We start from the raw sequence: 70,202 nt of genomic DNA on the forward strand, positions 1-70,202 counted from the left end.
GTAGGTTGTGAACAAGCAGTGGCGAACTGTGCCTTTCAGGACTGGGCCTTCAATACCTCCACCCCCCTCAAAAAAAATAAATCACTAACAAAAAAATAAGGGGCATCCCTGGCCATTTTTCCGCTTTAGGCAAAATATAATTTTACAGCTCCATCTTCGAAAATCGCGTTGTTCTAGTTACACACACACACTAAGGCAATCACTTTATGAACAACAATCAAACAACAACAACAAGTGTGTGGAAACAAAATGCAACCAGTTCAACGAGATGTAACACTGTAGCCAAACCAGAAATAAAAAATCAGTTTCACTCACCAATGACGTTCACTTGGAGATGAAATCCATCCTGCTGTGTCGTCTTGAAAAGGGCACTGATAATAAATCCTTGACAATATCATATCCCCCTACTGCGTCAATATCATCTCCACTTGTTGCCATTTTCGACGTCGGCTATCAATCGCTAGTTAGCAGCACTAAGCTAGGACTCATGACGTAAGCAGGTGTTCTAGAATACTCTGGAGCCGCGGGAAATCTGAAACAATAGGCCCATTGACTACAAATCCAAATATGATTGGTTGATCAAGTTGTCAATCCAAACGTACGTATATATATATATATATATATATATATATATATATATATATATATATATATATTTTTTTTTTTATTATTATTATTATTTATTTATTTATTTATTTATTTATATTTTATTTATAGAATTCATCACATACTTTTATTTTTTCATCTGAGGATTCCAGGGCCTTCTCTGAATACCTTGAAGACCCCCACAGTTCGCCACGCCTCTACCTATTAGTGGCAAGTGGTATATGTGGGTTTAATGCTATTTTGTGAACTTGTGAAGGTCAACAACCATCTGTCTCTTTTAATTTGTGAGTTCATTGCCTTTCCCCATAAGTGAGGCATGACAAAAGGATTTTACATGCATGTTACATCATTTTTATACCCCAGTTAAATAGGAAGCCATGGGAGGTCACAATGCAGTTCCTTAAGACTCAGATGTACTTAAAACAGTAGAATTTAAAATTTAATTTTATTCATAAAAATCTTTATACAGCAGGCTCCAGCGGCAGCTCATTCAGACAAAGGACATGGATCCAGGTGAGCAGCACAGATGACTGTGAAGAAATATTACAAATCCACTTTAGGTTGAGTGCCGTGTGTAACTGCATACAGAGAATCTTTAGGGGGTGCCAATCATTTTGTGGCCTTTCTTTGTCCCCACAGGTGCATCTGTGTCTATGTATGTGTGTGTGTGTGTGTGTGTGTATGTGTCTGTCTGTCTATCTGAGTATTTTAAACCTGAGCTGCCCTTTTGGAGTTAATATTATCAGTATCTCTGATCATGGATCAATAACAATAGTAAGTGATAATCAATACCAATCATGGAAGGGTGTTGAGGGCATCGTCTCTATTCCTGGAGGTGGGTGACTCTGTTGCTCCTCCATGGGTACATAAATCCCATAATCCCATAAATCCCATAAACACCTTCCCACAGGAAGCACAGTGAGGAGCGTTCAGGACATCCCAGGGCAGAAGGAAATAAAGTGAGTTATGAAGCACACAGCACGAGCGCTTGACTTGTTACTTATTCTGCATCAGCCCCCATACTCTCTATCATACTCTCTACATCCAGGGGGAAACGAGCAACATGTACAAGTTATTAATATGCAACAGCGCCCCCTTCAGCCTGCATAACACAGCACCGCCAACGAGCAGACAACTGTGTTTGAAGCACTCATTCGTTTCCTCTCTCTTGAGAAAAAATAACAGATTTACCATTTCCTGAAACACACACCCTAATAGTAAAAATATTTTTTTTAACTGTTTGGCGCCATACATTATTCTTATGCCTATGATTCTGATTCTGATTATTATTTTACTGTGAAATTAGCTTTTAAAGCACCTTTCTGTTGATATGAATAAGGAAAACAAAACAGTGACAGGCTGAAGTTTAATAATTTTTCAGCTGAAAGGTTATACCTGCTGTTGTGATGCCGTGTTCGTTGATAACATCGTGACGTATGTGTCCCCTCGCGTGACTGAAAACTGTGAGGAGAGAAAATACTATTTTATTGGATTTAGTATTTTCTTTTCATCAATAAAAACAATTCAATTTTTAATACTTATGATTAAAAACATTGACATATCAATCCTTAAAATCACTTAAAAATTTTAAAATCTTTGTGATTTTAACAAAACTAAAACAATTAACTTTTAAAATAAATGTGCTCAAATCAAATAAACAAAACGTGATAAAAGCAAAAACTGCACACCAACAAAAAAGTCAAATACATTGAAAATAACTGAAAATGCATTAGACAAAATAAAGAAACAATTAAAAGGAAAAAATAAAAAACAAACAAAAAAAGTCTAATGCATTTTAAATTAAACCCAAAACGGTCAATGTATTTGACAACAAAATATAACAAAACTATACCTAAAAAGCCCTAAACAATGTGATTTAAAAACAACTAAATCTTTAAAAACAATTAAGATTCGTTATTTAAAATCTTCTTTTAAAAACAATCATTCATAAAATCTTTAAAAGATCTTTAAAAGATCTTGGACTCGGGCTCCAGCAGGGGGAACTAACCGTCCCCGGAGGTGGGTCCCATCATGGGATCCTGAGCTCCCCCAGATCTTGTATGCGCCAGTTCTTAAAGGCTTCCTCCTTGCCCCTCTGATGGACCTCCAGATTGACGTAGTCTTTTACAAACACCATGCCCCTCCGCGCGATGACGATCGGGTCCAGCTCCTGCTTATTGAACAAACAGATGTTCCGTCCCTCCCACAGTGCCTGCTTCACTGCGCAGACGACACGCCACCAGCACCTCAAGGTAGATGTAGAGATTCCCTTGGCTGGACCGTATAGGATCTGCTGGGCGGTCGCCCGCGCAGGAACGGCGAACCTGTGGAGGAACGGAGAAAACAGGAGCCAGACCCTGTGGGCGGAGGGGCACTCACTAAAGATGTGAGCCTCCGTCTCCTTCCCCAAGCAACCCTTATAGGGGCAGGTGTCATAAGGAGCTATGCCCCTTCTGTGCATGAACACTCGGGTGGGGAGACACCGACTCACAGCCATCCAGGAGACATCTTTCTGCGTATTCGTGAGGCAAACGTGCGTAGCGTTAGCCCAGATAAACCGGCAGGTTTCGGGAGGGAAATCTTCTATCCGGCTGGTCTCCTGGGTAGATCTCATCTGACTACAGATGGTCTTATAATCCCAGGAGGCCAGCACGACTTTATGGAGGCCTACTTCGAGCGCAAAGGCTCGGAGCGCCCTGTAGAACGGCGGGGGATCCCACGAGTGCGGCCTGGTGTTATCCATGGCGCAGAGGCCGAATGGTCTCAGGCTGCTGGCAAAATAGAAGCGGTTCATAAAACTCACTTTCTTGCCAGCAGCCTGGATGTTCTTGACCACATAGGCCAGCCCCTGCGCCTTTATCAGCCGCACAACGTCCGGGACCCCCCTGCCTCCATCCAGGGTACCCTTCACCATCTGCACTCTTTTCAGCCTCTCCATTTTGCTCCCCCAGACAAACCGAAATATAATTCGGGTCACTAGTTTTGCGATAACCTTGTCTGGGGGGAAGATCATTCCTACGTAGAGGAGTATCGGGAAGAGGATGGCCTTTATGACCAGCACCTTACCAGCCATCGTCAAGGTCCTTGTGCTCCAGCCGTGGATCTTCCTTTGGACCTTTGCTATGGCCTCCTCCCAGCTCCGGGTGCCCGTGTTGGTCCCGTCGATCGTGATCCCCAGAACCTTGATAAACGGCTTCACAGGGAACACGGTCGGCGGGCCCCGGCCGACAGGCCATGCCCTGGAGAGGTAGACCTCGCTCTTGGCCTTGTTCACAGCGGCCCCCGTCGCCCTGCAGAAGCCGTCCAGCAGTTCCTCGACCCTGGCCACGGACGGAGCGTCCGTGCAGACCACGGCCACGTCGTCCATATAGGCCAGGGCCTTCAGTTGCTCTCCGCCGGAACCCGGGAGATGGAAACCTGTCACCCGGACGTCCCGGCGGATCGCCTGCATGAACGGCTCCAAGCAGAGGACGTACAGCAGGGCCGACAGGGGACAACCCTGCCGGACCCCCGACCTGACCGGAAATGGTTCGGTCAGGTGGCGGTTCACAAGGACCCTGCTGCTTAGGCCGCTGTAGATGATCTTAACCCACTTCCTCAGGCCAAGAGCGAGACCCATCCTCTCCATAACGAGCTGCAGGTATTCGTGGCCCACTCTGTCGAAGGCTTTCTCCTGGTCCAAGCTGATTAGGACCAGGGGAAGCCCTCTCTCGTTCGAGGCCACGACATCCCTGAGCAGCATGGCGTTGTCGGCCGCCGATCTCCCCCGGGCACCACAGACCTGGTCGGGACCCACGACTTGAGGGAGTGGCCGCTGCAGTCGGAGCGTCAGTGCTTTGGCCAGTATCTTGTAGTCGGTGCACAGGAGGCTGACTGGCCGCCAGTTCCTCAGATCTTTTGGGTCTCCCTTCTTGTGAAGAAGGGAGAGGATACTTTTCTTCATCGAAGGGGCCAATCTGCCCTCTCTGTACATCGACCCCAGGACCTGGCCCAGATCTTCCTTAAGCACCTCCCAAAAGATCTTATAGAACTCAGCAGGGATCCCATCGGGACCCGGTGTCCTTCCAGAGTTAAGACTCTTTATCACCTGGGAGAGTTCAGTGGTGGTGATCTCTGGATCCTCCTCCTCCTCCTCGTCCCCCTCATTGCGGGACTCCAACAGGGACAGAAAGTGATGGATCAGATTTTGATCCACCACCTTCTGGTCGTACAACTCCCTGTAGAAATCCCGCACCACTGTCTCAACAGCCTCTCTGCCCTCCACCTCTTGCCCCGAGGAGTCGATCATGGAGGACATTGCAGGCCGCCTCTCCTTCGTTTTCTTGAAGAAGAAGCGGCTGCATTTCTCATCGTCCTCCATGATGCGGACCCTGGAAAGGACCTTGATCTTTTCTTGCTCCTCCCGATAGAGGGCGGAGAGACTCAGTTTGACCCGGGCCACCTCCTCAGCTAGGTCGAAGCCTCTGAGCTGTAAAAGACTCAGGCGCTGGAGGCGGGCGTTTAGATGGGAATATCTCGCCCGCCTCTCGCGAGCTTTCCGTTTCCCCAGCTGAATGAAGTAGCCCTTGGTTCTTTTCTTCATCATCTCCCACCACTCTATGGGAGAATCAAAAAGGTCCTTCAGGGTCCTCCACTCCTCGAGGCGTCTGCTAAAGGTCTTAATCACACGAGGGTCATCGAGCAGAGAGGTGTTGAGCTTCCAGACCCCAGGCCCCGACTCCCGTGTGCTCGGAATGAGCACCTCTGTCGTCAGGAGCCTGTGGTCTGAAAAGAAGACCGCCTCCGAAGACATGGCGGTCCTCTCCAGTGGCTTGCTGAGGAGGACGAGATCTATCCTGGAGAAGGAGGAGCCAGAAGAACTCACCCAGGTGAACAAGGGGACCAGGTCCCGACCTGCGTCGCAGAGTTCAAAGTCCTCCACGAACGCAGCGAGGTCCCTGCTGGATCTATCGTTGCGGGGCTTACTCCGGTCTACATCCCTCAGTGCACAGTTGAAATCACCTGAAATGATAACTGGCAAGGTGCCGATCAGGAGCGGGCGTAGCTGAGGGAGAAAGAGGACTCTCTCTCTCTGGCTGGTGGGGGCATAGACATTGACCAGCCTCAATACAGCCCCCTTGTATTTAAAATCGAGGCTGGCCAGTCTGCCCGCCTCTATTACCTTAAATGTTTTAACTGTTAAGAAGGGGTTTTTCAGGAGTACGGCAATCCCGTCCGCTCGGGACACATTGGACCCCGACCAGAAGGATTCTCCTAGGGTCCAAGTGTCCCGGAGATCTTTGTATTCTTTTTGGAACGGGATGCCGCACTCCTGCAAACAGATAATATCCGCCTTCATTCCAGACAGAGAGTTTAAAACATCGGTCCTCTTTTTCACCTCAGCAATGCTCCTCACATTAATTGAAATAATGGTTAATGCCATAATGGCTGTGAGGGCAATTACCCGCTCCGTAACAATCATGTAAAGAAACCTTTCTCTTCCCCACTCCTCTCTTCTCCCTCACCTAGCTTAGCGCTAGCACCCATCATTTCAATCATTTGCCTCACCGCTTGATCCTCTAGGAAGACTATGGGGGGGGCTCGGCTCCCGCCACCCGGTAAGGCGGGCAAAACTCCACTGGGCTCAGGGCCCGTGGTGCTGGAGGTTCTCCCTGGTTCCTTTGAGGCCGAGGCCCGACGAACAGATGGCAGGGCAGAGGCTTTATGTACAACTGGGGAGAAAACTGTGTCTGTATTTTATTGAATACACTACGTCATGCTGTAAAGAAAACACTGTTTTACGGTAACACTAGCTTTACGTTAATGACGTGGTGCGTGTTTAGAATGAGACTGAACCAGAGTGAATAAAATGATCAGTTCTATTAAGCGGAGTATGTGTGCTTCTAATTAATAAAATAAACAAATGCTACACAGTCCACAGTCATCAGATTCAGACACCTAGTAACCAGCAGAATGGATCAGGGAGAGGGGAGATTGTGTGAGCGGAAAGAAAAAATACATGTATAAAGTAAACGCACGTGAACTTTGCCTTTTTGCCTCCTTGGAAAAGGAAGTTTCCTGTACACATTCTGCTCACACGGCTCCATCTGGGGCTGTAAGACAAGGAGACGGGTTCCTGATATTGCGAGAAACTGGGAATAGAGAGACCCAGTTCTGGAATGCCAGGGTTCATGGTTTCTAGACTGGCTGAGATACCCTCCCCTGCAGACTGCCACACATACCCTGCTCTTCAGATCACACTGCTACTACAGTTACTACTACTACTGCTACTACTACAGCCACTGCTACAGCTACTACTATAACTACTACGGCCACTACTACAGCTACTACTACAGTTATGACTGCCACTATTGAACAAAGGGCAAAAATTGAAGTATCTTGGAAAATGAACAAGATGTGGCAAATATTCTAAATGAGTATTTCACAGAGGTTTTTACAAAAGAAAAAACAGATGACATGCCACAGGTTGACAATCAGTCCAGCCAAACCCTAAGAGAGATCAGGATAAATGAGGAGGAGGTACTAAAGGGACTAGCAGAATTAAAAACAAACAAATCACCTGGGCCAGATGGGATATTTCCAACAGTACTTAAAGAAATTAGGGAAATTATTTATAGGCCGCTAACTCGATTATTCCAAATGACACTTAGAACAGGGGATGTGCCCACTGACTGGAAGACAGCAAATGTCATACCAATCCACAAGAAAGGGGACAAAACTGAGCCAGGAAATTACAGACCAATCAGTCTCACCTGCATCACCTGTAAAATGTTGGAAAAAATGATTAGACAGAAAATAGAGGAGCATCTTCATGAAAACCATATTCTTGGAGATAGTCAACATGGGTTTAGACGAGGCAGATCATGTCTTACTAATTTATTTGAATTTTTTGAACATGCAACTGCAGCTGTAGATCAGGTGAAAGCATATGATATGATATACTTAGATTTTCAGAAAGCTTTTGATAAGGTTCCACACCAAACATTGATCCTCAAATTGGAAGCTGTAGGCATTCAGGGTAATGTAAGTAGATGGACTATGAACTGGTTGATGTACAGGAAGCAGAGGGTGTCGTTAGTGGAGTTCCACAGGGATCAGTACTAGGGCCTGTGCTTTTTCTAATCTATATTAATGATCTGGACTCTGGGATAGTTAGCAAACTTGTCAAATGCAGATGATACTAAAATAGGTGCCTCAGCAGATACAATCTCAGCGGCTATTCAAAGGGACTTAGATGATATCTGACACCTGACATATGGACAAGTGCAAGGTATTACATGCAGGTAACAAAAATGTCCACTATAAGGACACTATGAGAGGAACAGAACTGCATGAAGTAATGCATGAGAAAGACCTAGGAGTCTATGTGGACTCCTCACTTTCTCCATCCAAAAAGTGTGGGGAAGTAATAAAAAAGGCAAACACAATGCTAGGGTATATTGTCAAAAGTGTAGAATTGAGAACAAGTGCAGTGATGTTCAGACTGTACAATGCACTAGTTAGAGCTCATCTGGATACTGTGGACAGTTCTGGGCTCCACACTTCAAGAAAGATATCGCTGCTCTAGAGGCAGTTCAGAGGAGAGCAACCAGACTTATTCCAGGTCTGAAGGGAATGTCCTACTGAGAGACTGAGGACCTGAACCTTTTCACCCTGGAACAGAGGAGACTACGTGGGGACTTGATCCAAGTCTTCAAAACCATGAAAGGCATCGACCACATGAAACCAGAGGAGCTTTTCCAGATCAGCAGGGACACACGCACCTGGGGACACAAATGGAAATTGGGCTTCAAAGGCATTCAAGACAGAAAACAGGAGACACTTCTTCACACAGAGAGGCGTCACAATCTGAACAAACTCCCCAGCAATGTGGGTGAAGAGACAATTTGGGAACATTCAAAAAGGATCCTTGGATCACTTAGTTATTAATGGACACCAAACGAGCACGATGGGTTGATTGACCTCCTCTCGATTGGACACTTTCTTATGTTCTTCTTCTACTGTTCTGAAACCTTTCATAAGGGTCACCACTGCAATACTTATTCTTTAAACAGTCTTGACTTCTGTCTTAGAGCGACTGATATTCACAGCTGGGAAGAAGCCTCGAAGACATAAACTCACCCTGCGATTGACCCCTGAGCTTCTGGCCATGGCTGCATTTTCAGCTGAAACACAGAAACACTGTTTAAAATGTCCATTGGTGTATGAGCGATTTAACACTGCAGGTGATTCTGGTTAATGTTGGAAAGGCTTATTGTCCCAGAGAACACCATGTCAGACAGGATTTCTGAAAAGCTGATTGTTGTGAGAGACTTCACATTTTAATACATTTGAGAAATTTAGAATTTACACAAGTGTATACGAGATACAGTAAGAATATATAAGGTCTTACATCCATATAACTCTGATCATCCAGGCTGTGTTTTTTTGAGAAGACTAATTACAGAGGCCAGCAGCTAAAGAATGACATTAACTTTTGTTCTGCCCTTGGATAATGCACAGCTTTCTGTGTGAACATCTGCAAGCTACCAGACTCAATTGAGATGTGATGCTCACCAGCTCTGGACTGATTCACTTTCCTTCTGACTGCCAGTGAAGACCACAGCAAGAGGAGAAGTCCGCCAAGCAGGAAGGCAATAAGGCAAGGGTGATGACATTTTGGAGACCTGGACATAAAAGAGAAACAAGTCAAAAGGCACAATGGGGAAGCTGACCGTATGGAACATGTGCAGAATAATCTTTTCAACCTATAAAATAAATACAGACAGAAGATATGTTTATTATGCATACCATATATGTGAAATATACAGAAAAGGATCTAATTTGGACAATCAAATGTGTGTGTGTGTGTGTGTGTATGAGTGAAGATTTCTGGTTGCAATTTAATTGCATTTTTTGTTCACTGATATTATTTATTCACTTGTCTGTGAATTTAATTGGACTGGGATTCTGTCCATGAACAATGAGGATCTGTTGGTAGAAGTGTTCTGCTTTGCAGTTGCTGTTAGTTCACTAAAGGATGGCCATTAAACTGTATGAAAACACAAAGCAGCTCTGACTGATACGCATAACATACAGAGATCAGTCACCAGTTCAGGGGTGTGTGTTTACCTGCCAGCGGGCCAGGGATCCTCAGAAGGTTCCGCAGGGGTTTTGGAAAGATTCACTTCTGCTCAGAGAAAGACATGCCCTGCATCAGAGGCCCTTTACGCCACAAATCAAATTGGCAATACGAGATTTAAAGTGATTAAATTCTCCCTCTAGATGGGACTGTCAACTGACATTACATCACTTTGTAATGCACTTATGTTGTAAGTCGCCCTGGATAAGGGTGTCTGGCAAGAAATAATAATAATAATAATAATAATAATAATAATAATAATACAAATAATAGTTACTAGAGGAAATATAATTAGAGTCTATCCTAAATGTGTGAAAATGTTACCTTGATGAATACGATGAATAAATCTATTGCTGTAACACATTTGTAAATCAATTAATAAATAATAAATAGTGCTACAAAGAAATGCAACTCAAAATGATTTCAGACTCTGGAGGGGGGAGTGAGTCCCATGTTCCCCACTAGACGTTGCTGTCAAGTTCACATATTGCATGATCAGAAATTCATTTGGCAGATAGATGAAAGTAAATGTTTGTGTATAAGAGTTTATGTGTTGTAGGCAGAGGCGATTCTAGGGTATGTGGGGGGGGGATGAGGTTCCCATTTGGGGCCCCAGGCAATTGCCTAGGATGCCTACCCCCTTGCGACGCCCCTGGGTGGAGGTGTGTGTGTGTGGGGGGGGGATATTTTTTTCAACCTTTGAGATAGAAATGTCTCCCTTCGTCCGCCCAGGGCTTCTCGATTGCACACCAGTAGACACCAGTGTCCTCTCTCTGCAGCCCCCTGAGCGTCACAGTGAACTGCCCCTGCTCCCCCTCGTCACTGATGGACGTGTTATTTCTGACCGTCTGCACAGCGCCGTCAGTGCGAATCACAGTCGAGCACGAAAACCACTTCCTCCCTTTGCACAGGTACTTCACCCGGGAGCGCTGCTCTGAGTTGTAGGGGCAGTTCACAGTGACCTGATCCTACGATTGGGCCGTGTATTGTGTCCAGAGACAACAGGCAACCTGAGAATATCACAGCTGTGACCTGGATGCTGCACGTGGAAAAAGCGCCGGCCCTTTTCCCACTGCCATAACCCCAGCCCCATCCCTGCCTCGCCCATCACTGGGGCGCATTCATTTGCCCACCTTCTAAAAGTAGTGCAATATTCAACAACATTAAAAAAATATGTTGATTTGGACAATTACTGAGGAGTTTAAATCAAAGACATATGACTTAATGCAACAGCAGCAATTCTGCATATGCAGTGTGTGGTTACTACAGGACCCTTAACAAGAATGTAGTTAACATGTAATTAAATGGTAACAAGGATGTATTTACAAAATAATCAATGTGTTAACAATAGGTCGCATACTTGCATTGAACATGTTATTACACCACAACCATACATACAATTAACAACAGCACCTTATAATGAATTGCTCTGTATTAATACATATACATTATATATTTAGTATTCATAAGAATAGCATTATTCAGATTATAGTATTGATTTGGAGTAATTAAGTCAGAACCATAAGAGAGTAAGTTCAAAACAATGTAATCAGGTATTATCTTACACATAAAAGCACTATAATCAGCATTGATGGTATATTTATCGCTATTGAACAACAAATCACAGAACTGAAACGTTGCTCTCATGTCTAAGATGTCCATGCTGGACAATGCAGGAATCTGCTGCTGCCCACACAGACGTGCCTGTGACTCTCATGGTCTTTCAATAACTGTGATCAGGAATTCGTCACATGACCCACCATGACAGAGGGCAAAGAGAAGAAGTCGATGAGGTCATAGACTGATAAGAATAATAGAGAACCCTTCATGTTGCAGGTGCTTTAGCCTCCCTCTTATATTTAAAATGTGCTGTTGGTATTTCTGTTGATGTTGTGACCTTATTGTGACGTTTCTCACTAGTTCATCACACTTCACACTTTAATTCTGTAGGTACAGCGCTACCTTGAATCTCTCTGAAGAAGTGAGCCACGCCTGGACACCGAAATCCCTGCTGTAATAGCGATTAATCTCCTTACCTGAAAATGCAGCTAGAAGAAAGAAGAAACGCTCCATTATTAACAGACACTGAGAGTTGTACTGTTCCCCTACCAGTTTATGAAATACAGAAGTATCTCTTGACTAAACTGTTCCTTCCTCTACCTGTCTGAGAGCTTTCACTTTGTGTTTTGTTATAGTCGTGCATCTGTACGAATTGAATAATTTGTTGAACTAATCTAATTACAGTAACACAATTGTCGCTCCATTTCTGTACATTTCTGGGCCATGTTGTTTTTCAGGCCAATGTGACATAGAGGCTATAAAATAAATATGAGAATCAATGTTGTGGTTTGAGCAGCGTTTCTATTCACTGTGCTTGAAGTCGTAGTCGGGCCCCGAGAAAACAACCCCCCCTGTAGCGCAGCAACCACGACCTGTTCTGTCGAGCCTAGCTTTACTCGTGAAGCACCGTCTGACGTGTTCACAGTTTCATTTTACAGAATAGCGAGGAACTGTGTGTACTGCATCTATTTTTACAACGCTGTTATTTTATAACACTGTACTGTGACACTTGACTTGCGGGCTCTGCCAAGTACCGGTTGTTTACTTCGTTTACTTTATTTAATTGTATTTTTACTGCACCTACATTCGTAAGGGCAGCTACTGTCTGTTAGTTACTGCCTTACTAAGCGCAGTTTGAACTATATATTGACTAAGTTTTTGTAACCAGAAACGTTGCATTGCATATACTATTGTAGAGAGGGACTGTACAGTGTTGTGCGTTTTCCGCAGTCAGAACAGGCAGTTATGCAGAGTTTAGCATTCCAGACATTCCGAGCACTCAGATCGGCCGACACTGTACTAGGGCGTGACTTGCGGGCTCTGGACAAAGCAGTGTAATCCAACGCAATTCAGGTGTGCTCTCTCCTAATTAGTTATAGGTCGGCTATTTAACAGCACCCCAGGTCCTCCGTGCCAGCAGTCAGTGCTAGCAGCCTGAGTGCCTCCCTTCCAAAGGGCAAAGCTTACAAAGGTCAGGGACTCTAGCTGTGCGACTCCAGCGAGGAGAAGACTGCGAGGTGACATCGCACATTAACACTAGGCAGCTATGACTATCTCTCCAATTCCCATCCTGCTCTCTCCTTCCTTGCCTCCTTTGCCTCCCTAATCCCTTGAACCTCATCTCTCTGCCTCTCACCTGCTCCTCCCTCCCCTCTGTTCCCCTCTCTGGAAGCCACTCAGCTTCCAACAAGGCCAACTTCATCTCCGCTTTTGCCTCCCACCACTCTCTGGATTTCCTCGCTCTCACTGAGACATGGATCTCCCCTGAGAACTCAACCACCCCTGCTGCCCTATCCTCTCTGTTCGTCCTGTCCCACTCCCCTCGTCTAACCAGTCAGGGAGGAGGAACAGGGCTCCTGCTCTCCCCTTCTCTCCTCTTCTCTGTCCCCCCTTTCTTTCCTCTATCACGACTAACAGCATTGAATTCCACACTGTGGAACTCACCTCTCATTCTCACCTCTTCTTTCTAGTTCTCTTCTGTCCTCCCGGTCCACTCGTCTCCTTCCTGGATGAATTCAACTTTCTTCTCTCCTCCCTCCCCTCACTGTCCTCACCTACCATCTACAGTATCTCTCCAACCCCTCCCACTCTGCCAGATTTCTTTCCCTCCTTCACTCCTTTAAATTCTCTTTCTCTTTGTCTCCCTCCACTCACAGGGCAGACCGCCAGCTAGACCTCATCTTCTCTAGAGGCTGCTCCCCTTCGACACTCTCCGTGACACCCATGGACATCTCAGACCACCACTTCATCTCCTTCTCCTTTTCCCTCCTCTGCCTCCCCACTCCACCCACTCCCTCTGTCACCTTAAACCATAATCTCCGCTCCGTCTCCCCCTCCAACCGGGCCTCCACTGCCTTCACTATCTTACCTTCCATTGACTGTTTTTCCCATCTACAGTGAGGGAAAAAAGTATTTGATCCCATGTTGATTTTGTACGTTTGCCCACTGACAAAGAAATGATCAGTCTATAATTTTAATGGTAGGTGTATTTTAACAGTGAGAGACAGAATAACAACAAAAAAATCCAGAAAAACGCATTTAAAAAAAGTTATACATTGATTTGCATGTTAATGAGGGAAATAAGTATTTGACCCCTTCGACTTAGTACTTGGTGGCAAAACCCTTGTTGGCAATCACAGAGGTCAGACGTTTCTTGTAGTTGGCCACCAGGTTTGCACACATCTCAGGAGGGATTTTGTCCCACTCCTCTTTGCAGATCCTCTCCAAGTCATTAAGGTTTCGAGGCTGACGTTTGGCAACTCGAACCTTCAGCTCCCTCCACAGATTTTCTATGGGATTCAGGTCTGGAGACTGGCTAGGCCACTCCAGGACCTTAATGTGCTTCTTCTTGAGCCACTCTTTTGTTGCCTTGGCTGTGTGTTTTGGGTCATTGTCATGCTGGAATACCCATCCACGACCTATTTTCAATGCCCTGGCTGAGGGAAGGAGGTTCTCACCCAAGATTTGACAGTACATGGCCCCGTCCATCGTCCCTTTGATGCGGTGCAGTTGTCCTGTCCCCTTAGCAGAAAAACACCCCCAAAGCATAATGTTTCCACCTCCATGTTTGACGGTGGGGATGGTGTTCTTGGGGTCATTCCTCCTCCTCCAAACATGGCGAGTTGAATTGATGCCAAAGAGCTCGATTTTGGTCTCATCTGACCACAACAATTTCACCCAGTTCTCCTCTGAATCATTCAGATGTTCATTGGCAAACTTCAGACGGGCCTGTACATGTGCTTTCTTGAGCAGGGGGGCCTTGCGGGCGCTGCAGGATTTCAGTCCTTCACGGCGTAGTGTGTTACCAATTGTTTTCTTGGTGACTATGGTCCCAGCTGCCTTGATATCATTAACAAGATCCTCCCGTGTAGTTCTGGGCTGATTCCTCACCGTTCTCATGATCATTGAAACTCCACGAGGTGAGATCTTGCATGGAGCCCCAGACCGAGGGAGACTGACAGTTATTTTGTGTTTCTTTCATTTGCGAATAATCGCACCAGCTGTTGTCACCTTCTCACCAAGCTGCTTGGCGATGGTCTTGTAGCCCATTCCAGCCTTGTGTAGGTCTACAATCTTGTCCCTGACATCCTTGGACAGCTCTTTGGTCTTGGCCATGGTGGAGAGTTTGGAATCTGATTGATTGATTGCTTCTGTGGACAGGTGTCTTTTATACAGGTAACGAGCTGAGATTAGGAGCGCTCCCTTTAAGAGAGAGCTCCTAATCTCAGCTCGTTACCTGTATAAAAGACACCTGGGAGCCAGAAATCTTGCTGATTGATAGGGGATCAAATACTTATTTCACTCATTAACATGCAAATCAATTTATAACTTTTTTGAAATGCGTTTTTCTGGATTTTGTTGTTGTTATTCTGTCTCTCATTGTTAAAATACACCTATCATTAAAATGATAGACTGATCATTTCTTTGTCAGTGGGCAAACGTACAAAATCAGCAGGGGATCAAATACTTTTTTCCCTCACTGTATGAAAATCTTCTGTAAGTTAATCATTCAGTGTTTATAGCTTGGTAATTAAACATTTACCAACCACCATTGTTGTACCCAAACTGTCACTAACTGGCAGCACCAAGGCAGGAATCGTATTGTTATTTTTGTATTACTTATTATCTCAGTTGATTAACTGTTATAAACTGGGGAGGGTGAAGAATGAAAAATCACAGATTTCTAAACATAAAGTATACATTAGAAACAAAACAAGACTGGTGCATGAATGTCTTCACTGTGTCTGCTTTCTCAGTGCTTTGCCTTCCAGCCCGGTAGTATGTCGATCCAGGACTCGCAGTACCAGCATAGTCTCCGGAGCGCTCTGTGTGCTGGTGCTAGCCTTATTCACTGCGGTGACATTACTGCGGAATAAACAGCGTAAGTACTTTGGTCCATCCTCTCTGGCTGTCAGTGTCTGCCCGTGCTGTATTTGTATCCCAACTCCTTCTTCTGATAGAGAGTTTCTCTGATCCTGGAAGGAAAAGGTCTCTGCAGCCGAGTACTGCACTGAGTTCCTGCTCATCCCTGACCCTGATGCCTGACCCTGACTCACATGGACTTTGTAACAGCGGATGGTGATGATTAATTTAGAGCACAATAATCACAAACGATCCCCGTTCCCCAGGAAACAATTTGGCTGGATCCAAAAACTACTTTGTTGTGTATCGAACGGTGAGGGGGCTGAAGATTCAATGCACAACACTGAGCGCAGTGAGCAGTGTGTTAAAACCTTTATTTGAAAATGAATTCATTGTTCTATCTTGCAGAGAGAAATGGTACATTGTCTACTGAAGCGATTGATCAACATACCTTACAGGATAGTCCTGATGTAAGTTAAAGCCAATGATATCCTCCTCACCGGGAAGCTTTGCAGTGTGGTTGAACTCTGACTGACACACATGCACGCAAAGAACAACGTTACCAAACCACTGAGACTCAAAGGAAACCTCTGGAATAAGTGCATGAGGCGATTTACCTGTAAAATCCCTAATTCAAATTGAGGGAGAACATGTTTTTAAAGTCTGCCAGAGAAAGGGAAAGGCAAATAGCTGACAGTTATTTAATGGAGAAGTATATATATGTATTTGGACTCGATCACTTAATCAGAGACTCCCAGTCCTGGGGCTCCGTATGGAACTCCAACCACCTTTCCTGGACAAGCACGTGTCCGGTGTACTGTAACTGAAACTACAATTAGACTAAAAACAGTACAACTTTTCTTTTATATGGGGACTTTAAAAACAAGTTTCTCCAAGCACTTTGCAAGCAGTTAAAACATGAAACAATAAGTTTCAGAGCACAAGAGAAAGGTAACTGTGAGTTTTACAGTGACAGTGAGCGATAGCTGTGGCATTTTTTCACAGGGATGTAATGCTGATTCCGTACAGCCTTCTGCTGAAGATATATACCAGTGCATGAATGGTGTGAAGACCCAGATATCACAGGACGATGCTCAGGTGCCCCTGGATGCTGCCAATCCTAATAATCAGCTGAGACCAGAACACACACAATGCCACACACTTCCACGGTTGATAGAAATCACTTGATCGACCGCTTGAGGTTTTTAGATGGCAAACTCAGTCGGTGAATCATTCGTGATTTGTGTGAGAAATGAGAAGACGCGCAATGACTTACTTCTGGCTAAGATGCACAGGTGCTACAGAGAGACACATGGCATCAAGCTCAATTGCATGACCACTTACTGATCTCACAGATGTGCAGTAGCAGTAAAATACTGTATAAATCCCCCCTTGCTATATGGCAGGATTTCTGGTATCAGAGCATCTACTGAGATCTAATCTCAAATCTGGCCCTGTGTCACCTGATGTGCCCTCGTGCCCACTAGCCAATCACCATTTACAGTCTCACTGGCCAATCACTATTAACTGTTTTAAATCAATCAATCATATTATGTAAATGCATTGTCTAATTAACATGCAGCTTCTGCAGGACTATTCCAAGACTGCAGTTTAAACCCTGATCTGAAAGTGTAGGTTTTGATTTTGACACGCTGCTCCGTACCCCACACACACACCACAGCCCAAACCTTGACCCAAACCTGTTCTCAACAAATGATGTCTTCGTCAAATCTTTTCCAGGCTCCCGAATCAGGGGAAGAAGACATCTACATTGCAATGACTGGACTGGAGAAAGAAAAAATGCACAAAAGCAGGAGGGTAAACACAATTTCCTATTGGTGTGGATGATAATTGATGTTTCTCATGTACCTGTATTTATTTGATGCTGGAACTGAGATTGTTACACTTTAAGACATCAAGTAATATTGTTTTCCAAATTCCAACATAAAGAAATATCTGCAGAAGAACTGTAGGATAAGAACAATGTCTTATTTTTTATTTTTTTATGATAAATCTGCTCATTTTCACTTAATGTTGAATTTAGGATTCACTGGCCCGGTCCTTTAAAAAGAGATAAGACATCTAAACAATATGTACAGTGTTTCATATATTTTGGGTTGCTAGTTATAAAATATAATTACCTTCACCACAAGAATTCTTTGCCTAAAACAAGACATAGAAACTTCCTGAGATTTGTAATGATTTAATTATTTACAGAGTAAAAGAGCAGGACGAGGAGATATTAAAGATTTCCCCCAGGACACGGCCTTCCTATCGTCCGAGGAGCTGGACCGGAACGTGACCTACACCACAGTGTCCCACCAATGTAAAGATCCGGCCTCAGCTCTACCTGTAAAGACTCCTGTTTTCTCTTGTTTATTTCCGCTCTTTTCATCTTCATGCACATGCAGAACACTGGAGATAATTTGGGAATAAAAACACCCTTTTTTAACTTCATTACATGCAGTTACAATACCAGGGTTAAATAGTACTCCTACTGCCACTCCAACTGCCACTGACAGGAATGTGCTGTCGTTATGTCTCAGAAGTCTCCCTCCCAGACGTCCAAGGAGCCAGTGGAGACGGTGACATACTCCAGAGTGTCCTGCCAGGTCAAGGAGCCAGCCCTGCCCCTCCAGCCAGTAAACTATCTTTTAGCTATTGTTGGTCTTGTTTCTCGTTTCTTTTCAAGTTTAATTGCTCTCTCATCCCACTCCATGAGCAAGGTTGGAGACGCAGGGCAGCGGCAACCATGATGGCATTCTCAGATTGTCCTCCCCGCTGTTTTAATATGGACACGGACACAGACATGCAAGGGAAACTAAGGGGAAGGGCTTCTAGGAGTGAGAGCAGGTCCCCTTACACAGAGGGACCAGCAGACAGACCATATAAAATGTCCCAAAGTGCTTTACAATGAGAAACACGTCTAAAACAACCCCCCCCCCACACACACACACACACATTTTCACGCTTGCTGCTCATAGATGGCCCATTGTCTTCTTTCAATACCTGATGGCTTGCAGTCTGGTCTCAGTGAGTCATCCAAGTGAGTTAGCAGTGAGCAAGAGAGGCAGACAAGAGACAGATCTGACCCCGGGTTTAAGTAAATTTATTTTTTCCTGAGGAAAATTAATGACAGAAATTAGCCACTTCTTCTGACGTTCAGAACTTGTCAACTGAGCAGAAAATCCTAGACACACCTGTGGGTCGAAACATAAAGTAACTTCTTGTTCATACGACATACGTTGCTTTCTGGTGCGCACGTTTGAAACTGTCAGATCCAGCTGGATCATTGGTTTTGCCCCCGTGGTAAATTTACTGCCACACATCCAGGCCTGGGTAGACCTATCTTGACCTAGAACCTATTGATTGAACACTTGCCTTGTGTTTAGATGTGACCTTCTCCCCCTCTGGATGTGTTTTTGCTCACAATCCTGTCTCTTCTGTAGGACGGTTCCTATGAATCTACAATAGCGTCGGAAGCTCACAGACTCCTGCAAAGATCCTAGCCTTCCTTCTGACTCAGCGCCATAAAGAGATCCAGTCAGAAGCAGCGAATGGAAGCGACAAGAACTGAATCAATTCAACTGCAATTCATTAAAATTAAATTAATTTCAATTAGATTCAATTTAAAGTAGTCTCAAATAATTTAAATTCAATTTAAATCTTTGTTTTGTTTTTTGTTCGCAAACAAATTGCCACAGGGTACTGCACATGATCACACTAGCAAATTTAGACATACACATTAGTAATAATGCTAACAATGGCACACATCTATATATAAAATACCAAATATAATACCAGAACACAACTGCGACATGGCACAGGAGTAATGACTGGCTTTTCTCCAAGAAATCTTGATTCCCCCTCTCCATTGTTACTCAGACTAATTCAGACTTCGAACAGCTGAGATGTTTCTCTAACCGGCAGTCAGGAGAGGTAAAGAACATTCTGCTGAGCAGGTTAACCTCCTGCCTGTGTCAGATGTTTCATCTTTTACCCGAAACCGATCTCCCTAGGACTGTTAACAGAGCTTGTGGCCATTCATTAAGGCAGAGTTTAATTAAAAGGGGTGGGAGTGTGTGTTGCTACAGCATGCCCAAACTGCACAGGCCGAGCAGAAACCTCTGAGTCTGTAAGACGAGTAACAGATGAGTTTGTCTCCTCAGACTAATTTTGCCAGCAGTTTACCCTGTTACTTACTTCTGAGCCTCAGTGCTCGATTTCTGTATGAACTTCTTCTGTTGGCTAATATTAAACTATCAGGGAGGGTGCTGATGCAAGTTATTGGTCCTTTTTCATCATTAATGTTGTAAATAAACCTAAATCTTTTGACCTATGCACTTCTGAAAGGAACTTTAAGTGACTAAAGGAGCAGTTTATAATTTATTAAAGGTGCTATATCCACAATGTCATTCCAGTCGATGAACAGCAGGGGTATTCAGTGTGGGTCATTGTGCACTATTTCACACTCTTTGCATGATGTTTTAGTGCCAGATTGATATTTTACGGAGCCCTGGAGGGGACATGAAGTAAAAATATCTATATATTGTAGAAACAATTTAATATATCATGTGCATGTTTTATTATATCGTGGACCCGATTTAGCAAATTGTGGGAATGAGTTATTATATTGTGGGAACTATTTGTGAAACTACATAATTTGTAGATTCCCCTTTTACTTCCTGTTTACATCACCACTGCATGCATGTCCCAAACTGTCTTTGTTACACGTGACAGGATCGCATTCAGAAGGAAGCAGTGTATGGAGTGACTTCACTGTCAAAATTTAAGAGTTATGTTCAAATATAACCATTTTACTTTTCAAAGTTTGTATGTTCACAGTTAGACATGTCCTACTACTATGAATAAAGGATGTATATGTTTTTACTAATATTAACAATATCATTACAACAATGTATATTTTATAACTTCATGTCCTTCCAGGGCTCCAAACTATTTTCACTGATAAGCAATATGTAATTTCTGTCCTATAAAAATGACAAATAATATGAAAATAAAATTAAACACTTTTGTATGATTAGTTTGTTAATCAACTATGTTTCATCATTCCCTGTTTTTATGTAATTATTTTACATTAGCTACAGCCATTTTGTAAATGTCCATATCAGAGTCCGTCAGATATTGTGTGGTTTATTTATTCATTTTATCTTTCTTGTCCGGTTAATGTGATCCAGATTTAACTGTAGAGATGATTAGATGCCAAAGAAGCAGCTTCCTCGTGTCTCCGTCACTCCGAGAGCCCTGTCTCAGTCTGTACAGTGCTCGTGGTTAGTCAGTGGCCCCGGCTTCCTTCCTGTACCGCGCTGCAGCGTGACTCTCACACGATGATGCTCTGTGGTGGCCTGAAGCGTTCGGTGACAGGCCTGAAGAAACACAGCACAGCAAACGTGTGAGATGCAAAGATAGAGATCTTAGATAGGGTCTACAAGCCCCAGAAACATAAGACATGGTCTGAGGTTTTTACACTACATGGTCACATGAGTTCCTGGTTGCAGGAAAGAGTGTGAGCAGCTTTCATGCCTTCACCAGTAGTTTTTTTATGCCTTGTTTAAACTCAACCACATTATTATTATTATTATTATTATTATTATTATTATTATTATTATTATTATTATTATTATTATTATTATTATTATTATTTATTTCTTAGCAGATGACCTTGTCCAGGCAACTTACAAAATATAAGCGCAGTACAAAGTACAATAATACAGTGCACTTCAAGGCAGAATACATATGAGATATACAGTAAACAATATATAAGGTCTTACATCCTAGAATGTAAAAGCTGATGAGTGCAGACAAGATGTTAAGTCAAAGTTAAGAACTAAGGGATAGGGAGCAAAGGGGAAATCAAAATAAACAATGCAAGTGCAAGTAATGCAAATGCAGGAGTATAAGAAAACGTTGTATAAGTGCAATCTTACAGGAGAATAAATGACTAAATTACAAGTAGAGTCTGAAAAGATACGTCTTGAGTCAGGAGAGGAGGATGGAGTGATCCATAGTGTCAAATGCAGCAGAGAGATGGAGGAGGATGAGAGAGGATTCAAAGAGTGATTAGAAGTAAGACTTCTTGGCTGAGGTGAGTGAGGAGGAGAATGTGGACAGTAGAGAGCGGTAGAGTTCGAGGGCAGCTGGGAGTTTGGACCTTTTCCACTTCTGTTCAGCGGCGTGCAGACTGAATCGGGTTAAGCAGAGAACGGAAGAGATCCAAGGCTGAGGATGGGAGGGACGGGCAGGATGAGACGTGAGAGGACAGAGAGAGTCAAGGGAGGAGGTGAGGGAGGACAACAAAGAGGAGGTATCACAGTTGACAGACACAGTGAGGGAAAAAAGTATTTGATCCCCTGCTGATTTTGTACGTTTGCCCACTGACAAAGAAATGATCAGTCTATAATTTTAATGATAGGTGTATTTTAACAATGAGAGACAGAATAACAACAACAAAATCCAGAAAAATGCATTTCAAAAAAGTTATAAATTGATTTGCATGTTAATGAGTGAAATAAGTATTTGATCCCCTATCAATCAGCAAGATTTCTGGCTCCCAGGTGTCTTTTATACAGGTAACGAGCTGAGATTAGGGGTACTCTCTTAAAGGGAGCGCTCCTAATCTCAGCTCGTTACCTGTATAAAAGACACCTGTCCACAGAAGCAATCAATCAATCAGATTCCAAACTCTCCACCATGGCCAAGACCAAAGAGCTGTCCAAGGATGTCAGGGACAAGATTGTAGACCTACACAAGACTGGAATGGGCTACAAGACCACCGCCAAGCAGCTTGGTGAGAAGGTGACAACAGCTGGTGCGATTATTCGCAAATGGAAGAAACACAAAATAACTGTCAGTCTCCCTCGGTCTGGGGCTCCATGCAAGATCTCACCTCGTGGAGTTTCAATGATCATGAGAACGGTGAGGAATCTGCCCAGAACTACACGGGAGGATCTTGTTAATATATCAAGGCAGCTGGGACCATAGTCACCAAGAAAACAATTGGTAACACACTACGCCGTGAAGGACTGAAATCCTGCAGCGCCCGCAAGGTCCCCCTGCTCTAGAAAGCACATGTACAGGCCCGTCTGGTGTTTGCCAATGAACATCTGAATGATTCAGAGGAGAACTGGGTGAAATTGTTGTGGTCAGATGAGACCAAAATCGAGCTCTTTGGCATCAATTCAACTCGCCGTGTTTGGAGGAGGAGGAATGACCCCAAGAACACCATCCCCACCGTCAAACATGGAGGTGGAAACATTATGCTTTGGGGGTGTTTTTCTGCTAAGGGGACAGGACAACTGCACCGTATCAAAGGGACGATGGACGGGGCCATGTACCGTCAAATCTTGGGTGAGAACCTCCTTCCCTCAGCCAGGGCATTGAAAATAGGTCGTGGATGGGTATTCCAGCATGATAATGACCCAAAACACACAGCCAAGGCAACAAAAGAGTGGCTCAAGAAGAAGCACATTAAGGTCCTGGAGTGGCCTAGCCAGTCTCCAGACCTTAATCCCATAGAAAATCTGTGGAGGGAGCTGAAGGTTCGAGTTGCCAAAGAGGAGTGGGACAAAATCCCTCCTGAGATGTGTGCAAACCTGGTGGCCAAATACAAGAAACGTATGACCTCTGTGATTGCCAACAAGGGTTTTGCCACCAAGTACTAAGTCGAAGGGGTCAAATACTTATTTCCCTCATTAATATGCAAATCAATGTATAACTTTTTTGAAATGCGTTTTTCTGGATTTTTTAATGAAGTTCCTTCATGCTCGTGTGAAAGATTCTCACAGCTCTAATAATCTTAATAGACTTTTCTCCATTTATTGATATAGAACGATTTACCTGTGCTTAAGTGTTCTGGTAACTGTGGTCTTCCACATATCTGCCAAGTTCAATCTCTCTTGATTTGTTTTCCAATCTGATTTAATGAGAACACATCTCTCTCTGGTAATTACCTCCATTCAATGTAATTAAGTACAAATTGTTGCTGCCAAAGTGTGTCTACTAGTTCATAAGAGGATTCTTATATATATATATATTGAAACACTCAATTAATCATTTCACAGTTAACTAGGGAAAGAGGGAGTGAGCTGCTGTCACCATCCTAGACGACTGAGGTCTCTCACCAGTCACACAACAGGCCCTGCATTCATGCCACTGGACTCATGTAAAGAGAGAGATGTCTTACCCTCCAGCACTTTCAGGTACAGGGGGACAGTCTTCATGTCTGTGGCACACCGGTACCAGCCTTGGTCTTCATGGCTCAGCTTCTTCATGGTCACTGTAAACACCCCAGCTCTGTCATCTGTCGCTGACACTGTCATCCCCACTCCCCAGATTCCTGCAGTTGCTCCTTTCCCATTTTTCACATCACATTTTCACATGGTCTCTGAGATCTGGGCCGTACTGGCAAGGAATGACCACCTGTCCTCCCAGATGGCCTTCCACAATGTTGTGTTTCATAAAGAACTCAGGGGAGAAGCCTGAGGACACGTAGGAACATCTGTTACTGGACACCCTCATTAAAATCCACCCAGGGTCCTCAGAAGAGAGGCCGGTGAGTGTGAGTACACCGTACCAGTGAAACATCATATACAGGTCATTTTATATTTTGGTTGATTGTACGGGTCACTTGGATGAGAAATTAATTTCCCATGTGCTCAGAGTAATGAGTTTCTACAAACATTTTTCTCAAGCCATATTTGTCAAAACCAAAATACCCAACAAATGTATGTTTCATATATGGTAGAGATGTGTGAGTTGTATAAAGCCCATTGGGCAAAATCAGCCATATATTTTATGTTTAAAGTATATTACAGATATTAACCTTCCCATATTGAAACTATTCTACCAGGACAGGTATGTTCTGTATAGGTGTGGTTCTAGCAGAGCCTCACAATGTTGCCAGAATAACCATGTTTGCTGGGATGCTTTGGGATTCACGTGAAGTTTTATCACATGCATAAATCTTTCTTTCATTCAAATGCTCCGCTACCAGAAAGATACCCCTTTTGACAGGTCAGCATCAGCCATGCTGTGCTGGTAATGACAATGTGTGTGTTCTTACCATCCGTTATGGTGAGGTGGAGATAATACCCATAATCTGCTGCGCTGACTATTTCTACTGCACACCAGTACCAGCCTTGGTCCTGCCATTTCAGATCCCTCATGGTCACAGTGAACACATTCCCGGCGGTGTCGTCTGAGACTGAGGCTGTTTTGCTTCCTTCTTGGGGAGAGTTGGATTTCTTTACAGTAGAACAGAAAGCCCAGGATGCTCCTCTACACCAGTATTTCACATGGCGTCTGTACTGCTGCAGGTACAGGCAGGGGATGCTGACCGATCCTCCTTTTAGTGCTGTAATCCTTTTGACTGCAGACAGGCTGATTACTCCTGCACCATGGATATAAGGACTCTGATGTGTACAGTAGTATGAATTTATTAGGTTTTTAAATGCATGTGCACACACACACACACAAATAGAAATGCACACATGCACTCACATGCATGAACATTTGCAGCCTTGCTGTAGGTGAAACAGTGCTGTGTTTTTCTGAAGTGTGTGGGTTAGGCTGTTCTTGCAATAGGAAGCTCATCTGCTAATGCAGTGCACCTCATATTTCAGCTCCTCAACTCATTCAGCTTGTCTCTTCTGTCGATCTTGACCTCTTGTTTCAGGAATCACATATTTCTATAACCTGCCATTTCTTGTACATATACAGGATTTTAGGTCAACTGACAATACAGTTGGAAATTTGAGCATTAAATCCCAAGCAAATAGTCTTTGATTCTTATTGGACAAATGTATGCAAATCTTACAAAACAAACAATTCTAAATTCACAAAATATTGCTGCTTGGATATTGAGGCTGTGGTACAAACTGAAACAAAAGAACCCAAACATCTTTCCTTAAGACACATCACCGGTTTCATGTAAAGGTTTCGGTTGGCCAGTAACTAAAATAACAATTACAATATATACCAGAAAAAGAAGACAAAGAAGAGGAAGCAGCCTATTAGTTAGTCATTGCCCAAACTTGCTATTTACAGTGATGGGGAAGTTATTTCAAAGAGCAGCTAGTTGCACTATAGCTAACTCTGGGAAAGAAGTAGCCAGTTAAAGCTAAGGTTAAATCAAGGAAAAATGTAATCAAACAGAAAACTATAGCAGGTGTTAAAAGTGGTTACATTAGCGGTAATGAACCCTTCTCACAGAGAATGAGATACATTTGCAGGGGTTCTGACTTTATAATATCCCACACATGAAGACACTGTCTGACAAAACCTACAATAGGAGACATTGTGAAATATCAAAGAATCTTAAAAAGCAACCACATAATTCCTTGTCTCCCAGATTCAATTGTACAGAGATTCAAAATCTGGCCATGTCTCACACTTGTGATGCAACATCATAACATCACAGTGGAAATCTGAGAAGGCGTTCATAGGCTGAAATGGCAGGCAAACCTGCATGGAAATTGATGAGCACATTTTTAGGTTTAATTAAATTAAAAATATCTTTGAATTTAGATCTTTGCATTTACAACTTCTGTACTAAAGCTGGGCAGCCCCTGGGACCTTTGTTCCAACACATCTGAAGAACTCGTAATGGAAGACGGTGCCGTGGGAGGAGCACAGGGAGCAGGTATAAAGTTTAGGAATAAGTGGAAGGAGGCTCTCTGTCTCTGTCTCTCTCTCTCTAGCGTGAGTGTAGCATCTATAACCCAATGGCCTGGTCTGATGAATCACGAGTTCAAGGTGTTGACTTAAAGGATCTGCTGCTACCGTCTTGGTGCCAGATACCACAGCACACCTTCAGAGGTCTAGTGGAGTCCATGCCTCGACGGGTCAGGGCTGTTTTGGTGGCAAAAGGGGGACCTACACAATATTAGGCAGGTGGTCATAATGTTATGGCTGATCGGTGTATATTTCTTCCTAGCTATGTGCATATGGTTATTTTACATTACATTATTTGTCATTTAAATGACGCTCTTATCCAGGGCGACTTACATTTGTACCCATTTATACAGCTGGGCATTTTACTGGAGCAATCTAAGTGAAGTACCTGCTCAAGGGTACAACAGCACTGCCCCACCTGGGATTTTTGAAAAAGAATATTAGAAAACATTAAGTTGAAAAATTATAAAAAACAAATAATAATAATATTAAAAGTTTAAAAGTGGAAAAACGTCAAAAACGTGTTCCATTTATTACAGTCTTCTATGGAAATTAATATTTTTAATGATATATATTTTCTTAAGTTTGTATTTATGGGGGATTTTTTTTTTTTTTTTGGATATCACCTATATCTCATATTTTCTCATAGAAGCCAAGAGTTCCGGTTGAGCAGGCCTCTTGATTCTAACTCCTGATCATGTAAAATAAAAAAAAACAGAGGCCTGCAAATTGTAGCAAAGAGTGTCAACTCCAACCCTATTTAGGCTCCCTGGATCCCTGACTAATAAAACGTGTTCGTAGTTTTGACACCACTGGAATTCTCTCTTCCGTTTTCAAGGCTCCCGGGTACATGCATGTCCTCTCTCTGTTACACACTCACACTGTATGATGTTTTTTATCTATGGCAAGAGTTCAGTTCCAGCTCCTGATGTCGTTCCCAGATCTTGATGGGTGCTATCAAATTGTTTGGTAAGAAAATTGTTGCCGCTTACTGTAGCCTACTTTATTTTAAAAAACAATCCTATTACAGTATTTTAGATTTTAAATTTACTAGTATTTAATTATAACAAAGTGTAGAACTATTTACTTCCACAAATGCAGTCAGAGTGCGGAGTCAGGAATCAACAGGTTTGTATTACGAAGGCTTTTGGAGAGACAGGGCACACACAGGAGGTAGACATTTATTCACAAACGTTAATAACAACAGCTCCATATAAGGCACATGCAGACAAAACCAGTTTTAACAGATACAATCATCACGTACATCTACTTTTGATTAATGAGTTCATTATTGAGTCCAGACATCATTCTGTGTACAGGAAAGACGTCAGCCTTGCAGACACTGCTGCAGTTTTATATATTACTAATAGATGGATAGGTATCTATTTTGGAGTAAATGAGTTCTGCGGTCTGCTTGTATTCTGGGACTGTACTCTGTGGTCTGGGTAAAACTCACTCACAGCAGACACTGTCAGTCCTTACTATGGATAGGATATAGTAGTGTAAAGCACAATTAAACTGATTTCTGATTATAGTTTTGAATTTAAATTCTACATAATGTTATTTAGGAAGGCCAGGAAGACTATCATGAAAACATGGGGAAAAAGATTAATGTAGGCTATACTTGAAGTGTCAATATTAATAAAACAGGTAGATTGTGGATTTTGATACTTTCCACAATATCTACAGATCCAGCCATGATAGGCAAAAAGCTTTGTCAAAAGCTTGTGATAAAAGCTACACTAAAATAACTGCAAAACAAAATTGCGAATGCAGTAGACTACTTTTATCCTGACACTAGTTCATTATATATCAGTTCTACATGATCACAGAATCATATCACCCGTCAAGCTAGCAAAGGTTCACATAGAAATAAGGCTATACTGGAGTGTATGAAATGGTTAACATTTTGACACACTTCACAATAGATTCTTCTTTATTTTGTGTACGAATACCACATGAATAGCCCCGGGAGATCTGACACGTCCTCTGAGCGATGTTGATGGTAGCATGTATGACAGTTAAGCTGCAGAGTTAGGGGGTTAGGGTTACAGACTGAGGTTGGGACTTAGACAAGTGATAAACATCTTTGCTCAGATAAAATACTTGTGTAGAAGCTTCACACACAGATGTAATTTCTCTGGTACTCCTACATTGGCCACCATGTGAAGTGGGACCAGCCTGCTTTATTTCCGTTCCTGTTTGCTTTGATGTCGCACTTAGAGCCGCATAAATGTGTCAGAGTTTGAGTGTGAACTGAAATCAAGGCATTGTAAATTGCATAACTATGCACCAGACCAAAGTAAATGGTGTCAGTTTGTATTGTCCTTTCTGCTCGGAGGCTCTGCAGAGTTTTGTAACTGTTGGGCAACTAATTTATCAACTTCAATATTGGTCCATTATTGTCTTTTCTTATGAGACAGTTATGATAAATATGCGGACACTGTGGAAGATCTGTATATAAAAATGGACATATATGTTATGTATACATATATTTATATATAATTTAACACTCCTTTCCTTTGTTGGAAAATTTGCATGAGCATGAAAGATAGTTGATCCTAAACTAGAAATGTGCCCTGTTGTGTGCCTGACTGTTATTTTTGCCTGGCACTACCCCACTGTGTCAGAGGCCTGCTATCCTAAACCCCCAGCTGCAGACAGGCCAGGGCACAGAGCAGCACAGGAAGGCAGGAGGTGAAGGAAGAGAGAGCTGCTCTTACCTGGGACAGCTGCCAGGAGGAGAACGAGCTTCATCACTGCGCTATTTGAGTCTGTGACATCTGCTGCCTCGTACACCAGCGTCAACAACTAACAACCCCACTTCCTGTCCAGCAAGCTAAAGTCACAGGTTGTGTGTTTAATGCAGACTTCTACTTCCTTTGGCAAGTGATAGTAGCAGATAACTCGGTATAAATACATTTCACTTGAGCAAGCGTGTGTGTGTGTGTGTGTGTATGTGTGTGTCAGACAGAGAGACAGAGACAGAGACATCAGGTCACAAACAATAGCACAACAACATTATTTCTAGAATTAAAGTTTGAGGTCAGGGGATGAAGTCAGTCTGAAAGCATGAAGTCACGCACTAACTCTGAGCTCTGATGTGACGCACATTATTATTATTATTTATTTATTTATTTATTTATTTATTTATTAGCAGACGCCTTTGTCCAGGGCAACTTACAAAATATAAGAGCAATACAAAGTACGATAATACAGTGCAGATCAAGGCATAACAAATTTTACAAATTTAGAACTTACACAAGTGTATACGAAATATACAGTAAACAATATACACTCACCTAAAGGATTATTAGGAACACCTGTTCAATTTCTCATTAATGCAATTATCTAACCAACCAATCACATGGCAGTTGCTTCAATGCATTTAGGGGTGTGGTCCTGGTCAAGACAATCTCCTGAACTCCAAACTGAATGTCTGAATGGGAAAGAAAGGTGATTTAAGCAATTTTGAGCGTGGCATGGTTGTTGGTGCCAGACGGGCCGGTCTGAGTATTTCACAATCTGCTCAGTTACTGGGATTTTCACGCACAACCATTTCTAGGGTTTACAAAGAATGGTGTGAAAAGGGAAAAACATCCAGTATGCGGCAGTCCTGTGGGCGAAAATGCCTCGTTGATGCTAGAGGTCAGAGGAGAATGGGCCGACTGATTCAAGCTGATAGAAGAGCAACTGTGACCGAAATAACCACTCGTTACAACCGAGGTATGCAGCAAAGCATTTGTGAAGCCACAACACGTACAACCTTGAGGCGGATGGGCTACAACAGCAGAAGACCCCACCGGGTACCACTCATCTCCACTACAAATAGGAAAAAGAGGCTACAATTTGCACAAGCTCACCAAAATTGGACAGTTGAAGACTGGAAAAATGTTGCCTGGTCTGATGAGTCTCGATTTCTGTTGACACATTCAGATGGTCGAGTCAGAATTTGGCGTAAACAGAATGAGAACATGGATCCATCATGCCTTGTTACCACTGTGCAGGCTGGTGGTGGTGGTGTAATGGTGTGGGGGATGTTTTCTTGGCACACTTTAGGCCCCTTAGTGCCAATTGGGCATCGTTTAAATGCCACGGCCTACCTGAGCATTGTTTCTGACCATGTCCATCCCTTTATGACCACCATGTACCCATCCTCTGATGGCTACTTCCAGCAGGATAATGCACCATGTCACAAAGGTCCAATCATTTCAAATTGGTTTCTTGAACATGACAATGAGTTCACTGTACTAAACTGGCCCCCACAGTCACCAGATCTCAACCCAATAGAGCATCTTTGGGATGTGGTGGAACGGGAGCTTCGTGCCCTGGATGTGCATCCCACAAATCTCCATCAACTGCAAGATGCTATCCTATCAATATGGGCCAACATTTCTAAAGAATGCTTTCAGCACCTTGTTGAATCAATGCCACGTAGAATTAAGGCAGTTCTGAAGGCGAAAGGGGGTCAAACACAGTATTAGTATGGTGTTCCTAATAATCCTTTAGGTGAGTGTATAAGGTCTCACATCCTGGATTGTAAAAGCTGATAAGTGCAGACAAGTTGTTAAGTCAAGTTAAGAGCTAAGGGAAAGGGAGCATAGGGGAAATCAAAATTAATAAAGTGCAAATAATGCAAAGGCAAGAGTATGACACAACGTTGTATAAGTGCAATCTTACAGGAGAATGAAAGACTAAATTACAAGTACTGTTTGAAACGATGCGTCTTGAGTAAGCAGTCAGAGACTCTGCTGTTTTAACTTCAGTGGGAAGTTTGTTCCACTACCACAGTGTCCAGGCGGGGTTAGGCATGGGGTTAGAGTTCACTTGTGTGATCGAAATAAGGGCTCAGAGGAAGTGGGTATTTATGTGTCCTTCCTGTTGTATTTGCACATGAGTTCTTTAGGATTTGTGCCCATTACTGGGAAGTGCTGCCCAGTGTATTAAATCGGTCAGAATATATATATATATATATATACTGTATACATACACCGATCAGCCATAACATTATGACCACCTGCTTAATATTGTGTAGGTCCCCCTTTTGCCACCAATACAGCCCTGACCCGTCGAGGCATGGACTCCACTAGACCTCTGAAGGTGTGCTGTGGTATCTGGCACCAAGACGTTAGCAGCAGATCCTTTAAGTCCTGTAAGTTTTGAGGTGGGGCCTCCATGGATCGGACAAGTTTGTCCAGCACATCCCACAGATGCTCGATTGGATTGAGATCTGGGGAATTTGGAGGCCAAGTCAACACCTTGAACTTGTGATTCATCAGACCAGGCCACCTTCTTCCATTGCTCCGTGGTCCAGTTCTGATGCTCATGTGCCCATTGTAGGCGCTTTCGGCAGTGGACAGGGGTCAGCATGGGCACCCTAACTGGTCTGCGGCTACGCAGCCCCATACGCAACAAACAGCATTCACTTTTTCAGCACTTTTTCAGCACGATGAGCCTTGGCCGCCCATGGTTCACCCTTTAGAATGTAGGCATCTTCTATTAAAAAGAGTTTGGCACTTGCCTTAAATTATAAAGCTTTTAAATACTTCCCAAGTCACAAACAAAAATATTTTTTATTTATTTAAGAATTGAAGCATACAAAAACTATAATATCAAAACAAAATTCAACTGAAGCAAAATCCATATGCCATTGAAGATTCATAGATTTATAGAAATGGTACTTAACAAAAAAGCATATACATACACACATAAATACACACAATTACAAAATCAGAGAAATGTACAATTTGAGGTTTGAAGTCACCTGCCTTCTGACCTACAGTCAAATTTCGAGTGCATATAGATCAACTAATGCTACTGCACTAGATGCATAGATAAATAATGACAACAATATTGTGTAAGAATATGTATACATAAGTATATGTAAGTATCTGAAGAATTTGATCTCTACAGTACAGTTTACCAAAACCATCTGCGTAAGGGACCAGAAGAACATGACTCCAGGCGTGTAAGAGTTGCTGATTGAACATTTCTTGAACGATGAATTACTGTAATTGGCTTGACGACAGACAGAATGACATGTGACTGAATGATTGTTCATCTCACAGTTGCCATCCCAGTGGTTGCCCCATTCGGGGCTTTTACATCCAGGCTCTGCATGGTCATGTAGCCGCTGCTGTCTGTACTGATACTGTGTTGGAATTGGGCAGCACTCTGTTGAGGACAAAAATATATATGAATATATATGTAATGGGGCTCATATGGTATATGAGCAGGTTACAAGTGATGTAATCAGTACAGTGTTAAGCCTCCCATGTGGAGACCTGATTTTTTGGCGTAACGGCTTTAAAACTCTGGTGGACGGAGTCACTGCGGTGCGGAGTGCTTAGGGGAGCTTGGAATCCCGGGCGGGGAGCTCTGACTGCACCGCAGCGGCTCCACCCAGTGGCACGATCAGCCCGCTGCGCCTGCGCTGGGCAGACTGGGACTGGAGTTAGGAGGAGTGTGGGGCTGCTGCTGCTCGGCTCTGTTTGGAAAAAAATCTCATTCTTTATTTGTTCTGTTTGCACTTGGGAATCCAGTAACAAAAAACCTACAATATACATGTAAACTAATTGACACTGTAGGACTGTATTTATTATAAAAGTATTGCATTATTACTTTTTCTTTTCTTTTTCTTACCAAATAATTTATTTGAATAGTTTGAAGTTTCAACATTATTTAAACTGTGCTGGAGCTTTTATGGCACTGGCAACTGTGAAACCTTCTTTTATGTAACTGTGTATTTAAAATACTGTGTGTGATATCTATGTGACATTGAACCATTTTTCTGATACTTCCTGTGTTCTTCAGTGGAAATGTCATCAGTGGTAATTGTGAAATCTCACCATGCTGACTCTTGCGCAGACAGACTGAAATGCTTCGGCCACTGCTCTTCTTCCTAGAAATACAAAAGGAAGAGATTCAAGTAACATGGGGACAGGGTACCCCAGGTTAGGATAGCTGTGTTCTTGCGTCGCCACTCTCTCATCTTAGAGAAGACTCACCGACTGCTCTCTTCTGAGGCCTCAGCAGTAAAATGGCCACCGGCAGCAGGACGGTGAGGGTGACTGCCACTGTCACCGCGATCACCAGGACCCCAGACTCCGAACTGGGGAAACATAAGCCCGGTCAGTGAAAGAGAACATGAGACCAAGCAGCTACTTCTACTCAGGATCATCATGAATTTAGGTGTTATTTCAAAATGTAATGATTTACTTCTTCATTGAAGTGGGGTAACGTTAATTTAGTAGCATAAATATCTGTGTTTTTAGATATAGGTGTTCCTAAAACTTTAACCAAGGACGACAGTGTTTTAATGAGAAACAAAACAGGTTAGTACATATGGCCCGACTCTAGTATGGGCCCAGTGACCACATGATCAGTTCATCTGAACAGCTGGTATGAAAGCAAAACTCAGAGTTGCCCCTGACGTCTAGAGAACGTCTTTGGCACAAACAAACAGAACTTCCCACACAGAGGAAGTCTGCCGAGCATCACTTTTACCTGCAAAATATGCAATATATCCAACCACCACTGCAGTAGTATTAGTTTATTAGTAACAGGTCTTTTACTTGGTGGTGCTGTTTGATCCTGGCCCTGTGTGGCCTGATCTCCCCGCATCACGGTTTTGTCCAGATGCTTCAGTTTCCTACCAGGTCCCACATGCTGCTTAGGTTGATTGGCTACTGTAATGTAGCGAGTATTGACTGATGCTTTCATTTAATAATAAAGTTTCTTGATCTATTATTGTCATACTATTTAGCTATAAAGGAAGCTTGAGGTTACACGGTGAAAACTACACTACCTTGTAGAAGTAGAAGTAATGTCTGTGGAGAAATGAACAAGAAAAGAGTTACACTTGAGTCCTGAGTGCTGAACATGACCCCGACTGAAACTATTATGTCTGTATAGTTTCTGTAAGGGTTTATATTTTTCTGTTGTTAACTTGGTAAATGCAGTATGTAAATAAATAAACTAACAACAAATGTACATGATGCTGTACCACAAAAGCACTGCCAAAATAAAGATCTGCTTCAGACATGCACATTCCCCTCACTGTCTGTCGGGAGAACTTAGTGCCAAGCAAATCACCACTGGACATTCAGATTAGAGAAAGTCAAACAAAGGTTTACGTGGAATTCTCTTACCTTCCGCCCTGCCGATGGCTTTGGAGCAAAACTGATAATAAAGCTTGATGCACAGACTTAGGGTTGAGTTCAGCCACAGCGGCTCGTCCTCCAAGCCCCTCCATTTTGAGTCATTGCTTCTGTTAATCACAATGTTGCAGCAGTCGCTGGTGTTTCCTATACAGCAGTATTCCAGACCATCGACCGTGTAAAATTCATAGTGACAGTAAATGGGGTGCTGTGTTTCTCTTTCGATTCGCAGGTTGGTTTTTTCTAGACCACTGGTGGAGGAGCCTGCAGTGAAATTAGATTAATAGGGCTTTTGAATCAAGGAGGACTTGGAGCAGAGGCATGCCACCCTGGAGGTCACATGCCACCACACAGTTGTATAGTGATCATTTTTGTTATTTGACTATACGCTATTTGCCTTCAGTAATTAACAGTGACCTCTGACAGGACATCAATAAATACATACAAATAATAAGGAAAGAAGGCTCCAGCGCTGGAAGTTGTAACAGCTGAAGAAAGTTGATAAATAAATAAATAAAATGAAACTGAAGAACTGTACAAGGAAAACACTCAAGAAAAACAACAGCCGAAATCAATACTTACTCAGCTGAGCAGTCAGGAGGAGAAGGAGGAGCATTTCCACTGCGAAGCACATTTGTGCACAACAACCTTATTTGTGTCCAAAGCCCTGTGAGAATTATGAGGATGTCCAGCTTTGGCACTTTATCCCTCCACTGGGTTCTTAAAACTTTTACTACAGGAAAACCATGACAGTGTCAGTGTTTCCCCCTTTACCAAATGTTCAGCCACTCGCAGGAAATTGCAACGTGTCTCGACTGTGATTGTCCATGTTTGCAGAAGACAACAGAGTGATGAAATGTGTAGAATGTCAAGGAATAATTTCCATTGGTCAGTGACACTTTACAGCAGAAATTGTCATATTCCCGGTGTGACTACACACAGAGTAACGAAGGATTTTCCACCGAGTTCTTCATTAAATGCACATGATGAGGTAAGCAGCCAGAAGAGCCAGGCAGGCGGTTACATCTACAGAACTCTCCAGAATGAAGCAGATGGCACAGAAAACCTCACAACAACTCATCTGAGGTGTTGAAATGCAAACTGCTGTGAAAGGATATTGCAAAAAAACGCTAATTACAACAGAGCAGGGTCTGTGTTATTGTGTGGTTTGCAACCGAAGTAGAAGTACGGCTACTGGCAGGTAGAGCTCGTGCTGTAGCCAGGCGAAGACGGCGTTCTCGATTGGGTATGGGCTATGGCCATTCACAATGATGCCTTTTGGACTCTGCAATGGCCCTGCAATGTCCATGGGCCTGATGGAGAATGTACTGGCCTTGGTTGCGACTGGACAGCAATCCAGGAGTCCACGGGGTGCACCCCAGCCAGACTAATGCTGGGGAGGCAACAGCGCTCACGGTGGACCTGGCTTTCGGGTCGCCACCCAGGTATGAGGCCCAGCCCCCAGCCGTCTGGACTGTGAGTGGGAGCTCCAGAAGCGCATGCTCCAGGTGTGTCCTTCCATCAAGCCCACCTCACACAGGCTGGTGCACGCCACACTGACACTCACAGAGCTCTACCCAAAACTCACACTATCCTGGGAGGGCTCCCGTGAGAACTCAGTGGACGAGGTGTGCTAACGGGTTCTCCTTTGGACCACAATTGGCCCATCAAGACAACACCTCCACCAGGCTGCGAGAGTCAGGCAGCGAGGCAGGAGGATCAGCCATCACCTCAGAGGGGCCAGCAGGCCAGATGGCCCCCATATGGCTTCAGGGCTTTGTGTGCAACCTGGGGGGGTTGTTTGAGATGCCGGTATGTCTGGCTCCAGAGGTGGGGGCAGTGTAATGCCCTCTGCTGGATGCTACTTGGCATTAGCATATTGGGGACAAATGCACCCCCCTGCCTTGACAAATGGTGGACGTAAGGGACAATGGGGAGAGAAGCACGGATGTAAATAGTCTGAGGTTGTTAGGGAGGGTCAGTGTACAGCCCTGTGTCCCCTGTTCCCTCCTGTGTTGCAAAACAACAATTGAGATTATATCGGTTATATTTTATTGAGATTGTATCGGAAATTGGATTTGCCTCCCCAACTGACCCCGCTCAGTTTGGCCTTGTATGCATAGCTGTCTATTTGCTGATACACACACACACACACACACACACACACAAAGAGGTCCAGACAGACATACAGTAGTGTTAATCTCACGAGTGAAATTAATACTTGCATTTAATATAAGTGAATCAATTCAAAATGCAAATGTGTTCATCTTTAGTATCAAATGCATAACTGTTTGAAATGTTATCAGTACTGAATCAGCGAAAGCAGCGAATGAACTCGAGTTCACTTGAGTATGTTAGTTTCGCACCCGCACGGTCGGACTCATCAAAGGCGTTTGGGGAGTCTGCGCAGTGCGTCGCTTGCGGGACATGGTCCGAGAGAGGGCGTGGTCTGCGCACTGGAGAGGCTACCTGCTGAAGGTAAAGAAAAGAGAAAAGTTTCCCTTCTTTCTGACACCGACGAGCTATTACACAGAAAGGTAAAGTATGGATTTGAATTGCAACATATTTTACTTTCAAACAACACTCGCAGTCTGAAGCACAGGGTCTTTAACCAACAGCGCAGCAGTTCATAGCAACGTGTTTCTTTGTGCTTCATCGCCTGTGAAGCGTGTGTGCGCGTCCTCTCACCCGTGCAGCTCTCCTCACTCACTGCTGCTGGCTGGGGTTTGAACGAAAGCGGAATTGAATTGATATAGTTCTGGAGGCCAGACTGATACACATGTGTGTTTATTATAATATAACAGTTTTTAATGAGAACCTACAATGTCGCTGTGATTTTGTGCGCTTGCATATTATTTTAACTATCGCTTTACGTTATGCTTAATGCGTTTGTCGTCGGACTGTAATTTGGTCGAAATAAGAAAAAAAAAAAAGTTAAAGTGGTTTACATTCGTGTTTCTGCATTTGTCTTGTACCCGTCCTGTAGCCCACATCCCTGCTATCACAGTTTTGCTCAGCGCAAGGTGCGTCTGCGTCGGCAGGGCTGCTCCTCTCCGACTGCGCACAGTGCGGGGCTGTGACCTGTATTTGTACAAGGACAATGCCCTGGCGTTAAAACCAATAACCATTTGTATCTGTATGTGTATACATCATATTGTATATACGTATATAATTCATAGTGCAATACATAATCATTGCTTTTCAGACCATTGGAGACATGAGTGCATGTCTAGGTACAGGCCTGACTTGTTAGTTTTATTGGTCTCATATTAAACCTTTCTGTCCATGTCTCAGGGGTGTCTGAAAGGAGAGATGGACGGGGAGAGAGGAGGCCACGAGATGGCAGAGCTGAACGGAGACTCCCAGAGGAAGAGGGCTTCATCGGGAACAAACGGAGACAGGTGTGCCAGTGGCAGGTGTGGCCCCTCTAGGCCCCCTACTTTGCTCGCTCACCAGAGCTGGCCGCCCCTGCCTGAGCTGCACACACAACTGGTTGAATTGATGAAAAGCCTAGTCTGGGTCCAGGTGTTTGTAAACTGATTATTTGTGGTGAAGGATAAAGTGTGCTGGGTGGCGGCTCCCCCGGACCAGGACCAGCACTTCTGAAAGCATCTTCCATCAGTCGCTTGTTAAATACGTAATGCTGCTTTTGTTGATCTGCATATTTATCTCCTGTTGCCAGCAAACAGAACAAGGACTCATCCAAGACGAAGAGTAAACACAAACACAAGGATCATTCGATGGAGAAGCACAGCGACTCTAAGAAGGAGAAGGTACCACAGTACAGCAGTGTTGTGTTATCAGGAAGCTACTTTTCTTTCTTTTTTTAATGTAAAAACTCTTTAATGCTGCAGGTGAAATCCTCCAGCCCAAACCTGCCCGTGAAACCCCTGCAGGAGCCCAAGGTCACCAGGTGAGTCCTGCCAGCACCAAGCTGCCTGCTGGGCAATGCAGGAAATGCATCCAGTAACACCGTGGGATATTGTGGTCGAAGGCCATGTTCATAACAACAAATTCAAGAAAAGGTGTCTTAACACGCGTGGGTCCTGAGCTGTATGTTTTGTTCCCGCCAGCTCTGAAAAGCCCCTATATCCGGATCTTGGGAACAGCAGGCTAGAACACGAGAGAGACCGAGCTGGAGTGGTGAGACGGCCCTGCCACACAAGATTATTTACATATATATACTTTTATTATCATTGATGCGGTCTCATTTCAGAAGAGGTGCATATTACATTTAATAGATGTATTCACACATGGACTGGTCTCTGCAACTCATATGCTTGACCCAAGTATACACATATAAGTGGATAAATATAATTGAAGCTTTTAAGCAGATAAGGTTTAGGTTCTTAGTATTGCTTTGGTGAAAGTGTCCTGCATTTTGGTAAAAAAAAAAAAAGTCAATCTCATCCCTGTGAGACGTCAGGGGTCTAAGATACTGCTGTACAATGTGCAAGATTTAGTAATGTGTCTTGGGTCTCTTCCTCCCTGCAGGAGAGGCACCCTGGGTCTCATGAAAAGTAAGTTGAAGCTGAGAAACATTAAGAAGAAAGGCAAGAAAGAACAACATCCAACTTCATGTGGATTTAAATATTCAAATTGTATTTCCTTTTGTCAGTTATTCATCTTAACAACCACATTCCTGAAAGTAAAAAATCTGATTAAGAACATCCACCTTTATTGTGGTTATTATTAGAATACATTTTATTTATTTAAATTGTAGGCTCATGTGACAGAAGCACCCAATGGTGTGTGTTGTGTTGCAGTGTGAAGAGGAGATCGGACTCGGTGGATCTGAATAACAACGTGTCCCCAGGGCGTGGGGGAGAGAAGCTCAGTGTCGGCCAGGCCACGCCACTGCAGCTCCATCAGCAACACGGCTCTGACAGGTCCGGTCACCCTGACACTGCGTTCTCCTGCTCAACACTCCTGCTTTCTCTTCACTCCGCTCCTCTTCATCCCTTGTCCTTTGCCACTATTTATCTTTATCCATCCATCTGCAGATTTCAGCACAAGGACAAGAAAATAAAAACTGAGCATTCGTCACAGAACCACACAGATGGCGGCGAGGGGGACACCCTAACTAGCACAGGGCTGAAGAGTGACACCAATAACAACTCGGAGGAGGCTGTGGAGGACAGGTGAGGGAGAGGAAGCTCAATAGGTGTCCATCTCATCACAACGAGCACGTGGAGCTGCTGTAAGAACATGAGATGATTGAAGGCCTTGGTTTGTATAAAGCCTCTGCGATGCTAGTGAAGAGCTGCATCTTAAACACAAGGAAGGTTTGCAATCTTCAGTTCTCCAAATGTTTTTGTTTCTTCTTCTTTCAGATCGGAGAGTAACGCAAAGAAAAACAAGGCCACCAGGGACAGAGATGTTAAAAAAGAGGTAATTTGTGTGAGTTTTGTGCATTAAAACCTTGAGACAGGATTTAAACACTGACAGATACAGGTGTCTGTACAGGTAGAGATGGAGGCTTATACAGGTGTGTCATGGACATGCAGTCAACTGTGGGTTCATATAAGTACTGTGTTAACTGTGATCGCATCTACTGAAATATCAGCATTGCTTTAAATTGAAAGACCATCAAACTGGTCTGTAGGGGAGACACCCCAGGTGAGTGTGACCTTTACAAAGCACTGTGGTCTTACTGACAACTGTGACCCCTTTTAAAATTGCAGAAAAGAAGCAGCAGAGAGGAAAACACAGGGAAGAAAGAGGAGGACGAGGAGCTGAAGAAGCCCAGAGAGAACAAGGAGTGGGAGGCAGAGAAGAGGCATACAAAAGAGGGGAAAGATAGAGGAAGAAAACAGGGCCAAGTGAAGGAGGAGAAAAAGCCAGGGAATAGAGGCAAAGAAAAGCCCACAGAGGAAACAACAAAAAGAAAACGCACAAAAGGAGGGGAGAATGAGGAAGGGACGCTTCAGAAGAAGAGGAAAAAAGAGAAGAAAGTGGAGGAAAACGAGAAGAAATCCAAGAAGGAGGAACGGGAGGAGAAGAAACAGCAGGAAGAGGCGACCAAGTGGAAGTGGTGAGGAGGCTCAGAGGCCTGCTGCTCAGTACAGGGAGGGAGGCTGCCGTTCTCAGCCCTGGCCCTGGAGGAGCCCGTCTCGGCTCTACACTGAACCCTTGACTGGACTGATGGTGATGCTCTTATCTGCCCCTGGTCAGACTGTCCTCAGCTCTGAAACCGGGGCAGAGCGGTCAGGTCAGTAGGTAACGACAACCGCAACGCCGGGGCTGGAGTGGAAGCCAGCGAGCCGACACAGGGAGGGCACTCCAGGACTGGGGCCGGGAGCCGCGGCTGTGAGGCTCAGTCTGCTGGCAGACAGCCGGCTCACAGGTGCTCAAACCAGGATACGCCATCGTAGATATAGATCGGTACATAGAGAGGGAAGGTTCGCTGTGTTGAGGTTTAAAAGTGGAGCAAGTTTATCCCAAACTAGTTAATAATATAGATTAGAAAGCTGCACAGCAGTCTTCCTTCAGTCTTGTTTTAGTTAGCTGAAATCTACCCACAGCCCAAACTAGTGACAGATGCATTTTCTTTATTTAGACATTACATTCACAGCACTTGCATGTAGTCAAAAGCAACTCCTAAGTACATTTGCAACTTGGAACTCATTTTCAAGCGCTTGCTGCCACCTGTGGGTTTTATTCTTGAAATGTGCAACATGCACGCCAAACAGTCTACATCCAGTACATTCAAATATTTTTTAATGTCCAGGTACTTTAAGTAAAGACTAACTTTTTAAACTTTCTATTTTTAACGCTTTGAAATTGAGCCTTTGTGTCGATGACCGGTGTGACCGTCTTCTCTCTGGCACGCCGGCAGCGCTGTGCGTCTTTCCGCGGGGCGGAAGTAGGCGCTGCACAGGAAGCTGCGTGGGAAGTGAAAACGCTCTATTCTTCCCACGTGTGAGACGCGCTTGACTCGTCCTCGGGATTTGCTACCTGGGATGATCAGCTGTGGCGGCGCTGCGGCTCGATTGATCTGCGGTTCCCTGAAACTGAGCGCGAAGTCCGCTTTCTCTGTGCGTTTAGTACAGACCCTAAGATGCCCCGGGTCCGGCCTGCGGAGCCCAGTCAAGAAAGCGCGGAGGCTCGCAATAAGGTCACCGTGACGCTTTGCTATAGCAGTGATGATGAATGCAGTGTCTCGATTAAAAATAAGTGTAACGTTCTTTGAAAACGGCTCTATGTATTAAGTGTTTGCACTGGTTTTGTGACAGTTTCGCCCATCTACTGCGCAGCAAATCATATGTAGCCTGTGCCGGCTCTGCACGCTGAGCTGTAAAAGCCGAACGCAGTGACGCGGTGCGGGGCGGTGCGGGGCGGTGCGGGGCGGTCTCTGTGCACTGCATCTGTTTCACTGCAGGCTGTGAGATCAGCTCCCTGCACACCATTGACGTGTACTCAGTCTAATCAAATGCATGACGCCAACGGTACTGCAGACCAGTCTGTTTAAATAAAGGTAATGCGTGTATTGTATCTATTTACTGACTGTAACAGGGGCGGGCCCAGGAGGACAGGTGTTCAGGTGTTTCCTTCCCAGGGTCCGAGCTTCAGAGCTCTGCTGGATATTGATTTACTATGTTCACTTCATATGTTTATCAAGGTTGAGCTATTTGAGCTATACAAATCTGACTGTTAATGTCCTTGCGAGTTTTTTAGTTGCTTATTCCTCAGGTGTGCATACATTTCTCGTAGGGATGTTCAAGGTGCTTGTGTGGGGAGACATCTGTGTTGTTGTGTGTGTCCTGTACTGCTGTGCTCTGTGTGGAGTTTGTTTTTTCACCAGCTTGCTGTCTGTGTGCAGGTGGGAGGAAGGCCAGTCCTCCGATCGCATCAAGTGGAAGTTTCTTGAGCACAAAGGTCCTCTCTTCGCACCCGAGTACGAGCCGCTGCCAGAACATGTCAAGTTCTACTACGATGGTGAGATCCAAACCACAGCCTCCCCTCAGGAATCTGTTTTTATTCCATTTCTGTTCTGTACTCTATGGTCTGTTTTGGGAAATTGGTGTTTTCCACCCCCCTGCCATCTATTCCCGATGTTCCTGTGACAAACATTTCAGCTATGCTGTTACATTCACCTAGTTTATGTGCTCTGATTGTAATTGAGTTGTTAATCTATTGTATTGTGGAATATGCACAGAACTTGCATGGAAATCTGTGTGTATATTGTTTTTTAGTAACACATTTAAATTGAAATTTGATTTATGGTTGAACCCGCTATAGTATTTTTTTATTTCCTTCTGCCATGTAGGGCCATAGTGTTCAGCTTCTCTGACTCCTCCAGGTGAATGTATTGATCCAGCTGCCTCTCCCTCCACAGGAAAGCCCTTCAAGCTCAGTTTGGAGGCAGAGGAAGTGGCCACGTTCTTCGGCAAGATGTTGGACCACGAGTACACCGACAAGGAGGTGTTTCGCAGTAATTTCTTCGGGGACTGGCGAGAGGTGCGTCTCTTTATCAAAGTTACAGAATTATCGGAATTCCACACTGTCCAGTCGGGGCCTTTTCTCATTGGTTTTAACTAACTTATGAAAGCTTGAAAACAAAACAAACCTCCTGTAATAATTTAAGGAAGCATGTTAAAGCAACATTCATCACTATACTCATCCTCCTTAAAAGTGATCCTAAGAACAAAGGTTTCCAAAGGAGTGGAGGCTGAGCCCTCTCCCTTGCTTGTTTGTGGGCTAGCGGTTGGCACCCACCCCCCGCACCCCTTGAAATATCATGTTTCACCAGGAAATGACGCCCAGAGAGCGCAAGGTGATCACCGACCTGTCCAAGTGCGATTTCACGGAGATCCATAAATACTTTGCGGACAAGGTGGAGGAGAAGCGTGCGATGACCAAGGAGCAGAAGCAGGTGAGGCCAACGTCCGCGGGGCCTTGCGCTCCTGTCCGCCTCGGACCTGTTGGGTGGTCGAAGGCCGGTGGGCTGCAGGTCGTGGTTTTTTTTGTACTGGGAAAAGAGTGTCTGTGGAGGGACAGTGTCTGTGGGGACACTCGGTGAATCCAAAACAGGCTGAATTAATGTGTCTGTGCTTCTTGCCCCACCCCAGGAGCTGAAGAAGGAGGCGGACAGGCTGACGGAGGAGTACGGATACTGCATCCTGGACGGGCACCGCGAGAAGATCGGCAACTTCAAGGTGGAGCCGCCCGGGCTGTTCCGGGGCCGCGGGAGCCACCCCAAGATGGGCAAGCTGAAGAAGAGGATCCAGCCTGAGGACGTCATCATCAACTGCAGCCAGTAAGAGTGGCGGAGGGTGTTGGGTGGGTACTGGGCAGGGTGGAGGAGGGTTTGGGTTTTTGGTCTGCAGGGCAACGTATCTGCAGTTGATGTTTTTGCTGCCTTTTTTGTTTTGTTTCACATTTGTCACACTGCACCTCTTTATAATTAAACTAATGGTGGTGGTGATAATGACAATGTTCTCAAGGTGCTGAAGGCCAAGTCAATCAGATCTATACACAGAAGGAGAAGTGCTCAGCGCAGAGAAACTTTGCTCTTCTCGGCGTGACACTCCAGTTTGAAATCGGTGCACTGACGCCGCTTCTGCTCTCGCCCCACAGGGACTCGAAGATCCCCATGCCTCCCGAGGGCCACCGCTGGAAGAAGGTTCAGCACGAGGGCACGGTGACCTGGCTGGCCTCCTGGGTGGAGAATGTGCAGAATGGCATCAAGTACATCATGCTCAACCCCAGCTCCAAACTCAAGGTGAGGAAAGGACGCCAGGCGTCTGAAAATAAAGTAAATTAATTAATTGAAGGTGCCATACAGCTGGTTAAAAGCAGCATTCAGAGTTAAGTGCTGTTTGTGTTAGCCATGGTCATTGTATGACGTTTAAACAAGCAACACTTTGACAGGCTGCACAGGAAGCCTGGTCACGTCTTTCAGTCATGCGAAAGACACGGACCCCCGGAGGTGTATTTTCTTCTGTCACTGTCTGTCATCCTACAGGAGGTTTTCTCTCCTCTGTGCCCAGTGGTTTACATTTACATTGTTGTATCAATAGCAGTTTGATCTAGGATAGTGCCCCTCGCAAATTGGGCAGAGTGTGAAGTGTGAAGCACTCTGCCCACTTTGCGAGGGGCACTATCCTAGATCAAACTGGATTGATCTAGCGTGGCTGTGTGTCTGTGCAGGGGGAGAAGGACTGGAAGAAGTACGAGGTGGCTCGCAAGCTGAAGGACCGGGTGGACATGATCCGGCGGCAGTACCGGGATGACTGGAAGTCTCGGGAGATGAAGAGGAGGCAGAGAGGCGTGGCCACTTACTTCATAGACAAGGTACCTCACTTCCTGCGGTGCTGCCCAATCAGAATGCATCTTATGTTTGTGTCTCGCAATGCTGCATCTTTACACTGGTATTTCTGTGTGTATGGAAAAGTACACACAGACACACTGATATGTAACTGTGGCCCTCTGTTAGCGCTAGTGTGTTTCTCTGTGCCTGTGCTCCTCTCCCAGACCTACTCTTTGTGTGTGTGTGTGTGTGTGTGTAGCTGGCCCTGAGAGCGGGCAATGAGAAGGAGGAGGGCGAGACTGCTGACACAGTGGGCTGCTGCTCCCTGCGGGTTGAGCACATCAAGCTGCACCGCCAGATGGATGGAGAGGACTATGTGGTCGAGTTTGACTTCCTGGGCAAGGACTCCATCCGCTACTACAACAAAGTGCCTGTGGAGAAACCGGTGAGCTGCCCTCGGCTAGTCTTCTGGAAGAGGGGTGGGGTGGGATTTGTGAGATGGGGAGACTGAATGGACTGATTTTCTGCTTCACTCACAACCTCCTTCTGATCATCAGGTTTGTGTTGAGTGACACTTCACCAGTATTACAGCCAGCTAATATCTTATCTTTGTTGTGCAGTTTTCTTTTGATTATTAACGCCATGCTCTCCTCTATGTTGGCATCTAGAGGTAGTCACCAATTACTTAAGTGCCCTTTGACCTCGTCTCTCACTTAGTGCATGGAGGGTCACGTGGGTTAGAGGAAAATCCCAGGGCAGCATCAGTCAGTCACTGGGAGTTTCCCTGTGCTCAGTGGAAGTCCGATGTCTGGGTGTAAACTGCTTCTCTCACAGAAGAGGGGTGGTTTAGTTTTATTATTATTGGTTGCTTCCTGTTGATGATACAAGTGCTATTCTGACCTCACTTCTTCACGCAGGTTTTCAAAAATCTGAAGCTGTTCATGGAAAACAAGAACCCGGATGATGACTTGTTTGACAGAATCAATGTGAGCACACATCCTGCACCTGCTTCCTTGTCTCTCTGGCTCAGCATGAAAGCCTTTGCCTAATGTTCAGTCTGAGGAGTTGTCCCTCTTGTTTCCAGTCCAGTGTTCCCCTGCAGAGCTCTGCTCCTCTGCTGTCGTTTGATTTAATGTTCATTTTGTTGAGATTTTTGCCTTTATCTATCATCCCCCAGACTGTCTTCTTAAACAAGTCGCTGCAGGAGTCGATGGACGGTCTGACCGCTAAAGTGTTCAGGACCTACAACGCTTCCTTCACCCTGCAGGAGCAGCTCAACAAGCTGACGGACCGTACGTGGGTTTTGTCTATGATCTACTTCAGTTTTCTCTGAGGACACGCTGTCCCTCCGCTGTCCTCACTGCGGGGTCAAGCTACATAAACAAACAATTAAACTCAGTATCTCGACTAAACCATAAAGCCATAAAGGGTCCATCGAGCAGCCTTCTGTTCCCATAATAAAATCTGTTTGCACATAACTTACTCCGGATCCTTACTAGCGTCTCCTTATTATCTGCGGTATAATTGCTATGTACAATTTGGACATTCATTACTCTGGATCCTTAAAAGTTGTGTCTTGATTTAAGTAGCACTAGCTGTCCATGCGAGGACTCGATGGGAGACCCGGCCTTCTGAGATTCCTGCAGCCCTGGGTTCTTGCACCAGGTTACAGGCAGGAGCCCAGAAGAGATGAGGGAGGCCTAGTTCACCCCTCACTCATATTTCTAATGGTCTCTCTCTCCCCCATCTCGTGCCACAGCTGACCAGTCTGTGGCGGAGAAGCTCCTGTCGTACAACCGGGCCAACAGGGCCGTGGCCATCCTTTGTAACCACCAGCGGGCAGCACCCAAGACATTCGAGAAATCGATGCAGAACATCCAGGAGAAGGTGAAGAAGTCGTGGGGGGTGGGGTGGGCTGGAATGTAAAATTAATAATTGAGAAGTACAGGAATGCAGTTGTATCCAAATGGCCCCGTCCTACCATGGGCTCGAGGGCTGAGCGCTTTTCTCGTTTCGTGCAGATCGCGCAGAAGCAGCAGCAGCTGGAGGCAGCAAAACAGAAGCTGAAAGAGGCCCAGGACCATTACAAGAAATACAGAGATGAGAAATCGAGAAAGTGAGGCTGGGTATCGCCACCTAATCAAATACAGACCTTGATAATTTTAAATCTAGGGAAAGTGTGTGTGAGAGTGTGAGAGTGTGTGAGTGTGTGTGTGTGTGTGTGTGTGTGTGTGTATGTGTGGAGGTATAGATTTAAACTGTACCCTTTCAGGCCTAATACAGTGGGAAATGGTTTGTAGAAATGGTGCCCTCGCGGTGCCTGTGGTGGTTAATGGTGCTGCGGGGGGGCTGTGCTTTTGCCCAGGTTGGTGGAGAAGCTGGAGAAGATGGTGGAGAGGCTGGAGGAGCAGCTGAAGAAGCTCATCGTCCAGGCAACGGACCGGGAGGAGAACAAACAGATCGCCTTGGGGACGTCCAAACTCAACTACCTCGACCCACGTATCACCGTGGCCTGGTAACTCGCCTTTAAACAAGCTTTGACCGACCTGCTCACAGGGAACAGCCAAGCTGAGAAAAAAAACTCCAGGGGCACTGTCAAAATATCCTGGATAATTTCTACATTTTACGAAAAATTTTCCTTGGACCTCGAATGTTATTTGTTTTTTACTTATCGCAGAAATATAATTTAGAAAGGACATTGGAAGTGGTTTAATTTCTAAGGTGTATGGTTTTAATGTAAAGAAAAAGATGCTCATGTCTTATTTAAACAGGACTTTTTGGCATTTTGTGTTCACAGGTGTAAGAAGTACGGAGTCCCCATCGAGAAGGTGTACAACAAGACCCAGAGAGACAAGTTTGCCTGGGCCATCCACATGACCGACGAGGAGTTCCAGTTCTGATGGACTCCTGAAGAAGAAAATAAAAGAGACTGATAACGAGTGTTCTCACCCTGCGCTTTTTGGCAGAAAACAAATTGATTTCCTTCTCGTCTGGACAACACGCTCGGCTCTCTTGGCCTTCGAGGAGAGCGGCCACTGATGTGGTCAGTCATGAAAAACTGATTCATCCATTCAGCTTGGCGATAATCCGACCCTCAGGGTGATGAATGAGGTGTATATTAGTACAGACCCTAATCTACATCATCCACGTGCTCTCTAAGGGAAATGGGGCTGGGTTTGTATGGTGTGTATGTGCACATTATCCTTCCTGCTTCCAGGAATGTATACATATGAGTGTGAAGCTGCAGTTGTACAGATGCACCCTTATCCCCAGTCATTCTGCTCTTGGGCTGATCAGAGGACTGCTTTTTGACAGATGCCTCGTCTCTTGTTGCACAGGTCGCCACCACGCTTAACCAGCTGCCCCGTGTGTGTTTTTTTATTTGTGTCGTTAAGTGTCGGGACTGAGCAATAGAAGGCCGTGCTTTGGTTAACTTCTGTTTCCCCGTCATGTGACCCGTGCGCGGTGTTTAAAATGGAAGAAGACGGCAGATTTATTAATTTGTGTTTGTTTGGAAGGTTCCTTCTGTTGACCGGCAGTAATAAAGACCCGTGAGATACTGCAGAGCCCTGTGTCTCATTGTCCGAGTTTCACGCACATTCACGTGGTCAGTGCGCCAGCGGTTACAGCAGCGTTCTTGTAGGAGAATTGTCTTTTGTAGTCCCTTAAAAACACCACATTAAGTATTTTTTGTCTGGCTTAATGGGAACAGTCAGCACCTAGCACTGTCATATGTCCACGTCTGCCTCTGTGTACCTGTTTGTAAAGATGGAGAATTCAGGTTCAACAGTTGTGGGGGTTAGACTTCAGATTACATGTGCAAACGGTAAAATCAACAGCCACAGGCTCAAACAGGGTGCCGACCTCGCCGCAGAGCAGGTGCAGGGGCGTCGCAAGGGGGTAGGCATCCTAGGCAATTGCCTGGGGCCCTGGGCTGAGGGGGGGCCCCCAAATGGGGAAACCCCCCCCCGGCCCCTCTCGGTCCACCGCCCCCGCCCCCCCTCACACGAGAGAAAACTCCACCGCCCCCCGTCCCCAGCATCACCATCAGGAATTATTTTGCCTAATTATTTTACATAACCTAGAATCGCCTCTGAGCAGGTGTGCACCCATGTTGAGGTGCTGTCCCTGTGGCGCTCGGCTCCAGTCTTCTCTGAATCTACAGTCGAGATGTTGGAAGCTGTGCCCACAGACGCATGCTTTATATGATAGCTGCACGGCCCGAGCCACCCTGCCTCTGAGCCCACATGACAAACACTCGTCACAGGAGGATGTGGGCGCACCGCAAACCCAGTGGTCATAACAGATGTGGCCCCAACTGCAAAATGGTAAACCATAAAAACAAATTTGACAATTTGTTGTCAGCTTGAAAACTGGATTTGTATTGCCTGCTCTTGGTAGATGGCCCTGGCGCTTAACCAATTCAGGATTCCTGTCTATTGAAGTGTGTACACTAGCAAATCAGAACAGTATATTTATATTGTAATATGACACCACTGATTCAAATTAAAATGAAATAATTTAGTTAATGGGAGCTACAACATCTTAGACCCACAAATGCAAGTACAAATCTAAGATTTAATCTAACACAAGAAAAGTTGCAAAAGAGGAGGCCCCGTGCAAGATAATTAATTTTCAGAGCAATCACATGTATCCTTTACTAGGTATACAGCAGGATCTGATCGGGGCTCTTGAATTCCTCTACCAAGAACAATGTATTCAAGGTAACTGTTTGAAGAGAAACTGATGCCATTACCACACTGCCACATGCAGTTAAAAAATAATCACAAAAATAGAAACCGCAAAAAGCAGACATGTCAGAGGGCAACCAAAAAAGAAACTGAAGCTGAGAAAGGTTTCAGATATAAAGGAATACTGTGGTTTTCTGGGCTTGTTAGTGTAAAACCCAATGATAAATATGTATTTTTCCCATAGATCTATTGGAGCCACTGGAAGAAGATAACTCTTGCAAGAGACAAACCATGTGACCTGTGTGAGTGAATCCATAGAACAGGCACACAGCCCAAACCCTCACTCAGACTCTCACAGCCCAGATTCAAAACCTACATCTCTGGCCTGCCTCCGAGCGCCCTACACAGCACAGCCCCCCAGCAGATCAACAAACTCGCTCCGCCAAAAAACTTTATACACGCTACAGCCATGCTGAGCCCTGTTACACTTGCACAACACACACTTCATAAAATATGTATTGATTCACATTCAAAGTGATTTTTAAATGTAACTGAGAAAATGGCTCTCACCATAGAAAACACCGTCAGCCACCCCCCCCCCCCGCTCTCACCGTAGAAAATACTGTCCGCACGTCTCGCTGCCATCTTGTGGAGGGGCCACCATAAACTCCCGTGCACCACTGTTTACCCTGAGCCCTGCCAGTGCTCTGCCCCTCTGGAGGTCAGTGTGTGAAACAGAAACTAGTGGCACATTAAACACTTCTCTCTTTGCCACAGGAAGTCAGACACTTAAGCTTTGAGTGCCTGTCGAACATCAGTCAGAAAATGGAGTTTGTCCATCTCCTTCTTCTCTGGGCTGCTCTCCCTGGTAAGCAACCAACAAACCCGATTGCAGACATATAGATCCTATGGTTTTACGTGAGTGATGTACTGGAGTCTGTTGAGTTATAGACATTGTTGAAATGGAGTAAAATATGCTGCAGTGCATTGAACAAAGCAAAGGTACTTAGCCAAGTTACAAAACAATGTATGTTTAAGAAAAAGACCCATTGATTGGTGGTGCAGGTAGGAATTGAGTTTGTTCTCTGTAAACAGAGAACGTGAGTAATGAGTCTTTAAGAAGATACTTTCCTGCAAATTGCATAATAATATACAAACTAATAAAATACACTCACCTAAAGGATTATTAGGAACACCTGCTCAATTTCTCATTAATGCAATTATCTAACCAACCAATCACATGGCAGTTGCTTCAATGCATTTAGGGGTGTGGTCCTGGTCAAGACAATCTCCTGAACTCCAAACTGAATGTCTGAATGGGAAAGAAAGGTGATTTAAGCAATTTTGAGCGTGGCATGGTTGTTGGTGCCAGATGGGCCGGTCTGAGTATTTCACAATCTGCTCAGTTACTGGGATTTTCACGCACAACCATTTCTAGGGTTTACAAAGAATGGTGTGAAAAGGGAAAAACATCCAGTATGCGGCAGTCCTGTGGGCGAAAATGCCTTGTTGATGCTAGAGGTCAGAGGAGAATGGGCCGACTGATTCAAGCTGATAGAAGAGCAACTTTGACTGAAATAACCACTCGTTACAACCGAGGTATGCAGCAAACCATTTGTGAAGCCACAACACGTACAACCTTGAGGCGGATGGGCTACAACAGCAGAAGACCCCACCGGGTACCACTCATCTCCACTACAAATAGGAAAAAGAGGCTACAATTTGCACAAGCTCACCAAAATTGGACAGTTGAAGACTGGAAAAATGTTGCCTGGTCTGATGAGTCTCGATTTCTGTTGAGACATTCAGATGGTAGAGTCAGAATTTGGCGTAAACAGAATGAGAACATGGATCCATCATGCCTTGTTACCACTGTGCAGGCTGCTGGTGGTGGTGTAATGGTGTGGGGGATGTTTTCTTGGCACACTTTAGGCCCCTTAGTGCCAATTGGGCATCGTTTAAATGCCACGGCCTACCTGAGCATTGTTTCTGACCATGTCCATCCCTTTATGACCACCATGTACCCATCCTCTGATGGCTACTTCCAGCAGGATAATGCACCATGTCACAAAGGTCGAATCATTTCAAATTGGTTTCTTGAACATGACAATGAGTTCACTGTACTAAACTGGCCCCCACAGTCACCAGATCTCAACCCAATAGAGCATCTTTGGGATGTGGTGGAACGGGAGCTTCGTGCCCTGGATGTGCATCCCACAAATCTCCATCAACTGCAAGATGCTATCCTATCAATATGGGCCAACATTTCTAAAGAATGCTTTCAGCACCTTGTTGAATCAATGCCACGTAGAATTAAGGCAGTTCTGAAGGCGAAAGGGGGTCAAACACAGTATTAGTATGGTGTTCCTAATAATCCTTTAGGTGAGTGTAGTTCTTCAAACACAGAACACCTAACTGCTGCTCCTCACATTGTTATGACAAATCTTGAATGTTCTCTCCTCACAGGATCTGACAGCCTGACGTGTGTGTCAGAAGTAATGGGACGAAAGGGAGAGTCAGTCAGCGTTGTGTGTCACTATGAGCTCCAGTACAGAGACAATGTGAAATACTTCTGTAAAGGGTATTACTGGAGGAGCTGCAGCCCTGTGATACAGACAGACTCTCACACAGCTGGAGAGAAAGTGTCAATCAGGGAGCAGAAAACTCTGGGAATATTCACCTTCACAATGCGACACCTGCAGAAGAAGGATGAAGGCTGGTACTGGTGTGCTCTTAAAACACAGCAAGATTACATTGAAATTACTTATCTCTATCTCAGAGTGGATGAAGGTAAAGCTCGATTTATGCAATGTGTTTTCTAACAGCAGTCACTGCTCTGTATAGAGGGATGGGTTTGCCTGCTTCTGCAGTGCAAGTGCAGATCCTCTCAGTGAGACACGGGGACATTTTCACTGCTGAGCAGCACTGATACAGCCGTGATGCAGTTCTGTATTAACGGCCAGCGATGTCTAATAATTAAAGCAACAATAAACCAGCACCATGTTCTGCTGCTCTGTGTTGGTCATTTTGGGTGCATGAAGAATATTAGCATACATGTTTTGTATGAGATCAGTTTCATGACAAAATGACATGAAAATAACTTTTCCTGATAGATCTGTGTCAGCCATCATTCATTTTTATTTTTTATGGAAACACTTTTTTACATACTGTATTTAACATTTCCTATAGTTATCCTGCAGTTATATGCACAACATATTAATATTGCATATATAGCCTATTGAACACCAGTAACTGAGGCATAGCAATCCATTTACAATGCAGGTGAATTGAGGGGTCTACAGTAAGTTCAGTTCAGCTACATTTCAGTTTTACTCTTGCAACTAAACAAAACCAACAAGCCCAGAAACGTCCGGTAATTTCCTGGTGAAACACAGAGCACACTTCAACCACATCTCTTGGTGTGCAGTTTCCCCATTCTCAATCCTAATTCACATTTCAGACTTTTTCTTTACTTTCATTGTAAATTCAGAGATGCTCCTTAGGTATGCCAGTGATCATCACAGCAATCATAGGAACTTGATCATCTGTACTACATAATCTACTAAGTGTATCAACCTAAGTAATTGGAAACCTCTGAAATGATCAGTTTACAGTAATCCTGAACCTGTGTATGCAGCCCTGAGAGAATGGCATATTAATGATGTCTTTGCTGATAGATTGAGGTATTTATTGATAACAATACCATTGAGATACTGTATATTGCTATTGAGTGGTTACTTGGCCATTCTTTAAAACAATGTTCACAGAGACAGACTATTGTACCCATACATTACTTTAAAAGAAAGTGTCAAATCCACCAGAAGCTTTTCCATTCACCAAACACTAACTGTTATTGCTTCTCTTCACAGGGGATTATGATCTGTCAATCAACAGTCCCACTAACCTGTTTACTGGTCAGAAAGGCGGCTCAGTCAGTGTCTCCTGTCGATATAATCAAAAATACACAAGCAATGTGAAATACTGGTGCAGAGGGAGAGCCTGGAAATCCTGTCTGGAGATAATAAGATCAGAGTCTCTCCAGTCACACAGCAACAGAGTGTCAATTGAGGACGATACAAGACAGAGAGTATTCACTGTGACTGTGAGCAGGCTGGAGAAGACAGACTCAGACTGGTACTGGTGTGCCATAGAGAGAGGAGGAGCTGTTGATGAAGGAGTCACTGTTTACATCACTGTATCTGATGGTAAGAAAGTGACGTCTTTGTGCTGAGCTGTAATTGCCCATTAGGTGTCTACAGGTGGGAATGACCAGGAAGTGACACAGCGTACAAACTGCACAACAGCCTGACACAATCAAGAGCTCATAAGAAAAGTTACTTTAAGTTGAAAAATAAATCCTATATCAAGCAGGTTATGGGCTCATAAAAGTTACTTTAGTTGTTAAGTTAAATAATTGTTTTAATGAAACAGAATATTTATAATTTTACATAACATTTCATAATGTGGTAAACTGTATATCATCAAATGTCTATAGTGTCTCACTGGCACATAGAAACATTGCTCCTCCATCAAGATAGATGGATATTTATATATTATTCAGTCTGTCTATTTATTGTTTCTTCAGCAATAAAAACAACACCATGCCCAACAACAGCCACCACAGCCCTCCCCGCCCCAGTGCCCACTGCAGGCAGCACAAGGACCCCCAGAGCTGCAGACAGCACCTCCACAGACGGATGCTCTGGAGGGGTTGAATCAGGCAGCCGAGAGCCAGTCGTTCTCAGAGCCTTCTGCACTGCGTAGCTGAGCAAGGACAGTTTCACATGCAGTGACATGGATCACTGTTGGAAGCACTGCCCAAGGGGGAGGGGTTTCTGCATGCTTCCATAGGAACCCAATGGAAAACGTCACTCTATCAAAGCTGCCATTGGCCCCTGCGCACGTCACTCAGAACACGTTCCTTCCCACTTCCTGTTCTATAAAATTCAGTTTCGATTCACGAGAGCCTTTTTAAAATAATAGTCATGTTTATATAGTGCTATATATATTCCGAATGCTTGCTGTGTGGGTTATTTGTCCACAGGGTTTTTTCCTTCACAGCAGGAGAGCTGCGTTGCCAGGGGGTCCGCATCCTCAATTATCTACATGACAGGCTAGTTTGTTCTCCTTCAAGGGAGCCAGAACCACAAGAACCTGATTTTAGGCCGCCTCTCCGAATTGGGCCTCCAGGTCAATCGATGCCAACTCAGCAGGTACAGTTACTCGGACTGTGCCTCGATTCTGTTGCCATGCTCGCCACACTGGCGCCAGAGAGAGTTGCCTCCATACGCACGTGTCTCTCCCTCTTCCGACTGAGAGCTCGTGTCAGGGTGTCCCTTTGCCAGAGGCTGCTGGGCCTCCTAGCGGCTGCATCACTGACCCTCCCCCTCGGCCTCCTCCAATTGAGGCCGCTGCAGTGGTGGTTCAAGTCTCTCAGGATGCATCCTCGCCGTGATCACAGTTACTCCGGCGTGCTGGAAGGTGCTCCGTTGGTGGAGGAGCCCTCACAATTTGACCCTCTGTGTGCCCCTGGGGCCAGTCTGCCACCGAGCAATCATGACTACAGACGCCTCCAAGCAGGGTTGGGGAGCAGTCTGCGACAGACATGGAGTCCAAGTCAGGTGGACGGAGCCCGCACAGGCCCTTTCTGTGCCATTTCCTGACAGTCCTACGGGACAGACGTGCTGTTTCAGACGGACAACACAGCATTGGTTATCTATATCAACAGCCAAGGAGGTCTCCGGTTGCTCAGACTGAACTGTCTAGCATGCCGTTTACTTTTGTGGGCGCAGACACGTGCCTAATGAGTTGATGGCTTTTCATCCTCCTCCCTTCTCTTCGGAGCAGGGAGTCGGCTTCACCCGCTCTTCCCTAGGCGGGCCCTCGGGTGCTATTTGGAACGCACTAAGAACATTAGGTGCTAAGACACAGGGCCAGGAGCTGTCAAAGCAGCACCTCTCGCATTGGATTGTGTACACTATTACCATGTCGTATGAGTGGTGGCAGAACACCTGGTGGCCCGTTCAACTCGAGGCATTGCCACATCTTGGTCCCCTTTTCAAGGCGCCTCCTTGGCAGACAACTGTGTGGCTGCTGCTTTGGCTTCGCCGCTCACATCTGTCCAGTTCTACAGGTTGAATGTGACGGGACTGGTCCCTTCCATTGGGAACTGTTGGTTGCAGTCAATCCCCAGTAGCCCACGGGCTCTGGCTCATGGTTTTCTCTCCCAGTCTGCCCCTGTTAAGTGCATCCTGATGGAGTTATTTGAACCGTATCTTCCCTTCCAGCGGACTATGCCTTCCAGTCGAGCACCCACGCGAGCTGCTCCTAGAATTGCTGACAGCCCTGTCGATGTGTTCCCAGGGTCTGTCATGCGGCTTACAGGTACGTTGCAGCCCTGTATATAGTTTGATCATTATTTAATTGTGTGTAAACAGCAGGACTGTGGCTCCGCTCTAGCTTGTGTAGACTGCAGCTAACTGCTGCTGTTCCCAGCTGATGGCGCTCGAGCTGTTCTCGCTGCCTTGCTGTGTATATAGTTCGTTGCTCAGCAGGTCTGTGGCGCGCTCTGGCTGTGTGCCATAGAGCAAGAGATCGCTGCTGCTGCCCTCAGCGGTAAGCACGTGAGCAGGCTTTCGTGTTCCACTGTGTATATAGTTTCTTTGTTAACACAGTAAAGCTAATGTTGCCCTGCGTTAGCCGGTCTAACCAGCAGGCATCAACTGCTCCTGTGTTCCGCGGGTGGCTCATGAGTTTGTTCCTGCGTCCTGTGCTGTATATAGTTCATTTGTACGACATTTTAAGTTGTCAGCACAGTGGAGCTCTCCGCTCTGTACTGTTCAGTTGAGTAGGATGCTCCTGTGCTGTTCCTGCTGCTACGCTATGCATATTGTTGTTTTTTCAGCTCGGCTACTCTGTTGACTAGCCGACTGTGTACTATGTTGATTTTCACTGAGTCTGTGGCCCCAGTCCTGTTGGATCAGGGGTCCACTGCTATGCAAGTTGATTGATCGCACACGCCAAATATTGTGCAAGTAGATTACGGCCTCGCTCCTAGCTGTACTAGTAGAGCAGCTGGCCTTGCTATTGTAAGCAGAGGGCGTAAGAGTTAACCTCTGTAGCCCGCTCTAGACAATTCCCGGTAAGAGCGTGACTGCGGTCCTCGCTCCTGGGCAGCCCAGGTGCCATACAGGGCCCCTGAGGTTACTGTCTGGAGTGTTGGCGAGGCCCCTAGTGGTCACCTCGGGGCAGGCTCCCTTATCAGCTTGCTGCCTCCTCCCTTCCAATGGTTTTGTTATACAGTAACCCCTCTCCCAGTGCTTCCGACTTGAAAGATAAAGATAGGCTGCAAATGCAACCCCGGTTATCTGAAAAAGGAAGCACTGCCCAAGGGTTGCAAGGTCGCGCGGGAGTCCTGCTCCCGGCAAAAGAGGACGAACCTGCGCTGATGTCACGTTTTATAGAATAGGAAGTGGGAAGGGACCTGTTCTGAGTGACGAGCGCAGGGGCCAATGACAGCTTTGATAGAGTGACGTTTCGATCGGGTTCCTATGGAAATGTGTAGAAACCCCTCCCCCTTGGACAGTGCTTCCTTTTGAGGTTGCATTCGCAACCTATCGATATCCATATACCTGCGCAGGTGGGACTGCATGCTGAGTGTGAAGTTAATCAGGTGTTCATCACTGCATGACTTTCTCAGCTAAAACCGCAGGGTCCAGTTGCAGAAAGCTGTTTGAGTTTCCCATTAGGTGTATTTTAACACAAAGAAAACATTCTAGTTGAAGGAAGCGTTGCTAACAGGTAATGGTTTTAGGCAACTGGTCCCACAATGCCAGCATCTGTACCAGGTTCCTTTTCACCCCTCCACTCCACAACTACCCCACTTTCACCTTAATTCAATGTGTTGTGTAACGTCTTTCATGTGATAGTGATGGTTTTAAGAATTTCAGCATGTTCCTCTTTTATTTGATTTTAAATCAGACAGTTGTATTCAAACGCATTGACTGTTTTTTAATTAAACTGTACAACTGTAATGATGCTGTGATGTCTTTTCAGACTGTTTGAAGCCATGTTTGTGTTTCTTACACTATTACAGGAAATGTAACTAATGTAACAAATTAATACATTTTCCCAGAATGTCAACTTTGTTAATACTGTAGAGACCTAGGAAATAGATTAGGTCTGTTGGGGGATGTGGGACTGTGTGTGTCTTTTGACTGACTGTGTATTGGGGGGTGGGGTTCTGTTTTTGTGCTTGTGTTCATTAGTTAGTCCCGGGTTTAGGGGTTAGCCTCGTGCAGGTGGTCGCAGTGATTGGGGGAGCCAGTCACAGGGTACAAGGTTTTAAATTTGGGTGCCCGGTTCCTGTGTGTCAGATTCAGATTAGATTCAGTGCAGACTGAGTGTGCAAGAGTTATTGTTGCTCCAGCCAAGATCATTTTCTGTGTAATAAGGTTCGGTTGCTTTGAACCCTGCAGTCCCTCTGTTTATTTGCTCCATTACCAACAAAGAACACAGTTTGTTACAATACTGTAGTGTTTTACGCTTTAATGCTACGTGGATTCACCAGAACAAAACAAGGTTCCGCACCAAAGACTGATCCTCAAATTGGAAGCTGCAGGCATTCAGGGTAATGTAAGTAGATGGATTATGAACTGGTTAATGTCTAGGAAACAGAGGGTGTCGATTAGAGGAGTCGCTTCTAACTGGAGTGAGGTTGTTAATGGAGTTCCACAGGGATCAGTACTAGGGCCTGTGCTTTTTCTAAACTATATTAATGATCTGGACTCTGGGATAGTTAGCAAACTTGTCAAATTTGCAGATGATACTAAAATAGGCAGCTCAGCAGATATAGTCTCGACAGCACAGGCTATTCAGAGGGACTTAGATAATATTCAGTTGTCGGCCGACACCTGGCAGATTAAATTCAATATGGACAAGTGCAAGGTGTTCAATACAATTAATACAAATGTCCACCATAATACCACTCTGGGACGAATACAGGACAGAGCAGGGAGCAGGGGGTAGACAGGGAGACAAGATTGTATGCGACTTTTTACCTGGAGGTTGTTTTTATAAGGCTGGGGAGCCCAAGAGAAGAAACCGCCACGGAGCACAGTCTCAGGAGAGCAGATCAGCAGGACTTTGTGTCAGGACTTTGCTGGTCTCCCACTTTGGGAAAGGAGACCTGGAATATAAATTATAGTTCTACTTCTTATAGGTTAATCAGGGTTTTAATATGAGAAATTTAGTTTTAGGATTAGTTTTAGGATTTTAGGTGGTTTTATGGCCCCACAATATTAAAGGCCTTTTAATCAGTATATTTAATTTTCACTGTGAATCCATTGGTGTGTGGTTCAGAGGCAGCCTTTTTGCCCTGCCTCTGCGAGTGTTAAATAAAACTTTTTTATATAATTATCTGTGTGTGCATCGTGCTGGGTGTTCAGAGCGTGTCCAGATCACAGGTGGCAATGGGTTCATGTGTATGTGTACTTTTTTTCAGTAGCTTCACATGGTTCAATGCTTCACATGGTTCAAAAAGAAAAGAAAAAAGGAGTAGCTCTAGTGTGTGAAAGTTTCATGAGGGTGAGCTGGCAGAAACCAAAGACTCACACATTGGCTGTGTGGCTCTCAAAGCTCAGGGACATGGTGCCGGTTCTAAAGCGGGGGAAGGGGTGGCGGTGTATTTTCCGCAATGTTAGACAGGGTGGGAGTTTACAGTGCTTTGTCCGCAGTTTTAGTTAGGGGGGCCACGGGGGGGGCAAGCTTGCTGTCACGGGGGCACTGCCCTCCCCCTCAGAGCCGCCACTGCAGGGACAACCTGCTGCAAAGCTTCCTGTGGCCTGAATAATCATCAGTGTATGTCTGTTGGTTTGCTCTGCTTAAATAGCCTAGTTATGGGATTTCCCCTCATAATATCTGCACAATAATGATGTTGTTGAGCATGAAGAAGACAAGACAAAGTTACAAGACATCTAAGCAAGTTCTTAGGTGACATTTTAAAGCTGACGAGTCCCAAAAACTTGAATATTAATATGACCTTCGCAGGGTCAGAAGCTGTAGCAGCATTTCAGTAACTGTTAAATGTGGTACAAACACACGAGGCAGGCTCTGTACTGCAGCAGAGACGCCATGTCGAGACTGAGAGACAGAGCAGTTCTCACTCCTTACAGCAGCGTGTGCCGCTACAGCTCTGTGCAACAGCTGGACTGACATCAGGAGTGTGAATGGAGCATCACATGAATGCAAAAACAACAAAAAAACGCAACAAGACACATGTTTAAATTTATTTCTATATTAAACATCTGGGAATATGCGGGGGGGGGGGGGTCTACCACCTTCATAAATGTAAAATTGTTACATTTTGTGTTTCTTAATTTTAAGAAAAAGCCACCAGCTTGCAATATGTATTAATTCATATTCAAAGTAATTTTTTAACTAAGTGAGCAAAACACTCGCTTTTACCCTGAGTCCTGCCCTGTCCTGTGAAGCAGGAAGCAGAGTCACAGTGAGGAGCGCTTCTCTGTCAGCACCACAGGAAACCACAGACTCAGTGTTGGACAACTGTCAAGCTTCGCTCATAAATATGGAGCATCTTTGTCTGCTTCTTGGTATTCTTCTCTGGACCACTGTAGCTGGTAAGAAACAATCAGACCTGATCACAGAGGCTATTGTGGTCCTGGGCTCTTGATGTAGGAAATGCAGTGATTTTCACAGTTTATATGATAACACTCAATACGTCATAGAAAGGAGGTGAATTGTAGAATAGTACTCTTGGAATTACGTGCAGCATGAACGTTACAATTAATAATAATTCGTGAACAATGATCAATTAATGCTAAAATATTTGTAAATATTCCTGTCTACATCATTTGAAATAACCACTGTGCTGCACTGTTTGTATGTGCAGGGTAAAATAACTAGGTACTTTAATAATGAATACATGTGTGCCATGCTTTTATTATAATACAATACATCATGATGGGTTATGTGATGCTGGTGAGACACTTGGTTTCTAGGTCTCAGCAAAATAAGTTACAGATGTCGTGATGTCTGATCTATATATGATTGATTGGTTATGCACAGCACCTTAATTGACGTAGCTGGAAGTGGGTTGAGAATCAGTGAATAGTCGACTGAGTTAGCTCTGTGGATTGACTGTTATACCCTGTCTTGGATTTATAGATGAAGTGTTCAAACCGGAACCCCTGCTTCCTGGCATCTCACTTCACAACAGAAAACTAGAAAAAACAGTAAAACAATGTGTCTTTAAAAGCTGTTCTCTCCTCACAGGATCTGACAGCCTGACGTGTGTGTCAGAAGTAATGGGACGAAAGGGAGGGTCAGTCAGCGTTGTGTGTCACTATGAGCTCCAGTACAGAGACCATGTGAAATACTTCTGTAAAGGGTATTACTGGAGTAGCTGCAGCCCTGTGATACAGACAGACTCTCACACAGCTGGAGAGAAAGTGTCAATCAGGGAGCAGAAAACTCAGGGAAGATTCACCTTCACAATGCGACACCTGCAGAAGAAGGACGAAGGCTGGTACTGGTGTGCCATAAAAAGCAGATGGACAAGAATGTATCATAAATGCATTTCTCTCTATTTGAGAGTGGATGAAGGTAAAGCTCAATTTATTCAACACATTAAATTAACTTTGTTTGCTATAAAGACCAATTGATACACATCGAAAGAAGTCGCCCACTTATATCCTTATCGATAGCAGCATTACTTTCTATTTCTCTTTTAACTTTCTCTTCCATCTGAATTGAAAACAGTAATTTATTGCTGCAGAGTCCCAGTTGCTCAAAAAGCTGGTCTAACTTGTCAGTGTTGGCCTAAACCTGCAGTGTCATAGACCCTGTTTTAAAATGCACTGATTTGAATGGAAACCTGCTTCAGATAAATATATATAATTTTAATGCAAAATGCGGATAATTCATAAAGTTATGGTCCCGTTCTCAATTTCACAATTATTATTATTATTATTATTATTATTATTATTATTATTATTATTATTATTATTATTATTATTATTTCTTGGCAGACGCCCTTATCCAGGGCAACTTACAACATAAGTGCAAACAAAGTGCAAAAATACAGAAGTACAAGGCATCAATCATTACAAATTCAATTTAACTAAAACATAGCAATTCAAAATATAATACATTTTACAAATTCCAATTTACAATTTACACAAGTACAGTAAGTGAGGTCCTACATCCTGGACGGTGAAAGCTATGTGCTGTCAAGATGTCGGGTCACAGACGAGGGCTACGGGAAAGGGAGCAAGGAGGAAAACAATCAAGAACGCGAGGAGCATAATAAGCTGAAGTCCTATCTAGCAGGGATAGAGGACTAATATTACAAGTACTGTCAGAAAAGATGCGTCTTGAGTAAGCGCCGGAATGAGGTCAAGGACTCTGCTGTTTTGACTTTGGTGGGCAGGTCGTTCCACCATTTAGGGGCCAGGGATGAGAAGGAGCGGCTCTGGAGGAAGGAGAGTGGAGAGGAGGTAGAGTTAGTCGTCTGGCACTGGAGGAGTGCAGTGGTCTGGAGGGGATGTATGGAGAGACGAGTGTCTGAAGGTAACTTGGTGCAGTGTGATCAAGACAATGCAATTTCCACATGTAAAATGCATGCTGTTAAATTTCAGACTTCAATCATACTTAGTACAAGAACAAACAATAGCAAGTTTACCAGCTACACACTTTTATTTTAATCGCCTGAGTAGTTTGAACAGTTTACATCATTATAACTCATTACTTATTACTTCAATATATTGTAGCGACCTTGCCTTTGTATAGGTCACTAATGAAATAAAAGCATTCAAGGCAGAGTTTTTCAAAACAAAAACTGCGGGTTTATTAATCTGTACACAGGTATACTTCGCTTTTCCCCTTTTCCTTCAGATTTTCTCCCAAACTCACAGATCTCTCTCCTCATTAAACTCCCGCTCGACTCAGACTACGTCACCCCGCCCTTATATACCCCCCATCTGGTGACTCCCTCCCGTCCAATCACTGCTTTCCGGCTGTGCCACCCCGGGACGGGGGGAGCCACACAGACACAAACATCCCTCCCAACACAGCACCCCACACGTAACACACATTCACACTCATGCACACACACACAGACAGACAGAGTCCCCGAACTGACTCACCCACCCTGCATACACACTTTTACACCCCCCCCCCCCACTTAGGGCTGCCCTACTGGCACAATCACACAGACACCCGCCAGGATCGCAACAATATATATGTGAGCTAGCGAAATGTATCAGTACATTTAAGAAAAGACTGCATAGGTACTTTTTCAGACTAAGGCAAAGGCGCTGAATGCTGGCGCTGAAGTGTGTCCCATCCTCCTCACTCTAGTGCACACTCTGTGACGTCGGCACAACGTCATGCAAAGTGTACACTTGTCAAAGGGTGTAGGGAGCAAGTGTGCGATTTGGTACGCAGCCTCACAGTCAGGTTGCCTTTCAGTCCCTCAAAAGAGTTAGGCCGGGCCAAAAAGCGGGGCTAGTTTTGACCCGGCCCAGGGCCGCCTTAAATCTATTACCCCGTTCACATTTGAGTTAAGGCGGGCCTGGGCCGGCCTAAATCTAAAGTGTAAACAGGGTTTTAGATGATCAGCCTGCTCTGACAGCACACTAAAGGAGAGCAGCCGCCCCCAGGTCTGGGCTGTATTGTGTGTGAGGTTCAGGGCTTCAGCAGCGGCCCTGTCAGGAGATGGTGTTCATTCACAGTGCTGTTGATCTGTTCACAGGGTATTACGATCTGTCAATCAACAGTCCCACTAACCTGTTTACTGGTCAGGAAGGCGGCTCAGTCAGTGTCTCCTGTCGATATAATCAAAAATACACAAGCAATGTGAAATACTGGTGCAGAGGGAGAGCCTGGAAATCCTGTCTGGAGATAATAAGATCAGAGTCTCTCCAGTCACACAGCAACAGAGTGTCAATTGAGGACGATACAAGACAGAGAGTATTCACTGTGACTGTGAGCAGGCTGGAGAAGACAGACTCAGACTGGTACTGGTGTGCCATAGAGAGAGGAGGAGCTGTTGAAGGAGTCACTGCTTACATCACTGTATCTGATGGTAAGAAAGTGACGTCTTTGTGCTGAGCTGTAATTGCCCATTAGGTGTCTACAGGTGGGAATGACCAGGAAGTGACACAGCGTACAAACTGCACAACAGCCTGACACAATCAAGAGCTCATAAGAAAAGTTACTATAATTGTTAAATAAATCATATATCAAGCAGGTTATGGCCTGATAATTTCTCACTGGCACACAGAAACATTACTCCTCCATCAAGATAGAAATATTTATCTTATTTCAATATATTTAACTACCTGCCCGTTTAAAATTATATTAAATTGTATTACTAGACTATTTTTATTTGGCTTGAGATGAATGATAAACTGCTTAATGTTAAAAACAGTTTAATGTTTCACAGTTTTTCGCTTATCTATCTCATATAGTGCCTTTGTTTCTCCAGCAATAAAAACGACACCACGCCCAACAACCACCACCGCAGCCCTCCCCACCGCAGTGTCCACAGCAGCCACCACAGTCCCCCCACCCCCGGCAGTGTCCACAGCAGGCATCACCAGGACCACCAGAGCTCCAGTCAGCACCTCCACAGAGCCGCACACCCACAGACACAGCACTCGACTCATCACACCCAGGTAACCTTTACTCTCTTCTAAAGAGAAGACACAAGTGTTACATAAATCCATGTGTATTATTTACAGATTATAATAGAAATGTTGTTACTGTAATGCGTGGATAATAATGACCTTGTGTTGTTCTGAGGGTAGAGGCACTGAACAGAGTTTTCTCCAGTAAAGCAACACTTTTGCAACAGAGTGTAACACTTGTTCTAGAGCACAGCAACAGAAACAGTGATGTGTGATACAGTCAGTCTGCAACAAACAGACAGCAGATCGAGACCAGCTACATTTCTATTCGCTGCATCACCTGCAATGTTGTGATTCTGCTGGGGATACAGGCAGGGGGTCAGGCTGGGCAGAGCTGCGTGGTGGGAGGGTGTTCAGGTTGGTACGTTGCTCAAAAGAGCCGGGCTGTTATTGTCAATATGCCAGGAAAGCCCCTCGCCTCAGTGACCCAAACAAGAGGCCAACAGCACAGACTGAGAAAATCACTTTGTTGTGTGGTACAAGAGTGTAGGTATGAACACAGTCATCGGAGTTTGTTTTTCTTGCTTTTTTTTGCAGCGTTTCCAAGCATACCACCAGGACAGCCGTCTCAGTGACCTGTGGCTTTCTTGTGGTGGCCCTGGGAGCCTCTCTCACCCTCTGGGCGGTCAACAACAGAAGAGGCAAGCAAGCCCTGCTACTGAAAATGAGCTCAGTAGTGTCTGGTCTCTGCATTAGAGTTGCTCACCTACATTTTAGTTAGCAGTTTACAGCAGCTCTTGAAGGAAGGAGTGCGCACGGGCCCGCTGATGTCATTGTTTCTCCTTTATTTATTTAGATGGAAACAGAAACAAGAACATGCCACAGGATGCACAGCAACCAGCACAGAGTCCAGCAGCTGTAAGAGGTGTTTTTATTAGTTTTACTCTCACAGACTCAAGGAATGGTAGCCAGGCAGTCACCATACAGTCAGACTCTTCTGTCCAGCTGTTCAGTTACTGAACCAGTGCCCTTCAGTACCGATAGTCAGGTTCTGAATACGAGTGGCGGAGGAGCAGCGAGGTGCCCACAGCGGTCAAGCCCACATGGCACACACATCATCGGGCTCTGTCATTGGGCTTCAGGCTGCCTTCGCTTCTCCACAGCCTCCCAGAATAGAGTAAACCCCTCCGTCTCTCCTGCTCCCAGAGAAGTGCTCAACCTCTACCTTCTACTCCTCAGGCCCCAGGTGAACCGGCAGACGTGATATATGCAGCCCTGTCCTTCAACAAGACGTCTGGCAGAGTGGTCATGGTAATTCTCATCCGCAGCCTTCTCACTGCTGTGATCCACCATGTACAGCACGCACAGATACAATATAAAATATACATTTTCCTGGGTCTGGAGAGAGAGAAAGCCTTGGAGGTAGTATGTGACTGTGTATGTGACTGCCCTGGCACAGGCCAGGGCCGCTCAGACAGGGACAGCAGGAAGTAAACATCTTTAATGAGGGTGAGCTACAGTGTTCAATAAACTCCTCAGCACTGGTCCTGTATTTACGATTGTGTATAATTAACGGATCTTCCTATGACACAATGTAGTCAATTTGATTTCCCATAGTCTTTAAACTGACCGTTAGGCCTGGAGCTCAAGTCCTAGACCACCCAGTACTAAAGATGCCTCTCTCAGATTCACAGGGACTCAGACAATGAGGTTTTGTACAGCGCCCTTGCTTTTGGGACGAGAGCCGACCAGCAAGGATCCCGAACTCCACAGGACCAGCGTGCGCAAGAAACCCCAGTGTCCCTGAGGCTGGCACTGCCAATCTGCTCTGCTTAACAGTGGTGGGACATGAGGGAGAGGTGGAGCTTTTGCAAAATAAAAGGTTTTGACACCTATACATAATTTTCTTGCCTTCATAGATTCTATCTAGAAAAACAAATGTTCTATTCCTGCTGGGTTGAGACTTGTTCACTCCCAATAAACAAACTCCCATGGCTGATCAGAACATATGTATTGGTTTTAGAGAGACACTGCAGGTGTTGCATTGCCCAAAACATTGCTCTGGTGCTTCGTTTCACAAGCTGATCGAGAGACCATGGAAGAATTGAATGATTAAATCAGCCGCCAAGGAGCCGACCCTGACGTGAAACCAAGGGCTGGTTTCACAGACCCAAATCAGTTCTGGTCTTGGACTGCCCAACGGACTTTTGAACAGAGTAATCCAAGACTAATGCTTATCAAGGTCTGTGAAAGCAGCTGAAAGACTAAGTGGCACAGTGTGGGTTAAAGTGCCCTTGATGTGCACTTTTGGTTAATCTTCAAGGTGGATTGGCACCTGAACTGCAACATGCTTTTGCAAGCTGCTCTGGAGAGGAGTTTCAGAGGCCTTCAGGTTACTTATTGAATTGCAGACAAAACATCCTAGTAAAGCTAAACCTCCCCACCTCTCCTGCTTCCAGAGAAGTGTTCATCCTCTACCTCTTCTTAACCCAGGCTGGTCTGTGACCTGAACCACAACTGAAGGTAAGGGTTGCCCTTCTGTCTGTATAACCAACATGCTTCCCTTTACAAACATACTACAATCCCAGACATCACTCCTGCCAATGTGCCCGTCTACACAACACAAAGCCTTTGTAATCTGTAAAGAGAGTGTCTGCATATTCTGTACAGCTTTGAAAATCACCATCTATATCCAGTGGCTTCATATAATATGCATTATAGACGTGTGAAATCTGCTCAGTACGAGGAGGCAAGTGGCGTTGCCAAATTGTGCTCCTGTTAAGACCATTCACCAACTCCCTAGAGCAGTGGATCTCAAGCCTGGATTCAAGCCAGACCTGAGAGAGCGAGCGATCAAGAGAAGACAGCAGACATGCGGACGTGACTGGGAGGACTGCGCCTCTGAAGTGAAGCAAGAACAACATCAACAGGGCCTCGCACAGGAGTGCGTGTACCGTGGATCTACTGCCCTCAAGTGAAGCAAAAACAACAGCGACACAAAGAAGGGGAGTACTGCCAATATGTATTTTTCTAATGCCATTTACTGTTTGTCATGCAGCATGTTTACCACCATTAAGCAGCCTTAATAAATGACACCATAACTGAGACACACAAGTAGAAGCATCCCCTATTGACTTCTCTTATTGCCAGAAGGCCCGTACAACAGGCCGTGGGGGGGGGGGGCCTAGCCACCATCTACCACACAGACCTGCACCTCTACTAAGCCATTAGACAGCTTCACATCTTTTGAAATTCACCAGGTAGAATTTAGGCTTCATCCACCTCTTCAGCTTATAGCTGTTTATAGGCCACCAGGCCCCTATTCCTTTTTATGACCGAATATCTTATCTGACTTAGCCATACACTATGAAAAACTCATTATTTTGGGGGACTTTAACACTATTGACATTAAAAACGACCCACTCACTGTTAGTTTCTTGTCCCTATTGGAGTCTGTAGGCTTCACTCAGCATGTGTCAGGACCCACACATCGCCACAATCACACACTAGATCTAGTTATTACCCGTGGGGTACAGATTCACAACCTAATTATATCACCCCAAAACCAGACCATTTCCGACCACTGCCTTATTACATTTGAGCTGCTTGGAGTAGAATCAGACACACAGGAGAGGAAATAGAAACTCGCTGCCTAAATCCCACTGCTATTCATAAATTCACCACCCTGTTGCCAAATGCTAGCTTTATCAAAACAGGATCTGCAGATGAATTATTAAATAATTTCAACAATACACTAAGCACTGCTTTAGATACAGTAGCCCCATTAAGGACACGACAAATTAAACCAATGAAACACTCACCATAGTTTGACGAACACACTCGCTCACTTAAAACAGAATGCCGTAGATGTGAGCGTAATGGAGAGAAACAAAACTAGAGGTCTTCCACATGGCATGGAATGACAGTGTAATAAGACACAAGCAGCCCTGTCCTCTGCTAGGTCTGCCTACTACTCCAATTTAATAGAGACCCATAAGAATAACCCGCATTTTCTTTTTAATACAATACAATCTTTTTGTAACAATCTGGGACTAGGGGGGTCATGTGCGGTATGTGAAGACATGTTTTGTGTTACGTTCTCAATGTGTTTATGTAACTGTTTAGTTATTTACGGGGGTCAGGGGTTGGGGGAGCTGGTCACGGGGTGCAAGGTAATAAAGAGGTGTGCCCCGGTTCCTGCGCCGGGTTGGAGAGTTCCAGAGGGTGCTGGAGTGCTAGATAGGGTCCCTCCAGCCCGATGTAGAGCCTGTTTCAAATAAAGCTCCCGTTTGTTTTCATCCTGTGCCTCCTCCCTTTATTCTTTGAGCGTGGTTATCCATAACAGAGCCAGAAGCAAGCTGGAACTGTTACATTATGCTTAATTCTGACAAAACAGAAGTCCTAATTTTAGGGGACAAAAATCAAACTGTTCATCATGCACTGACACAACTGAGTAATGGTAATGGCACGAAACCTGGGTGTCATCTGTGATCATAATCTATCCTTTGAATCACACATTCAGAATGTGTTGAGATCTTCCTTCCTCCAGCTCAGAAACATTGCTACACTGAGACAATTCCTCTCATTACAGGACACTGAGAAATTGATTCACTAATTTGTTACATCTAGATTGGATTACTGTAATGCCATTCTGTCAGGCAGCACAAACAGCTATTTCTACACTTCAGTCCAAAATGCTGCTGCAAGAATCCTAACAAAAACATAAAAACATGAACACATCACTCCAGTATTGGCTTCTCTTCACTGGCTGACTGTGCACTACAGGATAGACTTTAAAGTGCTCTTATTAACATTTAAAGCACTAAAGGGACTGGCACCTCCCTACCTAAAAGATCTCCTTATGGAATACACTCCAGGTCGGCCATTGAGATCACAGATCTAAAAATACACAAAAGCGCAGGTGGTAGAGCATTCAGTTATAGGGCCCCGAAGCTGTGGAACGATCTTCCAGCCAATGTAAGAGATGCTCCCTCTGTCTTAGCCTTTAAATCATGTCTGAAGACTCTTCTGTTTAGTCTCTGTTTTTCTAGCCCATAGTGCCCCGGTGTGCCATGGACATGCAATTGCACAACTGTCTTTAGAAATGTCCTGCACTGCATGACCAGTATCTGAGCACGACTGTCTTCTTGTCTTCCAGCAACAGCCCTCTGAGGGTCCAAGGAGGCACCTTGTAACGGTATTTGTACGTAAATGCTGGGGTGCCAAGCAAGGGTTAACCCATACCAATATAAGTTTAAATTTATCTTGTAAAGTACAAATTACAGGGACTCAGCAGCAAACCTAGATCTTTACCCACTGAACCCCAACACCAGAGAAATAAATAGGACTATAGAGAGAAAAACAGCAACAGAAATACAAAACATTTACCATTCTAATTACTTCCCCACCAGTTTTTCGTTCTTAGTTTCTTCTTCCCGACATATAACAGTTTCACAATTACTACTCTCATACACCCGCTTCCCCATATCAGTTTACATTGATGATCACAACAATTTTCCATCCATCTAAAATCCATAAACATTACACTGAATCACTAATCATCACACAGACGGTAATAAGTTAATATAATATACACAGTCACGTAAATACATATAAATACCTTTTCAGTATACACCTTTCAACAATGAACTATTGTACCATCCGGTAAAAGTGCAAATGCATCATGTAAAGTGCATAAGTGCTTCACCCTGCACAGCAATAGGGTAGTGATGCATCAAAAAGAAACAAAACTGGGGAGCAAAACAAAAACCCACAAACAGTAAGAGAACAAGCCGGCAGACAGACAAATACAGGAAAAAGGTTAGTAGCAGCAGAAGCAAATGAAGGAACACAGGACAGGAACAATTTCATTTCAATCTACTTAAATGACATACTCCCAAACACCAGACTTATTGCTTCAAAATACAAAGTTCATTAGCAACCCAATCATGAAGCCCTTTATTTTCATCCAATGTGCATTTTCAGTTTCCGTGGAAGAGGCAGCAGTTGCTCTTATTAGTGTAGAAAAATAAATGCTTAAAAACAGATTAGTCCCGCAGCAGATCTTTCACGTTAAAAATGGTCCCAAATAGAAAAAAAGAAACAATCCAT

The 70,202-nt window shown here is 44.6% G+C and overlaps 5 protein-coding genes and 2 long non-coding RNA genes across 8 annotated transcripts; 4 read left to right on the forward strand and 3 right to left on the reverse strand.

Annotated features, from left to right (window-relative positions):
• Positions 1–1,067: 1,067 nt before the first annotated feature.
• Positions 1,068–4,273, reverse strand: LOC136761754 (uncharacterized). Its single transcript, XM_066716192.1, has 4 exons — positions 2,615–4,273; positions 2,002–2,067; positions 1,399–1,506; positions 1,068–1,136 (listed from the first exon to the last, which is right to left on the reverse strand). The coding sequence occupies exon 1, from the start codon at positions 4,232–4,234 to the stop codon at positions 2,636–2,638; it is 1,599 nt and encodes a 532-aa protein (XP_066572289.1). The 5' UTR covers positions 4,235–4,273; the 3' UTR covers positions 1,068–1,136; positions 1,399–1,506; positions 2,002–2,067; positions 2,615–2,635.
• Positions 4,274–17,865: 13,592 nt separating this feature from the next.
• LOC136761973 (uncharacterized) lies at positions 17,866–19,270 on the forward strand. The gene is made up of 3 exons (XR_010820418.1): positions 17,866–17,975; positions 18,196–18,291; positions 19,099–19,270. It is a non-coding gene; the product is annotated as an uncharacterized LOC136761973 (long non-coding RNA).
• A 1,639-nt stretch (positions 19,271–20,909) lies between these two features.
• Positions 20,910–29,098, reverse strand: LOC136712103 (CMRF35-like molecule 5). Its single transcript, XM_066688696.1, has 4 exons — positions 29,065–29,098; positions 24,732–25,163; positions 23,853–24,038; positions 20,910–21,036 (listed from the first exon to the last, which is right to left on the reverse strand). The coding sequence occupies exons 1-4, from the start codon at positions 29,096–29,098 to the stop codon at positions 20,942–20,944; spliced, it is 747 nt and encodes a 248-aa protein (XP_066544793.1). The 3' UTR covers positions 20,910–20,941.
• Positions 29,099–31,895: 2,797 nt separating this feature from the next.
• Positions 31,896–35,529, reverse strand: LOC136761871 (uncharacterized). Of its 2 annotated transcripts, none has more exons than XM_066716200.1 (6): positions 35,083–35,529; positions 34,492–34,764; positions 34,149–34,170; positions 33,349–33,452; positions 33,190–33,242; positions 31,896–32,515 (listed from the first exon to the last, which is right to left on the reverse strand). In XM_066716200.1, exons 1-6 carry the CDS (start codon positions 35,132–35,134, stop codon positions 32,399–32,401), a joined length of 621 nt encoding a protein of 206 aa, XP_066572297.1. In that variant the 5' UTR covers positions 35,135–35,529; the 3' UTR covers positions 31,896–32,398. The 2 variants fall into 2 exon arrangements, with proteins under 2 accessions (XP_066572297.1, XP_066572298.1); XM_066716201.1 differs by lacking the exon at positions 31,896–32,515 and adding an exon at positions 32,523–32,828.
• A 2,269-nt stretch (positions 35,530–37,798) lies between these two features.
• LOC136761640 (DNA topoisomerase I, mitochondrial) lies at positions 37,799–48,318 on the forward strand. Its single transcript, XM_066716183.1, has 22 exons — positions 37,799–37,901; positions 38,183–38,273; positions 38,355–38,413; positions 38,574–38,643; positions 38,995–39,020; positions 39,267–39,389; positions 39,504–39,641; positions 39,834–39,891; positions 40,185–40,534; positions 42,323–42,438; positions 42,839–42,960; positions 43,253–43,375; positions 43,572–43,759; positions 44,080–44,224; positions 44,653–44,796; positions 45,012–45,197; positions 45,670–45,738; positions 45,930–46,044; positions 46,512–46,639; positions 46,774–46,868; positions 47,118–47,267; positions 47,550–48,318. The coding sequence occupies exons 1-22, from the start codon at positions 37,813–37,815 to the stop codon at positions 47,650–47,652; spliced, it is 2,688 nt and encodes an 895-aa protein (XP_066572280.1). The 5' UTR covers positions 37,799–37,812; the 3' UTR covers positions 47,653–48,318.
• A 12,426-nt stretch (positions 48,319–60,744) lies between these two features.
• On the forward strand, positions 60,745–64,872 carry LOC136712119 (polymeric immunoglobulin receptor). The gene is made up of 4 exons (XM_066688697.1): positions 60,745–61,065; positions 63,215–63,547; positions 63,950–64,139; positions 64,689–64,872. The coding sequence occupies exons 1-4, from the start codon at positions 60,768–60,770 to the stop codon at positions 64,870–64,872; spliced, it is 1,005 nt and encodes a 334-aa protein (XP_066544794.1). The 5' UTR covers positions 60,745–60,767.
• A 73-nt stretch (positions 64,873–64,945) lies between these two features.
• LOC136761962 (uncharacterized) lies at positions 64,946–65,953 on the forward strand. The gene is made up of 3 exons (XR_010820416.1): positions 64,946–65,009; positions 65,331–65,402; positions 65,778–65,953. It is a non-coding gene; the product is annotated as an uncharacterized LOC136761962 (long non-coding RNA).
• Positions 65,954–70,202: the final 4,249 nt, after the last annotated feature.

The sequence above is a fragment of the Amia ocellicauda genome, chromosome 2 (assembly GCF_036373705.1).
Source record: "Amia ocellicauda isolate fAmiCal2 chromosome 2, fAmiCal2.hap1, whole genome shotgun sequence".
Taxonomy (NCBI): Eukaryota; Metazoa; Chordata; class Actinopteri; order Amiiformes; family Amiidae; genus Amia; species Amia ocellicauda.

Bases quoted from the DNA above. Each gene is read 5' to 3' on its own strand.
- LOC136761754 (XM_066716192.1), bottom strand. From the start codon at position 4,234: ATGGAGAGGATGGGTCTCGCTCTTGGCCTGAGGAAGTGGGTTAAGATC.
- LOC136712103 (XM_066688696.1), bottom strand. From the start codon at position 29,098: ATGAAGCTCGTTCTCCTCCTGGCAGCTGTCCCAG. The intron at 24,039-24,731 runs GTAAGAACACAC...CCATGTGAAAAT, and splicing joins CCACCTCACCATAACGGATG to GTGATGTGAAAAATGGGAAA. The intron at 21,037-23,852 runs GTAAGACATCTC...GTGTTTCTTCAG, and splicing joins GTACCTGAAAGTGCTGGAGG to GCCTGTCACCGAACGCTTCA.
- LOC136761871 (XM_066716200.1), bottom strand. From the start codon at position 35,134: ATGTGCTTCGCAGTGGAAATGCTCCTCCTTCTCCTCCTGACTGCTCAG. The intron at 34,765-35,082 runs GTAAGTATTGAT...ATTTCACTGCAG, and splicing joins CCTCCTGACTGCTCAGCTGA to GCTCCTCCACCAGTGGTCTA. The intron at 32,516-33,189 runs GTGAGATTTCAC...TGTCCTCAACAG, and splicing joins TCTGCGCAAGAGTCAGCATG to AGTGCTGCCCAATTCCAACA.
- LOC136712119 (XM_066688697.1), top strand. From the start codon at position 60,768: ATGGGACGAAAGGGAGGGTCAGTCAGCGTTGTGTGTCACTATGAGCTC. The intron at 61,066-63,214 runs GTAAAGCTCAAT...ATCTGTTCACAG, and splicing joins CTATTTGAGAGTGGATGAAG to GGTATTACGATCTGTCAATC. The intron at 64,140-64,688 runs GTAACCTTTACT...TTTTTTTTGCAG, and splicing joins ACTCGACTCATCACACCCAG to CGTTTCCAAGCATACCACCA.
- LOC136761640 (XM_066716183.1), top strand. From the start codon at position 37,813: ATGGACGGGGAGAGAGGAGGCCACGAGATGGCAGAGCTGAACGGAGAC. The intron at 37,902-38,182 runs GTGTGCCAGTGG...TCCTGTTGCCAG, and splicing joins TCGGGAACAAACGGAGACAG to CAAACAGAACAAGGACTCAT. The intron at 39,021-39,266 runs GTAAGTTGAAGC...GTTGTGTTGCAG, and splicing joins CACCCTGGGTCTCATGAAAA to TGTGAAGAGGAGATCGGACT.